Source organism: Nicotiana sylvestris, chromosome 7 (assembly GCF_000393655.2).
Source record: "Nicotiana sylvestris chromosome 7, ASM39365v2, whole genome shotgun sequence".
Lineage (NCBI taxonomy): Eukaryota > Viridiplantae > Streptophyta > Magnoliopsida > Solanales > Solanaceae > Nicotiana > Nicotiana sylvestris.
In genome coordinates this window covers 59,017,121-59,089,209 of record NC_091063.1, presented here as the reverse complement: position 1 = coordinate 59,089,209, position 72,089 = coordinate 59,017,121, and the positions used below count along the sequence as shown (strand labels likewise).

The 72,089-nt window shown below is 39.1% G+C and overlaps 5 protein-coding genes and 1 non-coding gene across 7 annotated transcripts; 1 reads left to right on the top strand and 5 right to left on the bottom strand.

Moving 5' to 3' along the window:
* Positions 1–33,273: 33,273 nt before the first annotated feature.
* Positions 33,274–33,840, bottom strand: LOC138873197 (uncharacterized). The gene has a single exon (XM_070151638.1). It carries the CDS (start codon positions 33,838–33,840, stop codon positions 33,274–33,276), a length of 567 nt encoding a protein of 188 aa, XP_070007739.1.
* Positions 33,841–37,137: 3,297 nt separating this feature from the next.
* On the bottom strand, positions 37,138–38,956 carry LOC104245007 (peptide-N4-(N-acetyl-beta-glucosaminyl)asparagine amidase A). The gene has a single exon (XM_009800550.2). The coding sequence runs from the start codon at positions 38,869–38,871 to the stop codon at positions 37,138–37,140; it is 1,734 nt and encodes a 577-aa protein (XP_009798852.1). The 5' UTR covers positions 38,872–38,956.
* Positions 38,957–39,403: 447 nt separating this feature from the next.
* LOC104245008 (uncharacterized) lies at positions 39,404–53,768 on the bottom strand. Its single transcript, XM_009800551.2, has 8 exons — positions 53,267–53,768; positions 47,983–48,117; positions 47,640–47,819; positions 47,345–47,406; positions 47,048–47,205; positions 41,175–41,323; positions 40,739–40,882; positions 39,404–40,281 (listed from the first exon to the last, which is right to left on the bottom strand). The coding sequence occupies exons 1-8, from the start codon at positions 53,618–53,620 to the stop codon at positions 40,096–40,098; spliced, it is 1,368 nt and encodes a 455-aa protein (XP_009798853.1). The 5' UTR covers positions 53,621–53,768; the 3' UTR covers positions 39,404–40,095.
* A 939-nt stretch (positions 53,769–54,707) lies between these two features.
* LOC104245009 (uncharacterized) lies at positions 54,708–56,985 on the top strand. The gene has a single exon (XM_009800553.2). It carries the CDS (start codon positions 54,810–54,812, stop codon positions 56,631–56,633), a length of 1,824 nt encoding a protein of 607 aa, XP_009798855.1. The 5' UTR covers positions 54,708–54,809; the 3' UTR covers positions 56,634–56,985.
* A 463-nt stretch (positions 56,986–57,448) lies between these two features.
* Positions 57,449–70,527, bottom strand: LOC104245011 (polynucleotide 3'-phosphatase ZDP). 2 transcript variants are annotated; one of them, XM_009800555.2, is made up of 12 exons: positions 70,133–70,527; positions 68,614–68,673; positions 68,158–68,220; positions 68,028–68,069; positions 66,909–66,980; positions 66,495–66,551; positions 65,851–65,927; positions 59,292–59,373; positions 59,028–59,144; positions 58,327–58,448; positions 58,156–58,225; positions 57,449–57,812 (listed from the first exon to the last, which is right to left on the bottom strand). In XM_009800555.2, exons 1-12 carry the CDS (start codon positions 70,439–70,441, stop codon positions 57,765–57,767), a joined length of 1,119 nt encoding a protein of 372 aa, XP_009798857.1. In that variant the 5' UTR covers positions 70,442–70,527; the 3' UTR covers positions 57,449–57,764. The 2 variants fall into 2 exon arrangements, with proteins under 2 accessions (XP_009798857.1, XP_009798856.1); XM_009800554.2 differs by having other exon boundaries at positions 68,028–68,072; positions 70,133–70,525.
* On the bottom strand, positions 67,163–67,282 carry LOC138874260 (U6atac minor spliceosomal RNA). The gene has a single exon (XR_011401302.1). It is a non-coding gene; the product is annotated as a U6atac minor spliceosomal RNA (small nuclear RNA).
* Positions 70,528–72,089: the final 1,562 nt, after the last annotated feature.

Below are 72,089 nucleotides of genomic sequence, written 5' to 3'. Positions count from 1 at the left end.
CCAAGAGCCTAGCGCGGCCGCGGTCCATTTTATGCGGCCCGCACTGACTCCGCAGGGGTATTTTTGTCCAGTTTTTTCAGCCTAGTATAAATAGAACATTTTACTATTTTTAGGTCATCAGATATATCCAGAACTTAGCTGCGCTCATAGTAACTTCATCTATAGCCATTTTTGGCATCTTAGCTTCAAATTAACGATAGATTCTTGTATTTTTATTTAGAATTTAATTAATATGCCTTGTTCTTCATCTATTTCTCTATTTTTTCCTTCAAGCATGAGTAGCTAAACCCATTAGCTAGGGTTGTGGCTCAACCCTAGTGTGGGTAATTGATGGGTGTTGCCATCTATTGTTAGATTGACTATGGATGTTTGTTATTTGGATCAATTTTATGGTTTAATCTATGAATTGGTTGTTGCAAACACTGGTTTGTGCTAAGTTGACTTGCCTCTTCTTGAGAAAGAGAGCCTAAGTCTCCAAAATTGACCCAACAAGGAACTGGGATGGACTCAAGAGAATTGATAGTCCCAATTAAAGGGTTAAACCTATAGATAGTAATTACCCAACTTGAACCCTAGTTGCTTGAGCTAATTTGCCTACCCGTTTGGTCTCGAGAGAGTCAATTGGGCAAAATCACTCTCTCTACCGAGAGGTGTGAGTGGGTAAAATTGTGCAACGGTTATAGCATAAGCCCCAATTATGTCAATCGAACCTTAGTAACATCTACCCGTCAATCAGTCACCTAGGTAATGTCATGACCCTAGGTCCCTTCTTCCCATTAGATACAACTTAGCAATTATCTCATAGCATAATCTAGTTTCAATTAATAGTTTGATAATATTTTTTTATAATCAAAAACCCAAAAATGTATGGAAGTGACATTAGGAACAAATACACAACTCTAGTCTAGATAGATACTCGACTCCATTCCTAGCTCCTTGTGGAAATCAATCCTGACCCTCATATCGGGTAAAAGCTATTGCGACCCTCTCTTCCTACCTTTTAGCAGTGTGGAGTTGGCAGCGATCACTTTTTGGCGCCGTTGCCGGGGAGCTAACGGTTTTGGCTATCTATTTAGTTAGTTTTGTGTATTATTCTTCTTTCCTTCTTTGTTACTTACTTGTTTGTGTCATTACTCAGGTACCAACATGGCTTTAAACAACGCTAATGATCCTCTTGGAAACATGATAGTGGGAGAGGAGGTAGATGATCTTGAGCAAGATGAGGTGCCTCTTGCACCTCAAGGTCAACGGAGAGGCCGGAATGCCAATGCTAATCCAAATGACAATATTCCAGACCCTCCCCCGGTTCCTCCAAGAGTGGCTCCTAGAGTATTACCGAACCAGGGCTATGCAAGTGCTATTGTCCCACCCCAAATCCGGGCGGGAAACTTTCAGATAACCAATGTGATGTTGACCTTACTTAAGCAGCGTGGGTACTTCACGGGCACTACAAATCAAAATGCCTACAAACATCTCAAGGGGTTCGTAGATACATGCTGGGGGAGCAAACAGATGAATGTGTTTGAGGATGCATTGAGATTGAGACTTTTCCCCTTCTCACTTCGGGGAAAGGAATTGGATTGGCTCGAGAGACTCCCCAACCATTCCATCACAACTTGGGATGAGTTGGCGGATAAGTTTATTGCCAAATTCTTCTCTCCTAGTCATATGGCAGCACTTTGAGATGAAACTAGCCTTCAAGCAAGAGCCAACTGAACCTTTGCATGAGATTTGGGAGCGGTATAGAATGATGGTGAAGGAGTGCCCAAATAATGATATGACCGAGGCCATGATCCAATAAACCTTCTACTGGGGCATAAATACTACAAATCAATGCATTGTTAACCAATTGGCCGGGGGCAATTTTATGAAACTTTCTTATGAGGAGGCATGTGATGTACTTGATGAAATGGTGGACACTTCTTCAGCATGGCAGAGTAGAGAAAATTTGCCTCAAGGTGACCCTATGATTATCCATTTGCACAAGGAATTACACGATCACGGGCAAGCGATAGCTGAACTTACCACTACGATGAATCAATTGGCTAAGGCACAGTTGCAACAAGTTCAGAATCTTCACCAAGTGAATACCATGGAGGGTGTTAGTATGCTTGTTAACAAGAGAAGGCTAAGGAGGCAACAAAATCAAGGAAATTCTGAGCAATTTGTTGATGAATATGATGGGTGTCAAAATGATGGTTATGATGAACAAAGCGAAGAGGTACAATATGTCAACAACTATCAAGGCAATAGAGGCAACTCTTCAAACCAACAATGGCGACCCCAAGGAAATTGGGGCAATCAACAACGAAGTGGTGGCAATTGGAACAACAACCAAAACAACAATTGGGGTAATCAGAACAACTACCAAGGCAACTAGAATGGAAATAACAACAACTGGGGCAACAACAACAATCAAGGTAGGTGGAACAACAATGGAAATCAAGGCAACCGGGGGCAAGGCTTTCAAAGGCCCCCAATGTACCAACAACCAAAAAATCCACCCTCTTTCACTTCTCAAGGTCCTAGTTCCTCTGGTAATGATATGGGTAGAATTGAAATGATGTTCGAGCAGATGATGAAGAGGAATGCAGATTCGGATGCACAGTTAGCTTCTCACAACACCTCTATCCGAAACTCAGAGGTGCAATTAGGCTAAATCTCTCAATCATTGAATACTCGCCCGAAGGGTGCTCTACCAAGTGATATTGTAGTGAACCCAAAGGGTGGAAATAACAATCATGTGATGGCGGTTACAACAAGAAGTGGGAAAGGCGGTGATGTGAATGCCTCAAAGCAAAAGAAAGTTGTGGATGAAGATGTTGAGTTGCGGGATGATGATGTACCTTTGATTGTTGAAGATGTGGTTGAAGAGAATGTGAACAATGATGTGAGGATTGATATTGGTGAGGCCGAGGTAGAAACCTAAGATGTCGTGAACCCGTCTATGGAACACATGAATGAAATGCCCGAGCCGATTGTGCCAAAAGCCAAGGCTCCTCTACCAAGGCCACCTCCACCTTATCCTCAACGGCTCGCAAAGCAGAAGAATGATAATCAGTTCAAAAAGTTCATTGACATGATGAAGAGCTTATCTATTAATGTGCCTCTGGTGGAGGCACTTGAACAAATGTCGGGTTATGCAAAATTCATGAAGGACTTGGTTACAAAGAAGCGTTCTATGGACTGTGAAACTATAAAGATGACTCACCAAGTTAGTGCTATAGTGAATTCAATGGCCCCAAAGCTTGAAGATCCCGGTGCTTTCACCATTCCTTGCACCATTGGAAGTGCGGATTTTGCCAAAGCTCTTTGTGACTTGGGAGCTAGTATCAATTTGATGCCCTACTCGGTTTTCAAAACCTTGGGTATTAGGAAACCTAGGCCAACTTCAATGAGACTTCAAATGGCGTATCGATTGATGAAGCGACCTTTGGGCATTATTGATGATGTGCTTGTCGGGGTGGACAAATTCATATTGCCGGCCGACTTTGTGATTTTAGATTGTGAGGTGGACTATGAGGTTCCTATTATCTTGGGTAGACCTTTCCTTGCAACGGGGAAGGCATTGATTGATGTTGAAGTAGGTGACCTCACTTTCCAAGTGGGAGATGAAAAGGTCGTTTTCCACATTTGCAAATCTATGAAGCAGCCCGATAGCACCGAGGTGTGCTCATTTGTAAACCTTGTCACAACAGTGATTGTGGATGATACCAGTGCTATGATCAATGTGGAAGATCCTCTTGAAGCAGTGCTCTTGTACATGGATGTAAATGATGATTCTAGTAGAGTGGAATGTGTCAATTCCCTACAGGGGATGGGCTCTTATTCTTATGAGCCGCGGAAGCTATCTTTGGATCTTGAAAATCGGAAAACTCCACCAACAAAGCCATTAATTGAGGAGCCACCGGTGTTGGAGTTGAAGCCACTTCCTCCACACCTCAGGTATGAATTCTTGGGTTCAAATGCTTCTTTCTTCTTGCCTTACTAACATGCAGGTTGAGGCCACTTTGGCGGTGCTTCAAAAGCGAAAAAGGGCAATTGGATGGACTCTAGCTGACATTCGGGGAATAAGCCCCGCATTTTGCATGCACAAAATCATCTTGGAGGAGGATGCAAAGCCTTCCTTGGAGCATCAAAGAATATTAAATGAGGCGATGCAAGAAGTGGTGAAGAAAGAGGTTATCAAGTGGTTAGACGCCGGTGTGGTTTATCCTATTTCTGACAGTTCTTGGACTTCTCCAGTGCAATGTGTGCTGAAGAAGGGTGGTATGACTGTGGTGACCAATGACAACAATGAACTCATTCCTACTCGCACAGTCACCAGGTGGAGAGTGTGTATGGACTACCGGAAGCTAAACAAGGTGACCCAAAAAGATCATTTCTCATTGTCATTCCTTGACCAAATGCTAGATCGTCTTGCGGGGCGTGCTTTCTATTGCTTCTTGGATGGTTACTTGGGGTACAATCAAATTTTAATTGCCCCGGAGGACCAAGAAAAGACAACTTTTACATGTCCTTATGGCACATTCGCTTTCTCTCAAATGTCGTTCGGATTGTGTAATGCTCCGGTAACCTTCCAACGTTGCATGATGGCTATTTTCACTGACATGGTGGAAGATATCTTGGAGGTTTTCATGGATGATTTCAGCGTGGTTGGGGATTCTTTTGATAAGTGTCTAAAAAATTTGGATAGAGTATTGGCCCGGTGTGAAGACACAAACCTCGTACTCAATTGGGAAAAATGTCATTTCATGGTTGAAGAGGGTATAGTGTTGGGTCACAAAATCTCGAAGCGAGGAATTGAGGTTTACAAAGCCAAGATAGAGGTGATTTCAAGACTTCCTCTCCCTATTTCTGTCAAAGGGGTGAGGAGTTTTCTAGGGCACGCGAGTTTTTACCGGAGGTTCATAAAAGATTTTTCCAAAGTGGTACACCCTTTTTGCAAGTTGCTAGAGAAAGATGCAAAGTTCTTGTTCGATGAGAGTTGTATGCAAGAATTCGAGCATCTCAAGCTCAAGTTGACTTCTACCTCCATCATTACCGCACCAAATTGGAGCTTGCCTTTCGAGCTCATGTGTGATGCTAGTGACGTTGCGGTTGGGGCTGTTTTGTGCCAAAGAATCAACAAAATGTTTCATCCGGTGTACTACACAAGCAAGACCATGAATGAGGCTCAAAGGAACTATGCAGCACCGAGAAAGAGTTGTTGGCTATTGTGTTTGCTATGGAAAAGTTTCAACCTTACCTTATGGGAGCCAAAGTTATAGTGCACACCGATCATGCTGCCCTTAGGTATTTGATGACCAAGAAAGACTCCAAGGCGAGATTGATGAGATGGGTGTTACTTCTTCAAGAGTTTGATCTAGAAATTTTTGATTGGAAGGGTAGTGAGAATCAAGTGGCGGACTACTTGTCCCGTTTGGAGGAGGAGGGAAGGCTTTGTGATGGCCTTGCGATCAATGATTCATTTCCCGATGGAAAACTCCTTGCGTTGTCAATGAAGTATATGTCATGGTTTGCCGATGTTGCCAATTACCTTGTGACCGGAATTATCCCATGTGAGCTCTCTTCTAACCAAAGGAAGAAGCTCAAGCGAGATAGTTTGGATTTCTATTGGGATGATCCATACTTGTTCAAGATTTGCACGGATGGTGTGATTCGTAGATGTGTCCCGGAGGAAGAACAATTGAGTATCTTAGAGGCTTGCCATTCTTCACCCTATGGTGGCCATCATGGTGGGGTGAGGACCACCTCGAAAGTTCTTAGTTGTGGATTCTATTGGCCCATCGTGTTCAGATATACGGGCGATGTGGTGAAGAGGTGTGATGAGTGCCAAAGAGCGGGCGGAATTTCAAAAAGGGATGAGATGCCTCTCAATACGATTCTACAAGTGGATATCTTTGATGTTTGGGGCATCGATTTCATGGGTCCATTTGTTAGCTCTAGTGGGAATACTTACATTCTCATGGCGGTTGCTATGTCTCAAGATGGGTTGAAGTTGTGGCTTTGCCTAATAATGAAGCTCGGAGTGTTGTGGCATTTCTTAAAAAGAGCATCTTCACAAGGTTTGGCACTCCTTGTGCGATTATTAGTGATGGGGGTCTCACTTTTGCAACAAGTCTTTCGACACGTTGCTTTCCAAGTACGGTGTCAATCATAAGGTTTCTACTCCCTATAATCCTCAAGCTAGTGGTCAAATGGAAGTCTCCAACAGAGAAATTAAGAGCATCTTCTCAAAAACTATCAATGCTAATAGGACCGATTGGTCGAAAAAATTGGATGACGCTCTATGGGCTTATTGGACAACTTACAAAACTCTGATTAGTATGTCTCTGTATCGGTTGGTGTTTGGAAAAGGTTGTCATCTTCCGGTTGAGTTAGAGCACAAGGCCATGTGGGCTTTGAGGAAGTTGAATTTGGAATGGGATGTTGCGGCAAATCTTCGTGTTGAACAACTCAATGTGCTCGATCAGTTTAGATTTCATGCCTACTCAAGTTCTTCCTTGTATAAGGACAAAATGAAGTACCTTCACGATAAATATTCTCGGGGTAAGAAGTTCAAGGTTGGAGATATGGTTCTCTTGTTTAATTCCCGGTTACGTCTGTTTCTGGGTAAGCTCAAGTCAAAGTGGAGTGGGCCATTTGAAGTTGTGTTTGTGACCCCATTTGGTGTTCTTGATCTAAGGAACAAAAATGGTAAAGTTTTCAGAGTTAATGGGCACCGGGTCAAGCATTATCTTAGAAAATTTGATGACAGCCACGTGGTGGCACTTCTTCATCTAAAGTGATGTGATGGTAACATGCGTCGTGTCGCGACGTTAAATCAGGCGCTTCTTAGGAGGCAACCCATGTCTTTTTCTTCTTGTTTTCTTTGATTTTCTTTGTAGTGTAGGATTTATTTTTGAGCTAATTGGTTGTGAGATGTTGCAGGGATTGTGTTGATACAGTGCAAAACATTCTGGAAAAGTTGAACAGTCTCTGAAGTTGCCAATGCAGCCGCATTGCACTTTGTGCGGTCCGCACTAGTGAAGGCCAAGTGAGGTACTCTCTGAAGATTGCCAACGCGGCCGCATTCCATTTTGTGCGGGTCGCGGTCTATTTTGTGCGGTCCACGGAGGTTGCCTTCTCAAGCTTCTTCTGAACTAAACCAGTACGGTCCACGGTCCGTTTTGTGTGGCTGCGCTGGTAGGTACTACTGGGCCCCACAAGTTTTTCTATAAATAAACCTCAGGGGTCACCGGTTACCTTTTTCGAAAATTTGATTCTCAGAAACCTGAAAAAATTACTGTTCATCTTCCCTCTTCTTCATAATAGCTTGTTTGCATCGTGTTTCTTCACTTCTTCTCAAATATCTGGTAACAATTCAACCATTTCTTGTTATTTTAATTATTTTATTTTATTTTATGCCCTTTTCTATTAACTGTGTAGATTTTTTTCCCCCGTAATTCTTCAATTTTGATGATAGTTTAGTTTAATTGTTAAATTTTGTGTGCCTAAGGAGTATTATTAACTGGGTAAATTGAGTAGGGACAAAGTTAGGTGAAAACTTGAACAAAAGGCAAAACCCATGAACCCTACCTCAGTGCCTTGGTTAAGCACCCTCCGCGGACCGCGGTCCCTTTTGTGCGGTCAGCAGTGCTCTGATGTGGTCCGCGGTACCACTTTGTGCGGACCGTAGTGCTTATGTTCTGAAAGCTTGACTTGTTGCCCAGCGCGACCGCACTACATTTTGTGCGGTCCGCGCTGGCCCACCGCGGCCACGATGCCACTTTGTGCGGACCGCGGTGGTGAGATTCAGAGGATGAATTTTTAGCATTTACCCCCAATGTGGACCACGGTTGCTTTTATGCGGTCCGCGGTGCACTGTGTCTGCAACATCTTCTGCAACTTTTGGGGATTCTGTTCTGAAATTCATTTTCCACAACTGATTCACTGTCTGTGCTGATACTAACAAAGCTAGATGTTTGTGCTTGCAGAAAATGGTTAAACAATGAGGCAAAGGCTCGAAACAACCCGGTCAAGGTGATTCTTCCCAGGGAGGGAAGCAAAGGATGGTAAAACTTACTCCCCAGGCTAGAAAAAACATCAAAGACACGAGGAAGGCCATAGAAGTGGCTGACAGAGCCATTGACAACTCGGGGAGTGAGTACGAGCCCTCTTAGGAGATCTCTTCAGATTCAGTCCCACTATACATCACGTGTCCGGAGAGGGTCATACATAGAGACACTCCTCCCTCGTCCCCCGATGGTCAAGCTTCAATCAACATTTCTTCTAGGTCGTCTGAGGGCTCAGCAGCAGGTAGTGGCGATGAATACTCTACCTCTCCAATGCTTCAATATCTAGAGACGGTGCTAGAGGTGATGAGGGAGATGGGGAGTTACCTGGGGGTGGTGTGCCTCAGGTTAGGGGTATTGACTGGACTAGAAATCCCGATGTTTGTGAAGATAGATTCGTCAGCCAGGTGGCGTTCCACAAGTTTAGGGAATGGTGGCCAGCACAAAAGTTGATTCTTGAGAGGAGCTTCATTGACAGAGACCTTCTGCCCCTACACCCCAATGTACATAGATAGTTTCGAGCTCGAGTGGGTTAGGAGTACTTTAAAGATAATTGTGTGAAGGTGAATGAGCACATGGTCAAGGAGTTTTATAGCAATGTGGCCCACATCTTGAAGGACACTAAAGTGACCAAAGTGCGAAACAAAAATGTGGTATTTACCGGGAAGGCACTAAATGAATACTTGGGGTTCAATAAAGAAGATAAGTCCTTTTACAATGAAAAGTTGGCAATGGGCGAGGAGGTTCGTCCATGGTTAGCTTCATACCTGGCAATCCTGGGTGCGGTTCCGGAGTGGTTGTAAGTAGGGGTAAAAATACTTCGGAGGACATTTAACTTTGAGGATAGGGGTGGTTGACTTTTATGTGTAGTCGGCTCGACCCCACTACCCATGATCAGACTATTCCACTTGCCCGGGCTGTTCTTCTTGCAACTATTATGGCGGGATACCCTATCAACGTGGGCAATGTGATGTCCCGCATCATTTCTGTAGTAGGGATTGAGCATGACCGGAACTATCCTTTTCCCAGCACCCTCACTATGTATTTTCGGGACCTGGAGGTAGAGAAGAGACCTTTTGATATCAAGGTCAAACCTGTGGCTCCGTTTTTGTGGTATAGTTTGAAAGGGTCAGACAACCCCAAGGACAAGAATTACAAGCCGCTTGCTTCTGCCCCAACTGGCCAGTCTGAAGAGCCGGTTACGGTAGAGCCCTCCACTGAGCCTGCCTCCACAGTTGCCGACATGCCACCCGGACCTTCCACTATTGTTGGCCCCTCTACTTTAGCTGGCCCGGGGATTCCATCTTCCCGGGCCAATCCTATCACCGCCCACCAGCTGAGCCAGACACTTCATAGCTTGAACAACTAGATGGTGACTACTTCATCCAAGTTGTCTATATTGACCTCCACCATTGCAGCTCAGTCGACACTACGGCCAGTGCAGGTGCCCCAGTCTATCGAGGATTCACTTAAGGAGATTCTTGCCAACCAGAAGAAGATCCTTGATTCTTAGGCTACCTTGGCTAAGGCAGTGGATTCACATGGCAAGTCCCTGAAGGATCTTGCTAGGGAGCACAAGAAGCTGCGCAAAATACGGGCTTCCAAGGAGTCTGTGAAGGAGCTTAGAGCGGATGTGGACAGACTGAAGGCAGACCAGCTGCCTTTAGATTTCCTATTTGAGGACCTAGCTCCAGCAGCAGTACCAGCAGCAGAGCCACAGCAGGAGCAGACACAGAGGCTTCCTAAGAAGAAGAGGAAGCTCCCTAGTGCAGATGAGGCGATCATCCAGTTGGCGGACCCACCGGAGGCTTCCTCCAATCAGCCAAAGGATGTTCCTGATATTCAACCCGTCCAGGTCCAGGCCCTAGTCCCAGTAGCTGAGCAGCAAGAGACCGGGAACCAGTCTGAGGTTCTCGCACATACAGAGGACCCGGGGACCATTGATGATCCTATGCAGACGGACACGGCTTAGGGAGTTCCCATATCCTTTACTTATACTTTTTGGTGCTTATTTGTTTAGTTCGCATTGGGGATAATGCCAGCTTTTATTTGAGGGGGTGCGCCCTACATTTTTCGATGACTGTATATATTGTTACATTTTATGTCTTTTTGATCTTCTATTGGTCTGTATATAACTTTACATTTAGCTACTTTTATCGCATTTTTTATCTTCCCTTTGGTCTGTATATAAAGTTACATTATTGTATATATTCATCCCCTGTTGTATATTCAAATCCCCTATTGTAAATATTCATTCTATCTTCTATTTTTGTAAAAATTCCTCGTTTTTAGCTTCTTAGATAGGCTCGTAGCTTTCTGTTTTGTTTTTGGCGCTTCAATAAGCCTTGGTTTTTTTAATGCCACAGTTCTTTCCAAAGGTGGAGTATTGTGTGAACCGGGTGGCTCTTCCCGATGATGGATGGCGTGACAACCTTCTTAAGGGTTTGAGTCTGTTTTTGTTTTTATTTTTGGTAGCTTATAGTTAAGGGTACCTCAAGCAAAGCTTCACTTGGGCCTAACACATTTGTCTTTGATCCCATGATCAAAGATAAGTTGTTGTGTTTAGGATAGTGAAAGTCATGACCTTGAGACTCTTGTGTTGACCAAACAATCATCATGTGGTCTTTCGGGACTATTGTGTGCTCAATCGTGTCTAAGGTTGTTGTGGGCCCTCGACTCTATGTCTTTAGCAATCCTTGAGCTTGTGTGGTGAGAAATCGAACTGTGTGTCCAAGTCCCGAGCCAATTGTCTAGAACTTGCCCTGAATGTCTGTTGAGGCGAAATATTGAGTGATATTTGGCTTGAGAAGTGATTATAGGCTCTCCTTGATCCAAATGATAGTTGAACAATTCTATAGCCCACCAATGATATAATCCCTAGTTAACCCTTTTGAGCCTTAAACCTTTTTCTTTCAAGAACCAATACTATAAGCATATATCTATTCTAAAATATACCCTCTTTTGGCACCCGATCATCCCTTGAGCAATGGCAAAAGTTTAAGTTTGGGGCGAGAGACGATAGAGGGAATAAAGTGGTAAAAGGTACTAAAGCGAAGAAAAGGAAGGAAATGAAAAAGAAAAGAAAAGACAAAAAGAAAGCCCAATGTGAAAAAGAATAAAAAGGGATTCAAGCAAAAACAAAAGAGAAAAAAAAAGGTGTGGAAAAAGTTGAAAAAAGGAGAAACGTTTTGAAGTGCATAAGAAAGAGTGACATTATGTCTCTCTAACCCCTTAAAAAGAAGTGAGATGCTCAAAAAGTCAAGAGAATTGTGCCAAATGAATCAAAATAAGTGCTTAAAGAAAGATGGAACCCATTTAGACCAAAAACTTTTCCTACCCTGAACCAAAAGCCTTCACATTGACTCCTCAAAAGCCCTATCTGATCTTGAGTTGAATGATGCTTACATTAGTGGATACTTACATGAGGGGCAAGCATATGGTACTTAGAGCTGGATTTGTGGCCTTTCCTTGAGAGAGATGAGTGAACTCCCATTAACCTCGGTTTGTGTGCTAATACTCTAAAAGGTAAGGTTTGCTGAGGGAGAGTTGAGGATGTGCGAGTTTGGGTTCCACAATGACCAAAGTAATTGAGAGAGTTCTTTGATGTAATGAGTCAACTCTTGATGCTCTTGTGTCACAATTGATCCATAGTTTTTCAAAGTTTAAATGTTGTGAATGATTCATTCGTATTGAGGGCAATTGTTAGTCCCAATTGATGCTTGTTGAGGTCACTTTAGGATAGCAGGAAATACTTGGAATTTCCCTTAAGGGGTAGGTCTTATTTTGTTTGCTTGAGGACAAGCAAAGGCTTAAGTTTGGGGGAGCTGATAAGTAGGGATTTTAACGAGTTTCATGCTCCTTCTTGCCTATGCTTTGATTATAAATCATTACAAAATAGTTCCAATAGGCTCATAAGTTGTGCTTGATTAAAGGTTTGATCGACAAAGTGACGAAATGTCAAAGATCGGCTCAAAAGGAGTGAAACCTGCTCAAGTATCAAAGACAAAGTAAACTGAGGGCAAACAGGCCTAGTGCGGACCGCACAAAGTCCAATGCGGCCGCACTAGGTGATTCAGAGAGAAGGCAAAACCAGGCTTCAGGCAACGCGGCCGCAGTCCACATTGTGCGGTCCACGGTGAAGGTTCCGCGGCCGCACTACCTTTTTGTGCAGTCCGCGATGAAGGTTCTGCGGCTGCACTGCCTTTTGTGCGGTCCGCAGAAGAGATATTCAGAGAGATGGAAAATGACAATGCGATCCGCAGTCATGGTTGTGCGGACCGCAACAGCTGCCTCCGCAGTCGCGGTTCACGAAACCCAAGTGAGAGAGCCCAGAATTGAAGTCAAGAGCCTACCGCGACCACGGTCCATTTTATACGGCATGCGCTGACCCCGCGGGGGTATTTTTGTCCAGTTTTTCCAGCTTAGTATAAATAGAACATTTTACCATTTTTAGGTCATCAGATATATCCAGAACTTAGCTGCACTCGTGGGAACTTCATCTGTAGCCATTTTTGGCATCTTAGCTTCAAATTAACGATAGATTCTTGTATTTTTATTTATCATTTAATTAATATGCCTTGTTCTTCATCTATTTCTCTATTTTCTCCTTCAAGCATGAGTAGCTAAACTCATTAGCTAGGGTTGTGGCTCAACCTTAGTGTGGGTAATTGATGGGTGTTGCCATCTATTGTTAGATTGACTATGGGTGTTTGTTATTTGGGTCAATTTTATGGTTTAATCTATGAATTGGTGGTTGCAAACACTGGTTTGTGCTAAGTTGACTTGGCTCTTCTTGAGAAAGAGAGCTTAAGTCTCCAAAATTGACCCAACAAGGAATTGGGATGGACTCAAGATAATTGATAGTCCCAATTAAAGGGTTAAACCTCGAGAGAGTAATTACCCAACTTGAACCCTAGTTGCTTGAGCTAATTTGCATACCTGTTTGGTCTCGAGAGAGTCAATTGGGCAAAATCACTCTCTCTACCGAGAGGTGTGAGAGTGGGTAAAATTGTGCAACGTTTATAGCATAAGACCCAATTATGTCAATCGAACCTTAGTACCATCTATCTGTCAATCAGCCACCTAGGTAATGTCATGACCCTAGTTCCCTTCTTCCCATTAGATACAACTTAGCAATTATCTTGTAGCATAATCTAGTTTTAATTAATAGTTTGATAATAGTAGTTTATAATCAAAAACCCGAAAATGTATGGAAGTGACATTAGGAACAAATACACAACTCTAGTCTAGATAGATACTTGACTCCATTCCTAGCTCCCTGTGGAAATCGATCCCGACCCTCATATCGGGTAAAAGCTACTGCGACCCTCTCTTCCTACCTTTTAGTAGTGTGGAGTTGGCAGCGATCATAAAACACTTAAAAACATAGTAGAGAATATAGTAGGAGAAATATATCAGAACATGGTGGAAGAAAGTACCAGAACACAGCAGAAAAGCATACGAGAACATAGTATAGGAAAACACAGTAGGAGATGCATACAAGAACAGGATATAGAAAACACAGTAGAAGAAGCATAGAAGAACAAGATATTGAAAATACAGTAGAAGAAGCATACAAGAACGTGGCAGAAGAAAAAATATAAGAACATAGTAGAGGCAGATGCGCACAAAAGAAAAAAGAAAGAAAGTCAGAGAAACACTTAAACATTTTTCCAGAAAACCCTAGATCGGAAAAGAAATGGTTCCGAAAGTAATTTTTGAAAGAAAAGCCAGAGAATTGTTTGAAACTTAGGGAAAGCATAGATTCACAACAGATCTAAAAGAATCGGAGAAAACCTCGAAGGGTTAGGGTTTCAGAGGAACCCCAATAGTGAGAAAGGCTTTGAAAAGTCACTGATCTAAGTCGGAGAGGTCAAAATCAGGCTCGAACAACCATGGTACGCCAGAATAAGGCCGGAGATGGCCGTGGAACCTCGAAACGACAGAGGTCTGGGTACAATCCTTAAAGGTCAGGCCTTGAATCTTCAGAAATCAGGCATGTGGGAGTCATAGGAGGCTGGTGTAGGACTCTGATAGCCTTGGAAGCCATAGATTCCGGTGGCTTTCAGGGCGGAGATGGTATGAGGCGGCTAGGGTTTGAGAAGGTTCGAGAGTGTTTGAGAGAGTGGAGGGTTCAGAGGCGGCTGGTAGGTGGAAAATGATTAGGGTTGGGGAGGGGGGGTGTTGGTGAATTAAAAAAAGTAAGGTTGAAATGTGGTCGTTGATCATTTTGATCAATGGCCTAGATTAAAAGAGGGGTCGGGCGGGTCACACAAATGGGTTGTGGGTCGGGTAATTTTAGGAATTGGGCTGGGGTTCAATTGGGTTTAATTGGGGTAGAATTTGGGCTACAATTGAAATAAAATCTGACTAGATTTTAAATAGCCATTTTTTCCCATTTATTTTATATAAAATAGCAAATTAAATTCTGGAAATAAATTGAAAGTACTAAAATGATTTATAACATATAATTATCAATTAAAAATGTTGGACTTAATTTTTATAAATACAAATGCAATCAAATCATAAATGAGGCTAATATTGCAATTACATGCAGTTGAGCTTTAAAAATACTAAATAAATTTGTAAAAACATGCAAAAAATTTCTGAGATGTAGTTTAGCATAAATATGAGAATTCAACAAGTGAATCACCAAAAATGATAATTTTGGGCACTTATTGGATTTTTCTTGATAAAATAAGGCAACAAAATTGATTTTAAAAGCCTTTAAAATTAAGGAAAAATAATAAAAATATTTGTAAATACTTATATATGCATACATATGTTATTTTGAAAGTATTTTGCATATAAAAAATATACAGGGAAAAATTTGGTATCAACAACGGTCTTTGATCCTAAGCAAACTCGATGACTCGGAGACTGTCGTCAATTGCCATACACTAGAAAACCCGAGGATGTAAGACCCCAAGCGGGCAGACTCGGTCTAACCAGATCTATTCTGTATAGCAACAAAAATTATAAGACCTCAACAGGCATGACAAACTGTAAGATCTCAACAGGCATGACAAACCGTAAGACCTCAACAGGCATGAAAAATTGTAAGACCTCAACAGGCATGAAAGTATTGTAAGACCTTACTAGCGGCATAAAACTCAATCCCAAAGTTTAGGCTATATGTCGCATTTGTAAGACTCCCAAAAGGGCATACCCTCGATGTAGATGCCTAAACTATCACTCGGGATCAAAATGGCTCCGACCAAACACATATGACTGCGGTCAAAATGGTTGCACCAGCTAAATTAACGCGACTCAGGGACGCCCGACCGTTGCTAACAACAACGCAGGCCATTACTTCGAATCTACTTCGAAAAGAACCGGTTAAAATAGGCTAGTCTCAGGGCCCCATACCTAAAAAGTCGTTTCGACCCAAGGCATATGAAAGCCATTTTCATCTGCCCATGCAGGCACAAAAACTCGAGGGTCAATTAAAGCTCGAGTTGCAACACGACTCGGAGACTGAACCCAAAATAGTTAAAATGCAAATGCCCAAGGGCAAGGCGCATGAGCCATTATCGTCCGCCCATGCAGGCACAGAGGATTGAAGGTCAGGTAAGCTCGAGTCAAAGACTGATTCGGAGACTAAACCTAATACAGCTGGGCAAAGCACAAAATCTCTACTGCCTACTCATGCTAAAAATTGTACTTGACCGAGCATGAAAGAGCCTCCAAACCTGTCTAATGAGATCTGGATCTGTAGGGCTCATGCCAAATGCCAAAACCAACATGCCTGGTCGAAAGCAATGCAGAAAAAGATACAAAAGAGATGACGCTCCAAGTTTTCTTTTTCAATACGCAAACGATGTGCTCTCCATTTACAAACATGCTCTGCGAATATCAAATACAAAATGGCAAAGTCTACGCTCCGCTCCAGAAGGATACGGACTACCATCCCTAATTTCGCTCTTCGTGACATCGACAAGAAGTGATTGAGAATCACGCTCCTCCACCCTCGCTCGAGCCAACTCCTCCGAGAGAACGAAGCCCCTGACGCCAATCTCTTTGAGTACCTTTCTTCAGGATCTGCAACGAACATATTCCTCGATCCTCTTTTCACAATTGAGGGCCCGCTTCAACTCGGCTTGGGCATCAGTAGCGTCCTTCAAATGATTCTCCATCTCCTGATCAGCCTTAGTCTGACTCAATGTTGCTTCAGCCCAAGCATCTATTATCTCTGCCCTGATCTTTGAGAGATCAGACTCGAGCTTCACAGTTATATCCACTTGAACTGAAGCATTGTCACGATCCAAGCGGAGTTGGGCCTCGAAGGCTAGAACTTTAGCCAAGGCACATTCTCCTCTAAAGCTTGAGCCAGCACCCGAGCCCTCAGTTTACCACAAGCATTCCTAACTCGGTCAGCTTTGCCCCTAAGGTACTCCAAAGCCTCCATCTTTTTCTGCAACTAAGATAAGAAAAATGATTAATCTTGAGGGTCAAAAGGGCGAAACGCATACTACGAGAGGTTACTTGCTCCACCAAATAGCTCTCGTAATTTGAGCTTCGGTACGCCTCATATCGCCAGTGCATCAACTCAACCTCCTTCTCCTCGTTGAGGATCCTAAGGGACTCACCCTCATCTAGAGCTTTCCGAAGCCTAGCCCCATGACAGAGCAGCTCATACCTAAGCCTATCAAAGGCCTACAGAAGAAAAACTCGATAAGAAAAGGAAGACGCGAAATGCAGAAGGACTACGTCGAAACTCACCGCAAAGTGAAGACGGCAGACTTCCTTAAAGGCCGAGCACACTCCTGTTGGTCCAGCCCCTCCGGCCCTAGAAGATCCAACCTCGGTCTAGGCATAATCACTCGGAGGAACCACCGCTCCGGTGCCAAAGACTTCGGGAGCAGTAGGCTCGGGTGATGATCTCTCCTCGAAGACACGGGCCCGTTTAGCCCCGCTAAAAGCTCTATCGCACTACGAGTGCAAATCCCATTTATCGTTGTCATCCCTTAGCTCGAAGGTTGATGACTCCTCGCCCTCTCCGGAGGGACACAGCCTCGCCCCAAGGAACTGCCCGATACCTACAACGATGAATCCAGTACAAAAAAAAAAAGAGAAAGTTGGCATCTCAAACATACGAAGACCAAGGTAAAAGCAGCATACACGCATACCTTGATGTTTCGCTTCCCATCTACCCCGGGACATAGCCTCACCCCAAGGAACAGCCTGATACCTGCAATGGCGAATCCAGTACAAAAGAAAGAGAAAGATGTCATCTCAAACATACGAAGACCAAGGTAAAAACAGCATACGCGCATACCTTGATGTTTCGCTTCCCATCTACCCCGGGACATAGCTCGCAAGTTGAATGGGTCGCCAACCTCCAAACCCAGCCGGGCAAATCAGGAACTTTGCTCGGCATCCATGAAGTTGCTGCAGAAAAAGAGGAAACACAATTACTCAACTGGTTTTCGCTATAAGCAAGTCTAAGATGGCACGAGACACTCCATGCACGTGCATAATTCCATCCCTCAGGAAATGGCAAGAGCTCCACGGGGATAATGTCAGTCGTCCGAACTCGGACGAATCGACTAACCCACTCCTGATCCTCATCTTCCTCATCATCAATAACAAAGGGCGTAGGCGAACAGCACCGTAGGGTTAGCAGGCCTCGATGGTGGAAGGGTCAGTACAGCCTGACGAGGTGACTAAGTGTGAATTCAATCTCGGCCTTCTCTGCAAAGAATTGCATCATCAGCACCACTCGCCAAAACGAAGGATGTATCTGAGCCAAAGTAACCTGATACTTCAGGAAGAAATCAAGTACGACCCTATCAAGGGGGCTTAGTGCGAAAGGGTATAAGTATACCTTCAGGAATCCATCGGTGGAGCCCGTAATTCTCTCATCTGGGGAAAGCGCCTGCAACGCTACCCCCTCACCCCATCCGCAGTATCTCCTCTCCATCTTCAGATGTTCCTCTCTTATCGAAGACATAGTCTTCAGGATAAGCTCTCGCGGATCCTGAGCATTAGGAGTGGAACTCTCCCCTCCTTATCGGACCGGTCTTGAAATAGCTGCCATGGCTATGGTAGAATTGGCAGACTAGAGTAGGGGCCTACACAACCACTTTTGCACTTAAGGTAATGAAGGACCCGATGCCAAGGTAGAAAGATATCTATCTAAAATAATGAGATCTTCCAAAGAATCAAGAGCCACCCCACATATATGTGTGAAGCAGCAACGATTTGCCTATCCAGGGTAAGCCTTGGGAAGCCAACGGCCTCGGTACAGATCCCGGGGTAGTACCCGACCCCAGAAGACCTCCATCGACAAGAAGTTAGGCTTCAAAGAGCCAATTACATCATCTCTAATCCCGAGGTAGTAACCGACCTCAAGGACCCCCATCAAAAAGAAGTCAGGCTCCAAAACGCCTTCAGCGCCATCATAGAGCTCGAGGCGGTATCCGACCTAGCTTTCTAAAAAGAAAAATAAGTACTTCAAGCTCCGCCCATGAGGGCTCGGCCGCAGAAAATTGCCTAAATACGAATAGCCCCTTCCTCAGAAGCATGCTTACAACACCTTAAAAGGTTATCTATGCTAAGCTCAAAGTAAAAGCTCCAAGCGCTCGAAGTCGACTTTCGCTTTGGTGCTCTATCTCCATGGGACTCAAGGGACCCGATGATCCAGGTTTATCGGACCACTTCGGGCTTGATTCTGGGAACAGTGATGAGCTCGAAAAGGAGCCATTTCTATCGACCAAAGGATACAAAAATATCAGCAATCGTTAACAGAGGCATACATTCAAAATCTCCCCGAACGCACAAGAGTATACAAGAACACGGCAAAAATCAAAAGTAGAAGTAAAGGAAACATCTTCCTAATTGGTAAATATTGGCTACAACGGCCCTCGAAGGGTCCTTACATACAATTACAAAAGCCCGCAAGGGGTTCTTACACAGAAAGTAAGAAACAAAAGGGCACACACACATGATAAAACCCTAGAAACTGGTCTACTCTCGAGGGTCCATCTCCTTCAACAAGCGCCTCTGGGAAAACATCCTCAGAAGCCTCATCCCAGCCTTCCACACTGATATCCCTAAAGGATAGGGCGAGAAGCAGGAAGGGATGAAAAAATGTCATAGCTCACCGAAGGTCGAGGACCCTCGCTGGCCAAGAGAACCTCGGAGAGGCAGCGGATCGGTTGAGCCTCGGCCTCGCTTGCACGGCTACTTAGGCTCCATTTCTTGGAACACTTAGCTGTGCAAGCTGCCAGCTCGGGGCAGAGCATCACGTCGAGCCGAGGTATGAAGGTGAGCATCGGTGTATAATCTGAGCCCCCTTCTGAGTAGTGGTATGTAATCCGAAGAGCTTTTCACGAGCAAGGGAAGTTGACCCTCATATTTCATTATCCCAAACAAACAAGGGCAGCGACAATAGACGTAATAACAACCACAGCAACGACAAGACGGCATGGTCTTGCTCGACAAGGGAAAGCTCCGGCAAGAGGCCGCAACACAACCTACGGGGGCTATACCAAGCGGCCTTGGGGCCATAAACCCCAAACATGAGGTTCAATGATAGAGAAAGATGACAAGAAGAAATAAGTGAATAAGCAGATGAAGGTATTTGGATAGAAAAACAATGCCAGAACACCCCCATTTATAAGGGGTAATGACACAGTCATCGAGGCTTTGGAAGACCGACCAGTGGATGCAATTACTGCATTCTTGAAGAGCCAAATCGACGGCAGTACTTTCACCTTGAAGAACGGGAATCGATAGTGCATTGAATGATGTCAAATACACAAGTCTGTAGGACATCTCGGTTGTCGCAAAAGCTCGCGCCACAGGTTGCATCATTCGTATGACATCATCGTGAGAAGCTCGTAGAGTCAGGTGTCAAAATCATTTCCCATTGCTTCGATCTAGGAAACGTGGAGATTATATGTATGCGGCGAAATCAAAGGGCTTAATTTCTCGCTATCAAGCCACTTCGGAAGAATATCTCGAGACCCCGAGGACGTGGAGTTGTGATCGAGTCCCCTCCCTCGGGGATCGTTGAGACCTGACTTAGAGAAGACAAAGATCAAGGCTGGGACAAAAAGGGGAGTTCCCAAGGCACGTGGCTAAATCTGACAGAGCCGGCCTACCCAAAGCCTGTGTCGAGGCATCACGTCTAGCCGTCTCATCTCCATGCTTTTACAATTAATGTATGTTGTACTATAACTGGATTCCCCTCATATATAAAGGGAACCCTCACCACCTTGTAAGGGGTTGTTGTTGCTCCTACTATTCTACACAAGATCAATGATATCTCTCTCTCTCTTTTCTCTCTAACCCATTTGCCCGAGGCTACTCTTTGCATTTATTGCTTTCATACTTGTTCTTAATTTATTGCTTGGTATTGGCCATAAAGAACCTTCTTCAATTATATTCTAACTGTTATCCCTTTCTTGACTACCCCTGATAGCTCGAGCTCGAGCCGGATACTGACCCCGAGGTCCTTCCTCGGCCAATCTGAAGCCCGGGCAGCAAGCCCCTCGGTTTGGTCACTGCTCCGTTTTAGCTTGTATCTCCTCGTTAAACTCCATACTCTTAGTATCAACTGCTCTAACAACTAGCATAAAAATAGATCATGTATTTTTAGAATCTCATTTACAAATTTAATTGTTGTTACCATTTTCATGGTAAACACCAATGTAGTGGTTGATGCCTTGAGTAGGAAGGCAATGAGTATGGGCAGTTTGGCATATATTCCTATTGGGGAGAGACCTCTTGCAGTTGATGTTCAGGCTTTGGCCTATCAGTTTGTGAGGTTGGATATTTTGGAGCCCAGTCGGGTCTTAGCTTGTGTGGTTTCTCGGTCTTCCTTATTTTATCGCATCAGGGAGCGCCAGTATGATGATCCTCATTTGCTCGTCCTTAAGGACAGAGTTCAGCACGGTGATTCTAGAGATGTGGCTATTGGTGATGATGGAGTATTGAGGATGCAGGGCTAGATATGTGTGCCCAATGTAGATGGGCTTCAAGAGTTAATTCTGGAGGAGGCCTATAGCTCGCGGTATTCCATCCATCCGGGTGCCGCGAAGATGTATCAGGATTTGAGATAGCATTATTGGTGGAGAAGAATGAAGAAAGATATTGTGGATTTGTAGCTCGGTGTCTCAATTATCAGCATGTGAAATATGAGCATCAGAGATCGGGTGGCTCGGTTCAGCAGATAGATATTCCAGCGTGGATTATTAAGGATACAGGGCCGAATATGTGTGCCCAATATAGATGGGCTTCAGGAGTTGATTCTGGAGGAGGCCAATAGCTCGTGGTATTCTATCCATCCGGGTGCCGCAAAGATGTATCAGGATTTGAGACAGCATTATTGGCGCAGAAGAATGAAGAAAGATATTGTGGGATTTGTAGCTCGGCGTCTCAATTGTCAGCAGGTGAAATATGAGCATCAGAGACCGGGTGGCTCACTCCAGTAGATAGATATTCCAGCATGGAAGTGGGAGCAGATCACCATGGACTTTGTAGTTGGACTCCCACAAACTTTGAAGAAGTTTGATGCTATTTGGGTGATTATGGATCGGCTGACCAAGTCTGTGCACTTCATTCTTGTGTGTACAACCTATTTCTCAGAGTGGTTAGTAGAGATTTATATCCGAGAGATTGTTCGCTTGCATGGTGTCCCAGTTTCCATCATTTCAGATAGAGGTACTCAGTGCACTTTGCAGTTCTAGAGGGTTGTGTAGCGAGAGTTGGGTACTTAGGTTGAGTTGAGCACGGCTTTATACCCTCAGACGGACGGGCAGTCTGAGTGCACTATTCAGACATTGGAAGACATGTTGCGTGCTTGTATCATTAAATTTGGAGGGTCATGGGTTCAGTTTCTATCGCTCGTGGAGTTTGCTTACAACAACAGTTATCAGTCGAGTATTCAGATGGCTCCATACGAGGCTTTATATGGGAGACGGTGTAGATCTCTAGTTGGTTGGTTTGAGCCGGGTGAGGCTAGGATTTTGGATACAGACTTGGTGCAGTATGCTTTGGACAAGGTGAAGGTGATTCAAGAGCTGCATCGTATAGAGCAGTCGAGATAAAAGAGTTATGCTAACGGGAAGGTTCGTGATATGTCTTACATGGTTGGAGAGAAGGTTCTACTCAAGGTTTCACCCATGAAGGGTGTTATGAGATTTGGGAAGAAGGGTAAATTGAGTCCTCGGTTCATTGGTCCTTTTGAGGTGCTTCGGAGGATTGGGGAGGTGTCTTATGAGCTTGCTTTACCACCCAACATGTCGAGTGTGCATCCGATATTTCATGTATCTATGCTCCGAAAGTATATTGGCGATCCGTCTCATATTTTGGATTTCAGCACGGTTCAGTTAGATGATGATTTGACTTATGATAGGGAGCCAGTGGCTCTTTTGGAACGTCAGGTTTGAAAGTTGAGATCTACGGATATAGCTTTAATGAAAGTTCAGTGGAGAGGTTGGCCCATGGAAGAGGCTACCTGGGAGACCAAATGGGAGATGCGGAGCAGATATCCTCACCTATTTGAGGCTTCAGGTATGTTTCTTGACTCGTTCGAGGACGAATGTCTATTTAAGAGGGGGAGGATGTAACGACCCGGCCGGTCGTTTCATGAGTTACCACTTCGTTTCCCCTTTTTCTGCTTCTTTATATGTTGTTCAGTGGTATTATGTGGTGTCGGGTTGGTTGGTCCGGGTTCAGATTGGTTTTGGAGAAGAATAAGACACTTAGTCTCTTTTGAGTAAGCTTAAGTTGGAAAAGTCAGTTAGATGTTGGCTTATGTGAAAAAGGTCTCGGATGTAAATTCTGATGGTTCAGATAGCTTCATTAGCTGATTTGGGACATAGGAGCGTGATCGGAATGTATTTTGGAGGTCCGTGGTAGATTTAGGCTTGAATTGGCAAAACTGGAAATTTGGTATTTTCTGATCGGCAGTGGAAATTTTGATATCATGGTTGGAATGGAATTCTGAAAATTGGAGTAGGTCTATTGTGTCATTTGCGACGTGTGTGCAAAATTTCAGGTCATTTGGGTGAGGTTTGATAGACTTTTTGATCGTTTGCGGAATTCAGAAGTTTGAAAATCCTTGGGTTTGAATCCGATGGTGATTTGATGTTTTGATATTGTTTTGAGTGTTTCGAAGATTGGAACAAGTTTGAATGATATTATGGGATGTGTTGGCATGTTTGGTTGAGGTTTCGAAGGCCTCGAGTGTGTTTCGGATGCTCAACGAGGCATTTTTGAACTTGAGGAGATAGCAGATTTTCTGGTATTCTGTTGCAGACATTTTGTTATTCGTGATCACGTAGAAGAGTCCGCGATCGCGTAGGCTTTGTGGGACAGAGGTGAAATTGTTCAATGTGATCGTGAATGTCAGAACGCAATCGTGGTTGGTTGTGAGGTTATGGTTCGCGAACGCGTGACCAAAGTCGCGTTCGCGTAGAAGAGAAGGAGCTGGTGTAAAGTGGTAAGGGTTGTTCTATGCGGTCGAGTGGGAGAGGCCTCAATCGCGTGAGTTAGCAAAGGCAGTGCTTCGTGATCGCGTGGAGGTTTATGTGATCGCGTAGGGTTAAAATGAATGTAGCCAATTTTTGTGCTTCGCGATCGTGAGGGTCTTTCCGCAATCGCGATTAAGGAAAATTATTTGGGAAGAATGTATATAAGGTCATCTTCGCGATTTTTAGCCCATTTTTCACTATTGTTTAGCGGTTTTGAAGCTTTTTGAGAGGGATTGAAGAGGGATTCGAAGGAAAACACTTGGAGGTAATATTTGTGAACTCAATACTCGATTCTATGGTGATTTCTAAATAACTAAACATGAAATTAGTGGGATTTAAAGCCTAAAATTGGTTGATTAGGGCTTGAAATTGGAGAGTATAAATTGGGGATTTGAGGGGACATTTGAGGCCCAATTTTGATGTTCTTGGTATGTATGGACTCGTGGGAGGATAAGGATTCTATTGATGTGATTTTTATAAGATTCAAAGATGTGGGCCCGAGGGTCGGGTTTGACTAATTTCGGGATTTTTGGTGTAATTTAATTATTTTCGCGTGGGCTTTGTTCCCTTAGCGTATTTTGATGTTATGATTCTGATTTTGGATAGATTCAAGGCGATTTGAGGCCGAGTTGAAAGGCAAAGGCGTCGCGGAGTAGAATTTCATCCGGTTGGAGGTAAGTAACGATTGTAAATCTAGACCCGAGGGAATGAAACACCGGAATTTCGTACTGTTTTGACAAATGAGGTGACGCATGTTCTAGGTGACGGGCATGTGGGTGTGCAACCGTAGGGATTGTGACTTGTTCTGTCCCGTGGCGACTATATAGTTGCATATTTTGATATACTGTGTATGGTACCCATGTGTTTTAGAAATAAATCTGTTAACTTGGGCTGAATGCTATGTTTGGGGCCTTTGTGCCAAACTATTTAGACCCTTAGGGGTATTTTACTACTTTCCTCACACTGTTTGATTTGAAAGCATATCCTCAGTCATGATTATACTTGTTTATTATTTAATCCAGTTTCATTACTCTACTTCTTAATATATGAAAAAGAACTGTTTGGGCTGAGTTCCCTGATTTTCACTGAAATGCCCGAGTGGCCATGAGGTTAATGACTGAGTGAGGTTGAGGACCTAATGGTGAGAATTATATATATGTTATGGATCGAGCTACACGCCGCAACGATATTTATATATATATATATGGATCGGGTTGCACGTCGCAGTGATATATATATATATATTGGATCGGGCTGCGCGCCGCAACGATATGATGCTTGGGTTGTAAGAGCCCCTCCGGAGTCTGTACACCCCCAGTGAGTGTAGTTAACTATATATTATTGATCGGGTTGCACTCCGTAGCGGTTATTATTATTATGAGATATCCATTGAGCCGGAGTGTGAGTACTCATTGACGAGAGTTGAGTCACGAGTGACTGAGAGGCTTGCCCAAGAGGCTACACTTATGAGTGATACTTTGCCCGAGGGGCTTGTTTATGATATTTTCTGTTTTCGCCGTTCTTTTACACTGAGCCTCTATTGAAAATGTGGAATAAATGTTCTAAAGGATTTTTATTGAAACTGGAGTTTTTATGAGGTATTTGGTTATAGAACTGCAGACTTTTGACTTTGATATTTCTGTTGAGATTCCTGATTAAGTATGCATATGATTTTAAATGCTCGTCACTGCACTCAGACTTTGTTTACTTTAGTTACTTACTGAGTTGGTGTACTCACGTTACTCCATGCACCGTGCAGATCCAGGTGCTCGAGCATCAGAGTAAGAGCCTTCAGCACCTTCAGAGTCTTATTCGGAGATTGCAAAGTAGCTGCACGGCATTCGCAGCCCTGCCTTTCTCATTCCTATTCTAGTACTTTGAATTTCAGACTTATTTTTGTATTAAGTAGACAGTGTTGAGTGTACTTAGTGGCTCATGACTAGTGACACCGGATTCGGGCTTTGTCGATGTATTTTCGTACTTGTTTTCGCGTATTTCTCTTGATATTTTAAAATAAAAGAATTGGCTCTTAATCTGCTTCGAAAAATAAATTTTACAAAAGATCTTCTATATTGCTCGTGTTGTTTCGGCTGGCCTAGTACTATAATAGGCGCCATCACGACTGGGGTATTTGGGGTCATGACAACAAATAATATAGGCTTCATGGTTTTCCCACTGTTTTTAAGTTTACCAAGAACAAAAAGTCTGCTTCTTATGCACAAGTAGAAGATAATGCTGCTCAAGTGGTACCTCCAAATAAACCCACAGCTTATGATTTCAGCAAAGAGCAGTATCAGCACCTCATGTCCCTGTTTCAGCAGGCTCACATATTTACTGGCAATCATCCTTCCACTTCTGATGACAATATTGCCTATGCCAACTTTGCAGGTGCGTGTCACCTACCTGTAAATCAGTTTCCTGTAGTCAATTCTGCAGTTCAATATTTGTCTGCATAGTTAGGAAAGATACCTTGGATATTGGATTCAGGAGCAACTAATCATATGACCTCTAATAAATAATTCTTACACAACTTACAACCTTTACATAAACCTTATTTAATAACTCTACCAAATGGATATAAAGTTAAAGTAATCTCTACTGGGTCATTACAACTTAGAACAGACATTATCTTGCACAATGTACTATTGGTTCCTTCTTTTCAATTCAATCTTATTTTTGTATATCAACTTCTTTTTCAATTATAATGCTTAGGATTATTCAGCAATCATTCTTGTTTTCTACAGGGCCCTTCTCCGAAGAAGTCACTGGAAATTGGTAGAGCTTCTCATGGGTTATGTTTTTTGCTTCCTGACATGCCTGAATGTTCATCTTCTGTTTCTGTCAATCCATCTAGTAATGCATGTAATGTTTCTAATACATGTAATGTTTCCAATTTTGTTATCCCCTTCCCCATTCCCTCTTGTACTTCTTCTACCAATGTTACTAAAATGAAATTGTTTTGGCATCAAAGATTAGGTCACATGACTCTTCATAAGATGAAATCAATTTCAGTTTTATCTCATATATTCACTCTAAACAGTCTTTCTCATGTTCTATTTGCCCTATGCCTAGACAACAAAGACTTCATTTTTCCTGAAAGTCATGTCAAATCTACTTCCCATTTTCAACTAGTTCACCTAGATCTCTGGGGTCCTTATCATACCAAAACATACAATGATTTTAGATATTTTCTCACCATTGTTGATGATTTCTCTAGAGTAACATGGACCATGTAAAAGCAATACCTTTACAATCATTAAAGATTTCACCAAAATGGTCCAAACTCATTTCCACTCTTCTATTCAAACATTCAGAGCTGATAATGCTTTTGAACTGGGTGGGAGTTCTGAAGCAAAAGCCTTCTTCTCTGAAAATGGGATCATTCACCAAACTACTATTCCTCACACACCATAACAGAATGTAGTGGTTGAAAGAAAATACAAGTATCTTTTGGAAACCTCTAGAGCCCTGCTCTTTCAATCTCATCTTCCTGCTAAATACTGGGTTGAATGTTTGTTGATTGCAACTTATCTAATAAATAGGATGCCCTCTTCTGTCCTAGACAATATCTCTCCCTTCCAAATACTTCATGGTGCCCCCTTCTTATGATCACTTCAAATCATTTGGAGGCTTATGTTTTGCTACTATCCCCAAGCCTGGCAGGGATAAATTTTAGTCTAGACCTATCAAATGTGTATTTTTAGATTATCCTTGTGATAAAAAGGGATATAAACTACTTAATCTCACCAACCATTCCATCTTCTTTTCTAGAGATGTTGTGTTTCATAAGCACATCTTCCCTTATTCTTCTCTCTCCACCTGCCTAGCCTTTCCATCCTATTCTTTTTTAGGACAATATCTTCCTCATCCACACCTTCTTCTCCTCCTCCAATCTTTCCTTCAGTACCTTCTGCTCCTCTTTTTCCTCCTATTTATCCTCCTTCATGTGCATCTGATTCTCTCAACTCCAACTTTTCTACACCCCTTCCTTTGCCACCTTCTCCTCCTGTTAGAAAGTTCACTAGGGTATGACACACTCCTCCTTATCTCAAGGATTATGTTTATTCATCATCCCTTACCAAACCTGCTTCTAACATCCCCAAGGTTTCTCCTACTGAGCTACATCTGCAAGAACCTCTTTCTTAACAGCAGGCTACATCTCATCCTGCTTGGCAATAGGCTATGCTACAGGAATTTTGAGGCTCTAGATGCAAATCATACCTGGAAAATTATTCCTCTTCCTCATAACAAGAAGTCTATCCCATGTGAATGGGTTTATAAAATCAAACAAAAGTTGATGGTTTTATTGAAAGATACAAATCCAGGTTGGTCATTAGAGGTGACACTCAAAAGGAGGGAGTCGACTACAATGTGAGTTTTTCTCCTATTGTCAAGTTCACCACTATCAAGTGCCTTCTTTCCCTTACTGCCAAGAGGGACTGGACTGTGTATCAACTTTATGTGAATAATGCATTTCTTCATAGTGATCTCCATGAAGAGGTTTACATGAAACCTCCACTTGGTCTTCTGATTTCTGCCTCATGGCTTCTAGTTATTCTCATTTGGTTTAAAAGCTCCTTAAGTCTCTTTATGGCCTTAAGAAGGCTTTCAGACAGTGGTTTTCTAAATTGTCTGAAGCTTTGTTCTCAAGGGGCTACATTGCTAGTAAGAATGATTACTCACTCTTTACTAGGTCTTCTGCTTCTTCTCTCACTGGCATTGTTGTTTATGTTGATGATATATTACTTGCTGGGGATGATGTGACTGAGCTTGACAGTTTGAAATCTTTCTTGGACTCCCAGTTCAAGATTAAGGACCTAGGGTCTGTCCATTATTTTTTGGGTCTTGAAGTCCTCAAGAATTCTCAAGGGTCTTTGGTTAGTCAACAAAAATTTGCCTCTGAACTCTTGAATGAATTCAACTGTCATCACTTCACTCTAGGGGTCACACCTTTTGAGTCTTCTCTCAAGCTCACTCCTGATATGGGCTAACCCCTTACTGATCCCAGCCTCTACAGACAACTTGTGGGGAATTAAATTTTCGGCAGCACACTCGACCAGATATTGCATTTTTTGTCCAGTATTTGAGCCAATTTCTTCATGTTCCCTATATGTTAGCTGCCCTCCATGTTCTTACGTACTTGTTAAATGATCCTGGACATGGTATCCTTTTATCAAGGTCTTCTAATACTTCTCTTGTTCCCTATGCTGACTCTGATTAGGCTACAAGTACCCAGTCTCGCAAGTCCATCATTGGTTTCTTCATTAGCTTTGGTGGGTGTCCCATTTCTTGGAAATGCAAGAAGCAGCCTACTATTTCTCTTTCCTCTGCTGAAGCTAAGTACTGAGCTTTGAGGAAAGTTGTAGCTGAGGTTCCTTGGTTGGTTCACTTATTTGGTGACATGGGCTTGGTATTCTCCTCTCCTATTTAGGTCTTTCGTGCCACGTTGCTTTGCATATCGCCAAGAACCCTGTTTTCCGTGAAAGGACTAAGCACATTGATATTGACTGCCATTTTTTCGAGATTGTTTGTAGTCTGGTTTGATTTCTCTCCACCACATTTCTACTGCAGATTATTCTACTGATATTTTAACTAAATCTCTTGCAGGCCCTCTTCATTACCATTTTCTTGGCAAGCTTGGAGTGGCTTCTCCCTCCAGCTTGAGGGGAGGTGTTGGGCTGTATAATTCTTCTACTACAAGGCCCATTAGCTAGTAGCTTAATCAATTTTCATTCTTTATTATTTGGGCTCATTTGTATAGTACCCGGCTCAGTTCACATGTAACTAAGTCATTAAATGACTATATACATTCAGATGGATCTAGAACATGTAAAATGAAATAATAAGAAAAGATCTCCCTGCTCTCTTCTCTCTTTTCTCTCCCGATTTAGGGCTTCCTTTCATTTCAAATTTCTTCGATTGACTCCGATAATGGAGTATAACACTTGTTTCATGTTTGAACGCTTTTGATGAAATTTCTGGCACGCCACTGGCCCTACTATTTTCATCTTCAAAAATGCTTTCATCTTTGTTGTGATATGGATCATAATTATAACTAGTGTCCAACTTATTGTTATCTTATTTAAAATGGAAGTTTAGTTTTGAGTCTTGAGGTAACTTTACCATATAAGTCAACAATGGGAAAATGCACCAACAAGAGTTGTGGTGAATCTTTCACATTTAGCCATAGGTCTTAAGTTCGAGCATTGAGTATGGAGTCTCTTTTATTCGGGAATATTTTACACCCTAACATGAGATTTTCTGACGCAAATTCAAGTTTACTTAAGCCCCAATGCAAATATAAATCAGATTAAAAAAGAACAACAACAACAACAAAAAAGCAATGAGAAAATGAGCTTGTGATTTAATTTTTGAAGGACAAAATCGACCGCAGCTTTCTTTCTTCAGGTAGTGAAGTCACTCCGATTTGTGTATGACTTGACGCTCTAAAGTCTGTATCTTGCCCCTAGTTACTCCGACCCGCGGGAGTATACAATGACAATGTCGGGGCATGAGTGCCCGATCGTGAGACTACCTGTTGAACGTCCTATAAGTATATGCACAAAGCTAATCACTTTGTTATTGGCGATATTCATAGTCGTAACTTTTGAGAGGTACACTAACCTTAGTCGCCTCTTTTGTCTTAATCTCTATTTGTTCATAATACTAAGTTCTTTTTACACATTAATTCAAATCTATATAAAAATTCAAATTACAAATGGCCTTTTACTTTTCAAAAGTTCACCGAAAATCACATAGGAGTTATTATTTTTCAGATACATTAATGTTAAGTAGTCTTCTGATATCATTCTCATTCATCTAAGATCGAATTAATGTTTTTTATCATGCTTGATGCACGGAAAAAATTTACCCACACCGGCATTAGTTTTTATATTAATAGTGGCTCCTAAACGAATATTAACATGTATAAAAAAGTAATTGAGAGGAAGCATTAGATTTGAGTAATTTTTTATTTAATTTGGTCAAACAGAATCAAGGCTTATCAATCTTTGTCCCAATTTTTTATAAACATGGTGGTAGTTGGGGTCACTGACATGATTTGGTTTGCTAATTTGCTTTTTTGTGACTTGCAATACCATATGTCATTTTGACACTGTCAACTAATTAGGGTAAAATAGCCTAACTAGTTTTCGGATTGATAATTAAAAATTAGTCAGTATTTATAAAGTCATTAAAAATAACTATTATTTTATGCGAAAATAAAATATGATGAAACACGAAAAGTTTCAACATAATATATTGGATTATGGAGCTCATGTATAAACTTTCAGTATATTATCTTGGAACTCCAACACATTATGCTGGAATCTCAAATGTAAAACATATGAATTCCAACATATTATGCTAAAAAAAATCGATTTTCTTTTTGTAATAAATGTGAATATTACCATTAACAACAAAAAATATTAAACCTAGAGAGAACCTAGTATTTGCTAGGCCTCATGAGATCTCTTCTAATTACATATCCGAGTAAACAAATATTGATATTTACGAGCTTTGCCTGTATTTCTCATGCTATCTAGTCTAATCTTTAACTTCTTGCTGTATCTTTGCTATTGTGAACTCTGTATTTACAGTTATATTCCTAAAGATTCTCCAATTCCTAGCTTGCCATGTATGGTACATCATATCACCCCACACTGCTGCGACCATTTTTATTTTTTGAACTTGTTTCCAATTCCTTCTTTGTATCCAATGTAGGCTCTCTCTGATGCCCTTTTCCTAGAGCTGTATTCCTAGCCATATAGACACTCCATTCCTGACCGTTGTAATCCATGCACATTCAACAAACAGATGTGCCTGAGTTTCTAATCTTCCTGGATCACATAAGCTGCATGATCCATTTGCCACTAGGATTTGCATCCTGAGAAGCCTTTCCTTTGTTAGCAGCCTATCTTGACTAGCTAACCAGATGATAAACCTATGCTTGGGTTGCATCATTATTGTCCATACTAAGATGGATTCCTGCATTCTCACCTGCTCCCCTAGTAGCATGTTGTAGCTCTTTGTCATTGAATAAGCACCATTAGGAGGTAGTGTGTATCCTCATTTTGATACCAACTCTCCATAAGGGCTTTAGCTTCTTCCAATACCAACTACAGTCAGCTGGAGCTTTATGTTGCCATATATTACTTTCAGTCCTCATATATACTCCATGGACCCACTTAACCCATAAAATGTTCCCCTTCTTTGCCAGCTACTATAGTAGTTTCCCTACTGTAGCAATATTCCACAGCCTACAATTCTTTATGTTGAGGCCTCCATACTTTTTTGGCACACACACTTTCTCCCATGCTACTAGATCCAACTTCCTATGTTCTTCTGACCCCCCCCCCACCCCACCCCCCCAGAGAAAATTTCTACACTTTTGATCCACATCTTTAAACACACTCTAAGGTAAAATGAAAACATCCCCCCAAAAGTTATATAAAGAGAACAGCACAGCATTTATAATCGGTAATCTCCTTGCATAGGACAGCTTCCTTGAGTAGGCATTTGTTATCGTATGTGTGATTTTACCAATTAGTTGATGGCAATTCATTTTGCTCAATTTCTTTGATGACAGTGGCAAGCCAAGGTACCTGATAGGTAAAGTACCTACAGAGAATCATGTACTTTCTATTATATGTGCCTGAGCTGCTTCATCTATTCCAGTCAAGAAAATATAAGATTTGTCCACATTGGCCACTAGTCCAGTAACTCTACTGAAATGCTCTAGTGTTTTCATTACCCTTGCTATTGATCTAGTGTCACCTTTGCAGAAGATTATTAAATCGTCAGCGAATATTAGGTGAGTGAGCTTAAGGGCCTTGCACATAGGGTGGTATTTGAAATCTGGGAGTTCACTCATCTTCTTTAGTGTCCTTGAGAGGTACTCCATTACAAGCACAAACAGAAGAGGTGACATGGGGTCTGCCTGCCTCAGTCCTCTTTTACCTTCAAAATATCCATAACCTTGTCCATTGATTTTCACAGAGAATTTTGTTGAGGTAACACATGCCATGACCAACTTTTTCTAAGAACTCTCAGCTCACCATATCATATGCTTTTCTCAAATCTATTTTCATTAGACATCTAGGTGTTGTTTTCCTGTTATAGTGTCTTATGAGATCATGACAGATTAGCACATTGTGTACTAGAGATCTACATGTCACAAAAGTTGCTTGATTTTCTGCCACCAAGTGAGTCAGAGCTTGTTTCAATCTTTCACATAGGACTTTAGAGATGCATTTGTATAGGGTATTACAACAGAATATTGGTCTAAATTGGCTTGCATATTCAGGATTAGAGACCTTTGGAATCATAGTGATATTTGTTGCATTGATATGCTTCAATAGCCTTCCATTGTTTAAGAATTGTAGTACAGCAGTAGTGACATCTCTCCCTAAAATACTCCAAGCCTTCTTGAAAAAATCACTCCCATATCCATCTGGCCAGGGCTCTTATTACTATCTATGCTAAAAATAGCCTTCTTCACATCTTTGTCAGAGTATGATTGAAGTACCTCCATCTGCTGTTCAAATGTCAATACATGCCCATTGCTCAAAAAACTCTTAAAAGCTTTAGTTCTAGTTGTTGCTTTGCTGCCCAGTAATTCTTGGTAGAACTCCACAAATAGTCTAGCTATGTCTTCTGGCTCTGTGGGTATTACATTTGAAGCATCTTTCAGTTGTGGTTATTACATTTGAAGCATCTTTCAGTTGTATAATACACTATTTTAATCTCCTATGTTTAATAACAGAGAAGAAGTACTTAGAATTATCATCTCCAAGCTGAATCCATGCTGCTTTGCTGCTCTGTTGCAAGAAGCCTTCTGCTAGATATGATGATCTTTTAAACTTTTGATACTGTTCCTTCTCCTGTACTTGCACATTTTGATCCCTGGGATTAGCCTGCAGTGCTTTCTGTATTTGCTCTAGTTTAGTTCTATCATCCTCAGCTTCCGTTAGAATGTTTCTGAAATGTTGCTTGTTGAGCTCCTTCAGATTCCTCTTTAATGATTTCAGCTTCTTAACTACTTGTAGCATAGCACATCCTGACTCTACATTTTGCCAAGTTGTTACTACCTTCAAAAACTTAGGGTGAGTTGCCCATATGTTACAATACTTGAAGGGTTTGCTAATTCTTCTAGGTGCATTAAGTAGTTCCACTTTGATTGGAGAGTGGTCACTAATGTCTGTTGGCATGTAGTTGGCTATGCATGCAGGCATCTGGAGCAGCCATTCATTATTGATAAAGGCCCAATATATCTTAGATAGCACCCTTTGTTCCTCATGCATGTCACTTCATGTGTATCTGCTTCCTTTAGGAGGCAATTCCAACAATCCACAAGACTCCACACAGTCTTGAAACTCCATGATTTCATTCACTATTACTGAGTTGCCCCCAATCCTGTCATCCATATTAAGCACTGCACTAAAATCTCCTATAGTGATCCATGGTCCATTGCAGCTTCTACTTATATCATTAAGATAGTGCCACAGTACTCTCTTATCCTCTTTGGCATTATGTACATATACCATTGTTAGTGTAAAAGTTATATTCCTGCTTGTCACCCTACAAGTTATTGCTTGTGCATTACTTGAGATTTGGTTTACCTGAGAGATCTGGCCTCCAAGTTAACCAAATTCTCCCATTACAATGATGCTCAAGATTGGTGACATACTCCCAACCTCCAAACAGTTTGCCTGCCACCTGCTCAATCCTTTTTTTTTCTACCAAACCTACCAGTCCTACTTCCTCTTTCCTGCAAAGGATTTGTACCTCTCTTTGCTTATTTGGGTCATTTAGGCCTCTTACATTCCAACATAACATGTTATCCATGGCATGAGAGAGGTATAATACTCCCTCATTTCTAACTTTACTGGCTCCCTGTCCTTCATTGTTATTTTCTGCACATTTCAGTACTTGGAATGCATTTTTGTTCTGATCTTTTACTCCATGGTTTAATTGTTGCTTGCTTGGGTTCAGGGGAGTAATCCATGCACCTTTACCAGGTTGTGGATTCGTTCCCCGAGTGTTTTCAACTCCTTTACTTGTTCCAGCTTCTTTTGAAACCTCAGCTGCTTTCAAGTTCTTGTTTTCTGCTACTGTTCTTCCTTGTGTCTCTGGCTCTTCTGCTACATTGTGCCTCTCTTCTTCTAGCTTCTTTGGAGACTCTTGCTGGGGTTTGTTCTTCTTCCTACAGTTTTCTTCCTCATGGCCAAACTTCTGGCAATATTTGCATATAGTAGGTTTCTAGTCATAGTGTACTCTCTGTTCCACCAGGTTTCCCTTCTCATTCCTGAAATACACCTTCTCAGGTAGTTTCGTATCAATATCTACTTCAATCAGTAGTCTAGCAAAGTTGAGCCCCTTTTTTTCTCAGTGTTTTGGTCCACCATCAGCGGCTTCCCAATCAAACTCCCAATTTTGCTAAGTCCCTTAGGGCTCCAATATTTGAAGTCCAAACCTGGCAATTTCACCCATATTGGTATTGTATATAACTCTTCTCTAGTGAATTCCATATCCGGACTCCAAGCCTTTACAATGAATGGCTTGTTGTCAAAGTGATATATACCTCCTTGGATTACCTCATTCTTACCCAATTCTGTGTCAAAATGTACTAATACAATACCATTTTTCAGCATCGCTACTTCATTAATGCCATGCTTTGCCCACTGCCTTTGTATATATCCATTCAATACCGTGAATGGAGGATGTGCCCCCAATACATAGCATACCACTGCATTTTTCCAGTATGTTATTTCGGTGCTTATGTCCTCTATGTCAATTTCACAAACAGGTAACTCACCATGCTTTTGTGGTTCAACAAAATCAAGTTTGAACCCTGCGTTTGAGACCTTGATAATGTCGAAATTATCCCAAATTGAGCTCTTCGTTGTCATCTCAACTTATGCTTCCACCTCTTCTGCCCATGTCATCCTTCGATTACTATTCGCACTTTGATTTGGAGTTAATTTATCAGCACTCTGTAGATCTACTGTTCCATTGCTTTGGTCCGCGATTCCTTCAATTATTGATTCGCTTGACATTTGCATGTTGTCCTTTGTCCCTTTTGGCTGAGATCCTTTCTTCCTTTGGTGATTTCCGATTTTCCTCCATATGATGCAGCTTCCTGGGCCATTAGTGCCTTCTGCGAGGGAATCCGTACTCTCTTTTTCATGGATGGTGCAGGTTAAGCAAACATGCGCCGAGAGAGAAATATATCCCGAATTTTTAAAGGTATTTTTTGTTCAGATTTTTACGTGAAAAAGTGACTAATTTTTTATTATTTTAAATTATGGCTAATTTTTGATTAGTAGTTGCAAATTAGGTTATTTTTTATTTTTTCGCAATAATTAGAGCCTTTATAGTCGATGATGTATTACAAAGAAAACTCGCGACTGTTTCTAAAGTTGAACTCAAATGGCCTTTGCTCAATTTTTTTGAAGAGTTCCAACTAATTTTTGTTTTAATGTTTCTCAAAGACTGTTTATCAATTTTGAAAAGTTTTTCAAATTTTGAAACAGAGGCCACCAGTAAATTCAGTTGAAAAAAAAAAAGCAAAATATTGTTGTACGGCAAACTAAGTGAGCGTTGGCACATAAGAATTTGTGAAATTCCGAAAAAAGTAAAAAAAAAAATTCAAATGAAAATGGTATTTAAAAATTAGAGTTGTGTTTAGACATAAATATAATTTTGGGTTGTTTTTAAATTTTTGTGAGTAATCTGAGCAAAAATTTAAAAAAAAAAACTTTCTGGAGTTTTTCAAATTTTCAAAATTCATTTTCAAGTGAAAATTAGATATTTTATGGTCAAATACTAATTTTAAAAAAAAATCGAAAAAAGTGGGGAAAAAAAATGCATGGCCAAACGGGCTCACTATTCATTGTTAGAAGAGAAATGAAGGATTTGGGGAAATCAACATTTTGTTAAAACAAATACCAGCCTATCGAGAAAAAGAAAAGAGAGAAACAAGCGTCCCCCTTATATTACTTACCCGCAGAATTTTTGCAATCTATAAGTTATTCAGAAGTTAGTAGCTTTTCCTAAACTGCTTTTTGGTGAAAAAATTGTTGAAGATATTTTCCAGCTAGAACAATTGAAATCTAGATATTCAGTGAAGCGGACTTACTTTAGGATGGTGAGCAGGTCGGGCCGGATATGGGCGTGTTAAAAACAAGTGATATAAAAATGGATCAATTAGCTGACCCAACTCATATGTAATATGGATAAAAATAGGTTATTCGTGGATAATATGGATATTCATATTATTCATAACTTCTTGAATATGATCATTTTTGAAAAAATTCATAATCTTCCAAACTTGAGGAACCCCCAATTCGAATCTTTGCAAATATAAAAATTAAACTTATTGGTTATCCGGCCTTTGTAATTGCTATGTGTGAAGGAAGAGATCCAAATGGAAGATAAAAGAGGCCAATTGAAATTTCAGAGACAAAAATTGCTAGCAAAACAACATGTAAAAACTCTTTCAAATATCAATCTAGCAGTTAAATACCAAGATTAGAAGTTAAAGCAGTTGAGTTTGACTCCAAAATTATATGTTCAATTATTTGAAGCTTTCTCTTAAATCACCACTGAAACCGAGTAGTTTTGTTACAACTATTACTCACCTTATCATAAAACAGTGTATAATTTGAGCTGCTTATGTTCCTGAGATAGCAGCCTGAATTGTCATCATATTTATATCTTTGTTGGGTACTCCCAACTCCACTGACTATAGACTGGTCCTTTAAAAGCATATATCCTTGTGCTTTTTGCACATTTTGAATAGAGCTAGTTGAGGTTCCATTCTTGAAACCCTTCAATCTCTTCTCATCAAATATCAAACTCACATTTGAAATAGAAACATAGCTTTGATCTCCTATCTCAACACCATCAGAGTACAGTTGAAACTGAAACTTTTTAAAGGATTCAAGAACATTACCAGAAAAAGACGGCGTCTTGGCATAAACTGTGTCATTAAAATCAATAGTTTGATCCACAATTTGCAAGTTCGCTTCATTTCCCATCACAATTTTGTTACTATAACTCAAATCTTGAGATGACCTTGTAGTAATGGTTCCATGAGATGATTTTACCCATCCATTCAACGAGATCGACCTACGTGCATTCGTGACAAAGGATCCATCAAGTCCTTTAAAATTGCTTGCCAAAGAAAAGGAAAGAGGCAAATTACTATACTCCAACGACTTCCCTTGTGTTTTTACACTCTTTTCATCCAACCAAAGATGCAAATTTGCATCAATATACCACACATTTAAAGCATTTGTGACACTGAATGAAATCTTATGGATACTTTCATCTAATATCTTTCCTAATAAAGGGGTAATTTCAATGTCATAAGAAGGAAGATCAAATGAGCCAATTCCACTAATTGGTCTCCACAATAGAGGATTAATGCCACCAGTATACACCACAGTAAAAGGCCAAACTGCACCAACTACAACATCATCTAAACTTACTATTACTTCCCTAAAAGCACCATTCCCCTGCATATCAGTACGATTATTCGCAGTAATATAATCATTTGGCAAATTTCCATACCAAAATTCATCATTCTCATGGAATGATACGTAAACTTCCAATAATGCCCTGTATGCATTTTGTGGGATTTTGAACTCCTTTGACTGTACATCAGTAGAATTCTCAATCTCAAACCATAGACCGTCATTTAATGGCAGATTTCTCGAAATGGGTATGATCAAATCAGCCCCAGAATCAAATCCCAGTTCTTTATCAGCAGGATAGAAATGGACAAATATTTTCACATGATACACTCCAGTATATGTACTATCAACAATGTTCCCTATATAAACAGCAAGAGTTTGATTGGTCATGAGCAAAGAATAATACCTAGTAATGTCTTTCTTGACAGTCCAAACAATCCCATTAGGCCTTGGCTCAGCAGTACAACTCCTGAAAATCTCAACCCCACCAAGCCAAACTCCAAATATACGATCAAATTGCCTTCCTTTACTCGTTGCTCTCCATTCTAACACAATCTTGGAAAAATTCTGAGATGGACAATTTGAAGGAGTGTAATTTGCTAGTACCGGTGGTTTACCATATGTATAGCCAAAGTCATGTTTGAGGACTGAGTACGAGCAAGGTTTGGTTTTAGGTAATTTTATAGGCTTAGTGACTTCAAAATAAGTCGTAGGAGTGTCATTCTTGGATAAAGAGTCTAGTTGAGCAGTGAGTTGTGATCTAGAGAGAGCTCCATTATGAAGTATTGCTGTCGAAAAGAGCGATAGTTGGAGTACTGAGAAACAAGTGAACAAGAAGAAGAAAGAGATAGCCATGAATTGTTAGCCTTGTTTAATGGATATTTGGAGCAAGAAACAATATAATGTCCTATGGAAAGTGAAATTGTTTCCTAGTTTTCCTTGTTCTTTACGACTGCTTCGAAATTCACCAAAATGGATGACTTCATTCTAGTATATATTTAGCACTGATACCCAAATAAGTAAAGCAATCATATGAATCCCGAAATATGAGAATAATTTGCATGAAATCAGATAATGGTATGAGTCGTGACGATCCCAAAAAGTAAAGCAATTAAAATGAATCCTGAAATGACAATAATTAGCATGAAACAAGACAGAAAATGATGAGTCATGAAAGATCCAACAGCGAGGATTTGAATTCTCCTCGAAACATTTTTAATAGAGTACAAGATAACAGCTGTATGTTAGCGTTACTATCTTTTATGTTTATCTAAAATATTTCGATATATATCACGTTTAATATATGTCACATATTTGAATTACATACATGATGTAGAGTAAATAATTAAAACTAACAGTTAAAGAGGTTAAGGTGAACCAGATAACATCACATCAAGGTTTAAATACTAGAATTAATTAAGCAACTTTTAATTTAAAGAAAAATGATAACACTACAATATTAACAAGGGAATAGTGAAAAAATATTTCATAATGTTTCCATTGAAATTGTCATATACGATCACAAAACGACTAAATAAAACCATATAATCATCCGTGGCAATTGCATTGGTACCTTCATTTTTTCAGCCAATTGTTCCACATCTATGGCCACAGAATGTTCGTATATTCATTCATTTCTTTCGTTTCGTCACCTCTTCACCACAAACATGCCAACTTATACTTAAATGAGCTACAGCAACCTTAAACATTGGAATCCACCAGGCAGACCTTGATTGATCCTTCACCTCTATGGTAAAAAATCAGCGTTTCCAACAATCACCTCAGAAAATAAGGGGATGGCGAGGAATACCATCCATTTATTTCTGCATAATACACTAATAAGGGTCGGCGCGATACAAACATACAGTGATGCAGATAATGAGGATGATATTTCCCTTGTTATCCAGGCCCAACCTCTATTCCAAAATGAAAAGAAATGGGACGTTGCACCTCCTTTTTCTTTGGAAGTTTGGAGGATTTTGTAAAAAGTAACAGACAAATGAAATTTACATTCTGTACAGTCAGCTGCCGTCCCCTTATCTGTAATTTCTCGTATTCTTTTGAATTTATTATATAATGTCAACTAAGATATCGGTTCAAAACAAAGAGTTGACCGGAGTCGCCATTCAAAAAGAAAAGTTCCAAAGGTACATAAGAAGACACAGATACTTCTGATGACGCAAATCTATATGTAGGCTGCAAAATCTTGCTACCTTTGGCACATGGAATAGTTAGAAGACGCGGACCAGTTCTCATCTGCCATATCTGCAATAATAAACTCAAGTGTCAAAACAAGCATAATCTCCAATGCATTGTCCAGATATACAATCAGCTAGAGTTCCCATCTAATCCTTGGAAGTGCTCTTTCCAGCATGGACTAACTGTCCTTTTTCAGATCTTTCTACAATTATAAGAGATTATGGATAGATGACAAATACACTAACATAACCATTCATTTAGATAGAAAAGTCTCAATCTTCATTTTCGAAACAGTATTATCAAGAGAAATTACTGCTCAGCAAATTTACTCGAACAATTTTTCATCAGATACAGTTTTCATAAGCAAACAACAAATCAGACGTGTTTGTGGTTTACTCTAATAATCATTTTGCAAAAGGATGGTACTCGTGGCTGTATTGAGTTACTTTAAATGAGTCTGAAGTATATAATGGAGCTGAGATGAACGAGAAGAGTGATACAGCAAGAGAGTGTAGCAACATACCTCAACAATCCCTTTACGCGGTGCATGAATCGCTAGACAGAGGCAATAATCACTCTTCATGTGTTCACCGTAAGCAGATCTAGATGTTTCAACATCCTTACTGGCAAGCATCTCGACAAATAGACAACTTGCATCACGGTAACCCTGCAAACCAATATGTTCATCATTATAACAGGCGATAAACCTGGAAAGATATCTCGTTTGCTATGGAGTATTTCAACTGAACTACTCAAAATCATTTGTTAAATCCAACTTTCCCGTCAACATTGAGATTCAGTTCTTATATAAAAAGTTGATTCAGTGAACTAATAATCAAACATTATTCTACCGCAACTACACAAGTATATTTTCTTCGCCATTTAATGATCACTTATATAACTATTCATAATTTGGATAAACCATGCTAAACAATTGCAAATAAGAGCATAGAATGAACCTTCCACAGACGGACCACCACAAGGGCCTGAGTGTCTAAGAGTAAGATACGACCAAGAGAATCAGTTATTGCAGCCAAAGTACCACTAGGTGATAACGTCAGCTTCTCGCCCTTTCTAGGGTGATCCTTAAAGCAAGTCAAAGGAGAAGCTGCCAAAAAAAAAAAAAAAAGCAAATTTACAATGACATTATGTCAGCTATATTGACATCCAAAATAGATACTCGAGTATATGACAAAATCTGAAGTACAATTACGTAAAACATGGAAGACGAAAAAGAACAGCAAAAATTTATATTATCAGGTGAATTATTGAGAACCTAGGACTTCAACTGAAAAAATAAGGAGCAATAGAAGAATCACCCAGAAGATATCTTTAGCCTTCTCCACTTCACATATAAAACCTCAATTGGAAAGCAATATGCCAGTTATTTGAGTTTTACGGCTCACCTAGAAACTATAGTGTTTATTTTACCATCCTGCATTGCCAGGTTCAGCTTGTTGACTGACAGTCAGCACAAATTTGGGAAGTAAATTACCCAAAGCCCAAAGCAAACAAACAAAATTACCATTGTTTGGTCCAATCAATATTGACCATGTTTTCTCCAAGTCTAGAAATATAACGAGAGTTGAACAGGTTTTTCTTGAAAAAAGGAGTTGTCATGTACAGAGGGCAATACAACATATGGTACACCATTACACTCAACTTTTTTCTCCACCTAGTGACACAAAGGGTGTCTCCTTCAACTTGCAATAGCCTATACACCACAAAATCTGATTCACTGCAACCTATGTTGATCGGATACCAGTGCGGGCACCCAACACGAGCACGGATCTGGAAGTCAGATTCGTCATCACCTAAATCTACGGATTGGGGAATATGGATTGGAGTATGGGTACGGGTGTTAAGATATAACCAATAATGTATATTATGACATATATGAGTACATATATATTTTGACAATTAGTTGAAGTTATTAAATCGAAGCAAGTATAATTAAATTCATCCTAGACACTTAATAATTTATTCATGAGTTATCTCGTATAGTAGCAAAGTGTTCTAGTACTTTATGTGAATATATACATGAAGTAAACCAAATTTCAAATTAAATACCAATCAACCTATACTTCTTGGCCACAGGTGTAGTCAAAACACCCAAGTTAGGTTGACCAAATGCAGTGCAGATCCCTCACCCATACCCAAGTCGTGTTGGATCGACACAGGTGTAGCAAGGGTTTTGAAGGATCTGAGTAAAGGTGTCTAACGGGCTAGGTCAGCCCGCTTCCGGACCGGCCCAGACCGGTTGAAATCGGAACCGGCCCGGACCGATACAAAGGGGGCCGGGTGGGCTGGGTTAATAGGGTAAGGGGGGTTGGTCTGTTTACCTTGGTGCAACCGGTTAACCGGTCCGGTCAAACCCGGGCAACTGGATTTACTGTAGAACCGGTTAACCGACCCAGACCGGTATAACGGCTACTTTCAATATTTTATTTTTTATTTTTAATGGGGCCTGACTTTCTGACCGTTGGCAACGGTCTGCTGGCCCTTGGGGTCGTTGCCCAACGGCAGTTTTGCACAAATAGCCCATTTTTGGGCCTTTTTTTTTAAATTAACACCTTTTATAATTTCCTAATTAGCCCTTTGAAAAACTATAAATACACCCCCCTCTTCTTCATTTCTTCACTCTATCTCTCAATTCTCAAACTCATATTCTCAATTATCATTCTCTCATTCTTCACCTAAAGTGCAATCAAGTATTTGGCTCTCATTTTTTTGGAATTTCATTTATCGTATTATTTATTATTTGAAGTTTGAGTTTGAACAATTGTCGTTTCTTCGTGGTAACATTGGAGTTGCGAAATCATCAAGTGTTCAATTTATTGCCGAATTCGATGCACTCCCTCCAACTCTTTCTCTTATTTACTATTTTATTTGCATATTCAATTTTTGCTAGTAGTTAAATTTTTATAATATGTTTAATGCTGCAAAAAGAGTTTGTAATAAGGTTACTAATTGTGGAAATAAAAAAAGAGGCAGTATTTCTGCTTCAGCATCTGGTAGTAATTTAAATGACTCTACACATATTCCTGAAACATTACCTAATAATAATATAGATTATGAACAATTACAGGAAAATTTCGGTATAGAAGATAATGAATTAGAAATGGAAGATGAGATACCACTTACACCTAGTAGTGTTGGAGCTGGTAGCAAGGGTGGTGGTCGTGGTGCTAGTAGTAGACCACCTGTGGCCCCAACTACTAATCGGAGAAAAAGAAGTAAGGCTTGGAAATTTTTTGACGAAACAGAAGGTACTAATAGAGTTAAATGCAAACTTTGTAATGATACTTTTAAACATAAGACTGGAGGACAATTAGGGGGGATTGGAACACTTAGTAGACATATGAGAATTGAGCATCCTATAGAATGGGGCTCTGATGGAGATGAAAATCAAGCAACTCTAAACCCTACTACCGAAGGACTTATGAAATATAATAAAATGAAGGATCGGGAGGAGTTAGCAAAAATGATTGCTTTGGGTTGTCTACATTTTTCTTTTGCTTCTTCATCATATCTTATTATGTATATTCAAAAGATCTATAATCCTTTATGTAAAGGTATCCCTAGAAGTACTTGTAGATCTAATATCTTTAGACTTCATGGACAATATCAAACATACATACGTCATTTGTTTAGTCATCTTCCTTGTAGAGTTTCTCTAACTTCTGATATTGGCCATGCTGTTAATGGAAATGATTATTTGACAATTACGTGTCATTGGATAGATGATAATTATTGTATGCAAAAACGTATTATCGTTTTTAAATATGATGAAGATCAGAGTCATACTGTTGTGTTTATAAGTACTACTATTTGTGAAGTTGTTGAATTTTATAATCTCAAGCAAAAAGCGTTAGTGTATGTCTTTTGATAATGCTTCTAACAATAATGCCGCAATTTCAATATTAAAACTGCATTTGCAACCACCACTTGACGAAATTTTTCATATTAGGTGTGCATATCATGTTTATAATTTAATTGTTAAAAGTGGCCTTGATTTATTTTCAACTGAGATTACTCATGTTAGAAGAGCAGTTGGTGTTATTCAAGGAAATAATAGACAATCTACAATTAGGGAATTTAAGAATAAGTGTTCCAGTATAACCTTAAACCCAGATTCATGCCAGACGAAATTGTTACTAGATGGAATTATACATATATATTTTTAAAATGTTGCTACAAATATAGATTCCCAATAACTGAAGTTGCTAATGCACATTGTACTGATCCAAACCGTATGTTAACAACTACTACTTGGGAGGCCATTAATGATGTTGTTAAATTTTTACATAAATTTTATACAGCTACTGCTGAGTTTTCTGGAGCATATTACCCTACTATTACTATGGCTTTAGTACATATAGCTGAAATTTCTTTTCTACTATCTAAATTTAAGAAGAAAGAAAAATATAAGGATGTTGTTGAAAAAATGCAAGCAAAATTCAAAAAATATTTTTTTCCAATTTCTGTGATTTACTTAATTGGTGATGTCTTAAATCCTTCTATTAAGATGTCTGATTGGCACCAATTAATCAATGTTTTATATACTTATATAGAGATTGGACCAACTGAAACCCCATATATATATATGTTTGTATGAACAAGCTAAATGATTCTTTACAACAATTATATAATTATTATGCAAATATAATTGATGATGATGCTCTTAATGTAGGCAATGTTAATCCCACTATGCATTGTACCACTTCTACTACTGTGGATGATGATGAAGGCCTTGATAGTTTTAATATTTTTTTTACATTTTCTAACACTCAAACCAGTAGCAAGAGCATTGATGAACTTCGATTCTACTTGCAAAAGCAAAAAGAGCCTCGCACAAAGGAATTTTCACCGTTGGGATGGTGGCATGAGAATGGAAAGCAATTTCCTGTTCTTCCCGCTATGGCTCGGAACGTACTAAATGTGCCAATTTCAACTGTTGCATCAGAAAGTGCATTTAGCCAAGCAAGACAACAACTTGGAGACACCCGTCACTCATTGGGAAGCAGTGCTTTGGAAGTTTTAGTATATTTCAGAGATTGGATTAGATCGGAATGAAGAAATCAAGGACGTGAAGATGTTGATAGCCCATAAGACGAGGAACTTGGAGATATATTAACACATGGTAACCCATCTGAATTTAACACTCCGGAAGAAGGCCAATCAGTTCATATTGATTATGAAGAACTTACTAAGACAATGCAAAACCTTTGAATTTACTCTTTTTTCGTTAATTTACTTGTTAAATATAAACCTTTCAATTTGTAAGTTTGAATTTTGAAATAAATGTAGCACTTGCAATTTATAAGTGTATTTTTTTTCCATCTTCATTGTATTCTTTATATTTTTACTTTATATTAATATAACTTACAATAATTATACAAAATACAAAAAAAAATTAAAAATTACACTAACCCGGCCCGGCCCCTTGTACCCGTAATCCTTACGGTTTATTTTTTACCCGGATGAACCTGAACCCGATAAGCCTGGTAATCCCTAACCCGTAACCGGCCCGGTTCAAAATTTTCCCTACCCAGCCCGGCCCGGCCCACCCGTTAGACACCCTTAGATCTGAGCAACACCAAATGCAACCCTGGCATTACAAGAGCGACTAGAGACTCTGCACAAAAATGATCCTTATACAAAAATCATTGTTGCATTGCACTGATACTATCATACTATTTTCCTCATAAACATTCTCCAACTTGCATTAAAGTGCCAACTGCCGACCCCATTTTAACTTTTTCTCCAACTAGTTACATTAGTTAAAAACAGGTTGAAACTAATTCAAAAGAAAGAGAGAGGACGTTGAAACTTTGTAACAATCGCCTATACATCTAAAATACACGAATATATTGTATGTGTTAATGAAAGTTATAATTACCTAGTACCGCAATAAACAGGGACGGAGACGGGAGGGGAGAAGGTACAAGAAAGAAATACATAGAGCTAACCTAAGTTGCTCAGACACGGGTGCGGGTGTCTGACACGGGTGCGGATATTGAGGACGAATCCTTCGAGATGTAAATTCTAAGATTTGGGGATATGGATACGGGTGCAGGGATCCGGCTAAAAATAATTCATGAAAATAAAAATATAAAAATATCTCTAAATTATGAGAAATTTTGTGAATACTTACATATAGCTTGTAAAATGTGGATTTCTTTTTTGTTCTCAAGCTGTAGATAAGTAAATGATTGATTTCCTAGATAAGGTATGCTATTTTCTTCAAATTTACCCTAGTTTTGGTTCTGATTTCGGGAATCAAATTGTATCTCGTCTCGTATTTTTCCGTCGGTCGTGGTCAAAGTACTCAAATTGTTTGATCAGATCCGGTACGGATCCCATACCCACACCCATACTAGTATCGTGTCAACAAGGGTGCGACACCTAAACTGCCGTGTCGGAGCAACTTAGGAGCTAACTTTATACATAGAAAAAGAATTGATCACTTCTTAAATCCTAATTAACACCAAGCAAGCCTCCACCCAAAAACTCCTACAGACTTTATAACTAACTTTTGGCAACAATACCTTGACAATGGTCAGTGTCAATTACAGCGCAGTGGCTCACAAACTACTTTCTAACTCGAAGATAAACTTGTAGAAAAGAACACCTTCTTCCGGTCTTGATCTATAGATGAAAGTTCATGGAAGCAAAGGAGAGATGGCAGGATGCCTGGACGGTGAAATATAATTTAGTATTTGACATCTAAAAGCAATGATACATGAACAACCTCTACAGCTATAACGACTAACTACATAGAGAGAGCAGAATAAAAAATTCTTTCAACAGATGAAGAAATACCATCTACCTCGAGCAAAAGGCTGAGGCTTTGGTTCTGGTCTTTTTGCGGGAGTTGGATCACTTCTCCATAACATTTTTGAGATAGAAGTTATTGTCGAAAAAGTTGCAGGCACAACCTTTGAGAGAATAGCCCCTACTATTGATCGGCTTCGGTCTACAGAAAGTCTTGAAAGTGTGAAGAGAAACTCAACTTAGTAAAATAAAGTAAGAAATGGGAGTGAGAACAGCTTTCTAGATAGAAAATTTAAATGTGATCTTGAAAAGAACCATAAACTGTACTGAATACAATATGCTGCAGACTAACCGATAAGCAGAAATCACAGCGTCATCTCCAACAGTGATTGCGCAATAATAACGCTGACTTGACTGCCCAACAACAAAGGCAGCTGAATTCAAATACCAGAATAACTTCAGAAAATTTCCGAAAGTCATAAGACAAAAAATAGCATCTCATTTGGGCAGTAAAAATTCATTTTTGGTGAGTGTAGAACTTTAGGTGAAAGGGTTGAGAAAACAACAAATCCCAGTAAAAATGTATACCTTGTATAAAAGGAAGAAAAGAAAGTACTGATTTGATACAGTTAGAAATTAAATATTACCTGGATTTCCAGCAGAGGAGGGGGCATCAGACCAGTGATGGCAGCGTCAACACAAGGACCATACTTACTTACATTCCATAACTGGTATGGAAGCCTACCAAAAGTATCTATCGAATTTTCAGAATCTCTTTCATCCCAGAACTGGGAGTGTCTTTCCCGAAACCACCTCTGAAGCATATTCTGCATTATGTTGCCAACATGAATTAGCAGTATGGCATAGAGATCCTAAACTTCATGTATCAAGATCTGAATGGTGATGTGAAACTGAAAAATAGATGTTCTCATATTATAGTTGATAAATAAAAAACTAGTGTTTCCTGTAACTGCGAGATTATCCGAGTACCTGAAAGTCAGATCCATCAAACCGAGCAATAACACCTGGCATAACAACACAGACCTCTTCTGATGATGCATCTTGGGTCAAATCTCTCTTGGTTCCACGGACTCTCAATCTGAGAATCTTCCCAGGGCTTACTATCTGCCACACAAAAGTTCTCGTCAGTTTGCTAATTATCTTATGGCACAGCGAAGGACACTAGAAAGCAAACAACACATAATCCCAAACCAAAGTACACATTGTGAGCACGTGATTTTTGACTCGTACGAATTACTCCAAAATAACTCCCGAAATTAGGTCTTTTCTTTAATTATATGTTATTTTTAGGAAATATTGTACGGATTTCCTGTTTGTTTGCATAGGTATATGTGCGTGTGTAATTTTATTAATGCCTTTAAAAAATACAAAAAATAATATAGTGTAATATGTGTTGCATGTGCATTTAGGATTTAGTTTTTCAATTTAGGATTTAACAGGTTTGTTTTACAAAAAAAGAAAATCACAAAAAATATGTAATTGTTGTAATTTTGTCATTTAAATGTGCCCTTATTTGATTTCATTTTCTTTGATTTGCGTGTTAATTATTGTAAGTATTAATTAATATTTGTAGTTGTATTTAGATTTTACAATTAATTAGGAATTGTATTTAAATCAGAAAATTAAAGAAGAAAAAAGGAAAAGAATTCAAAAATGAAGAAAGAATCGGATTGGGCCAGTTTTAGGCCCAAAGAGTTGCACTTCCTACCCAGCCCATACCCGTCCCAAATCCAGTCCACCTATTCTAAATTAAACGACGTCGTTTCATCATGCTCAATCTGGTTCGTTGATTTCACTTGATCAACGCTCCAGATCAATTCTTCCACACCCGACCCGTGCCCGTCCAAAAGTGATTCGGTATTGAGGATAAACAAAACGACGTCGTTCCACTTACTCGATTAATCCAGACCATTGATCTCATCAGAACGAACGGCTTGGATCCAACCCTCACGTGCATGTATAAAGGGTCCAAACTAACCCCGCCCCCCTAACCAAACACCCCCCCTTACCCTTCTGTTCATCGTCGTCTCTGAGACGACCTCCCCCCAAACCCTAGCCGGCCTAATTCCCTTTCACCAGAAACCCGGCGGCAACGACGCCGCCGGTCACCACCTTAACACCCTTGAACCCCCTCGACCTCCTCTTCCCAACCATCACCATAACTCCCCTCGAATCAGGCCCCAGCTCTTCGAATCTTAAATCGAAGGTGGGCCTGAGGACACGACCATCTCCGATGACCACCAAACCAACACCCAGTAACCTTCCAGCCACCCCCAACACGGATCTTCAAACCGTTTGGCTCGAATCATCTCAGAGTTTCTCGAATCTTCATTTGAAGATTCGAGCCAAACGTGAACTCATCCAGATCCGTCCCAAATTCATACCAAATGACCCCTAGGCCTCCCTCACCCCTAAGTCGTCATTGGTTCCCTTCGAATCTGCCCAAAAATGATCGAACCCCCAAATCCGAAGAAAAACAAAACCCTAAAAATCCAAACCATGGAATATGGCCAAATTAAATAAAAGATTGGGGGTCTAATAGACCTTAATCGAGGTATTCTCAATCGAGAATACTTCGATTAAAGTCTGTTCGACCTCAAAATGTCCAAATTTGGATTCGAGCTGGGGTCAGAATATTTCCGAGGTATTTTACTTTATTTTTGTATTCATGATTTTCTATCTATGTATCTAATTAATTTAGTTTTATTAATTTTTTCCATTTTCCTAGCAATTAATTTTGCTCATCTTCAGTGGACTTTCATTTTTGTCCAATTCTGTCATTTGTTTATGTATGCTATGATTGTTATGTGTGTAATCGATTAATAAGTTGCGTCGATTAATTAGTTTCCATTTAATCCTTGATTCTGGCCATAACACTGAAATTGTTTGACCTGTGTTCATTGATTGCTGATCAATGTCAGTTATAATATGTAATCGTTTGATTAAGCTTCATTGATTAGTTTGTTTGTATAGATGGAATCATTCAAAATTCTGTTTGGTTTTAGTTCTGATTGTTAATTGTCCAATTAGTTGAAATTCTGTTATGTTATCCTAAATTGGAAATTTTTGTATTTTCTGCTGTGAGACTTTAGGAATTGGCTGTTAGCTGTTAGGCAGATTAGTAGATAATTGTTCAGTCTAGGCAGATTGGTTTAGGGCAGTAATAGTAAGGGAATTTCAGGGGTGTTTGGGGAATAAAACAGTTAGTATGATACTTTATTGTTAGTGCTTTATCAATGGGGTATTAATTAATCCTAATGGGGAACCAAAGGAAGTGGAGGGGCTGAAATTAAGGGAAAGTGCTGATTAATTAGAAAAGCAGTTTTAGTGGCAGATTTTAAGGGAAAAATCTGCCTTGGATAACAAGGGGGTTCCGGGCAGTAGGCAAGAGGGGAAACAAGTTGTATAAAAGGGTGTGTTGGGACTGATTTCAGAGAACAGAAGGAGATATACAGAGAAAAAGAGGAAAAAGAACAAAGAGATATACAACACACACAGAGAGAGAAAGAACAGAAAGAGAAAAACAGAAAAAAAAAAAAAAAAAAAGAGAACAGAAACAGACAGAAAGAGAGAACACACGGACAGATAGAGAGAAAAGAGAGCTTAAGAGATTTAGGAGAAAGAGATTTAAAACTCTAAAAATTCTGAAAATTGAGGGCTAAGACATACACGGATATACACACACAGGAAGACAATTCTGCTGTTCCATTGAAGTTTTTTTTTACTGATTGAGAATTGTTCTTTTAAACTTTCGAAACAATCTCAGTTCATTTGAGGGAAAAAGGTTTTAGAATTGGTCTTCAAATTTGGTTTAAAGCTGTACGAGATATTGTTTGATCGGGGCTGTTTGTTGCTGCTGGTGATAGCTGTTGTTATGCTTGTTGATCTTACTTCCTTTGACTTTCATTTCCAGGTACGTAAAGACATTTGAACCTTGAAGTAAATCTAGATCAAAGCCTATGAAATCAAGCTGAAATTGTTATTTTGTTCTTTCAAATAGAAGCTATTGTTTTTTTATTTATGCACATTTATCTCGTCAAGCATCAGATTTTTGTTAAATCTAGTTGATGTAAGGGTTTCTTGTTCGTATATGGCATGTTAATGGTTATGTGTATAACCATAAGTGAGAGGAAAATTGACATAATCCGTTACGTTTAAGATATTGGGATATTCCTAAAGGTTTAGATGTGTATTTGCGGTATATAATGTCAATTTATTTAATCAAATTTGTAAATTGGTTTTCTTTCTTAACAACAAATGGCCATTTATTTTAGGAATGCGATTAACCCATTTCCTTATAAAATAGTATATAAAAATAATGTCAATGATTTTTTACAAAGTATAGATTTAGTATTTGTAAATAGCTTGCATAAGCCGAGATAAAAATTGGTTTGATTTTATCTATCTCAAAACTCAATCATCGTAAGCAAATTAACCAAATAATTAGAACTTTGGACTAAAAACAAGTTGTGTAGAAGAAGGTCGGATTTATAAATACTAATTGCAACATTTTAAGTCAAAGATATACAAAGTAGAGTTCGCTCCGAATAGAATAATGGAAATTCTTCGAAAACTATTAGTTTGCTTATCAATTAAATTTTTCTAGTTTTACACGTAATTCGCTTTGGTAAGTTTTCAAACATATACATTTAGTCTTAAGCCTAGAAAAATAATAAATAACTTGTGCATATAATTATCAAGTACTAAAAATACATAAACAAAATACGGATACTGTATTCACGATAAAAATGGTAGTTTTAGTTGCACGTTATTTATTTTTCATCTCATTAATTCTTTTAATTTGAATAGTTGTGAGGTATATAATTCACACGTTTAAAATATAACCTGTGGTCAACACCTAATAAATTTTGATTTTTTCAAGAAATCTCGAGGCATCCCATTCGGTGATTTCCCATGGCTTTCATATTTAAAAATAGATGGACATAATAAACATTTGTAGAAAATTTATATTACCATCAAGAATATTTTGTGTAATTGGGGACACGTTCGCGTGACATGATTACATTTCTAAAGACAATTCGGAGTATGCGGTCGCGCAACTTCGAGCAAACTTTCTTAATAAAAGGGGGTTTTCGGAGGTTATTAAATTAATTTATTTCATATAACCCGAGATGTACAGTTCACTATTTAATCATACAAGAATGGCGAATGTTCGTAATTTTATTTTAAGCACGCGCAATTTCGGCCATAAATTCATTTTTATAATAAAAAATATAAAAAAATACTATCAATCTTATTGTGTACACGTATGCGTGACACGATTCTTTACATTTATAAAAAAAATACGAATATACGTACGCGTGATTCGTTTCAAGGTAGGTCTATAATTGTAAACAATCTAACCAAAAGCGGTAACAAAATCATGCAACAAAGAAAAAAAAATGTATTTAGTAAATCAAGATAATTAAGCCAAGTACAAAATGGTTAAGCGACCATGCTAGAACCACGGAATTCGGGAATGCCTAACACCTTCTCCCGGATTAACAGAATTCCTTACTCGGATTTCTGGTTCGCAGAACGACAAACAGAGTCATATTTTCCTCGATTCGGGATTAAAACCGGTGACTTGGGACGCCATAAAATTCCCAGGTGGCGACTCTGAAATTAATAAAGAATCCCGTTTCGATTGTCCTTTAATCGGAAAAACTCTCTTTACCCTACGCCCTCCTCCGGAATGTTGCGTAAAGAAGAGGTGTGACACACATTATCAAGGAAGACAACTCAAATGCATTGCTGAAGAATAAAGATTCAGTCTTTCCTTTCTTTATTCCCCCTATCAGTTCTTCTTATAGCAGAAAGAGGAAGAAATAGCAAGTTCAATCGAATGACGGATACAGCATGTGCAATAACATCTTAATCCATTCAGGAAGCACCAACTTGCTTATCTAGTGCTTGTTTAGCTCTTTCTTTGACATTTTGTCCTATTACTAAAAGTAACACTATTGTTGAACAAACGTTCTCAGAAAAAACAAAATATTACAGCCTGTTCACTGTCCATTTCCTTTTCCCTTCATAAACCATCAACGCAAATCTTTTTATTGTTATTGTTATGTTAGACAACCATAATCGTTTCCCAAATAGCTTCTTCACACAAAAATCAGTTCCAAATCAAATTCACAACATACATTTATATTATAACTATTATATGTATTGTTATTATTATACTCCATTGATAAAGAACACAGTAATAATTATGCTGCTTTGGCAAACTATGAATTTGGAAAAATGGTACCTGTTTGTGAATGAGATCACCACGGAGAGAGTAAGTCAACAAATAACCACGAGAAGTGCCCAAAGCGAGAACTTTGATATCATCAAAGACTAACCACGCGATCGCCGATATATACTCAGCCTCGATCGGAGAAAGTTCGGGCACGATCTTCACTCGGTTTCTAACCGGGTCGGATCCTTCGGACCAATGAAGAATGAGAACAATCGAGCGGTTGGCTAACGCGAGAGAGTGAGTATCGAGAGCGGCGAGGAGATTAGGGTTGTTTAGAAGCCAACCTTCTTTGCCGGCGCCGAGCTCCGTCAAATCTTCGCAGGCTATACATCCCAGCTCCGTCGTAAGGTTTCGTCGGGCCATTACGGGTCAGATGGAAAAGATTAGAATAAGATCACCGGAAATTCGTCAAATCCCGGAATATAATTGTACACTTTATCTTTGTTTATACTTTGCTTGTCTGTAAATTAAGGGAAGGGAAATAAAATACTTATTTCATAGAGGTGAAGGAAATTCATACTTGGTTCTGATAAAACGGAGTTGTAATGTATTTAATATTTTTATATAAATTAGGACATCAATTTCTTAAACTTTTAAAGTGGATTTTACATACTGAGAAAATTAGATAAACTTCCAATGAATTCTACAGTTAAGAATTTAGCAAATTTTATTGAGAAAAATAATCAACTAAGATATTATTTGATCTTATTACTTGTACTTAGGATGGAATGAGTATAGAAATGAGATATTAAAAATTATATTAAATCTTACTTTTTTTTTCCCTCCTTTTCTATCAGGAGGACCATTTAAACATATGATGTTTGTGTGAAAAGAAACCAACTTTGACTAAAAATATCTTGAGCAAAATATAAATTAGCCGATGGATCGAAATTAATTGCATTCAATAGTAAAAACTCTATATATTATCAAATATTATTTTAGACGTGGTTAAAAAAATACATTTCTCAACTGTCATTAAAAAAAAAAAAACTCACCCGATGGCACTTCTTTACAAACTGTCATTAAACAATTTATGATAAGAAATGTTCTCCTAGTCGAGTGATCTCCATGCTATGTCAACAAAACAATGTAATAATTCCAAAGATACCTCATAAGGATTATAGTACTCTCAAGTTTCTTCCTTAAAATAACATTTTCTCAAGTTTGAAGTCATTGTTATCATATTAATAGAAAATTTTAAATAGAAGAAAATGTGATATTTACATTTTAGTTTCAAATTTTTTACATGTAAAAATAAAAATTTCTTGAGAGATTTGACATAAAACTGGAAAGTATTTGAAACGTGCTACAAAATCATCCTCATTTTTGCCTTCATCTGTGGAAGAAAATAGTTAACCACTTCATTATGCTTCTGTTTAAGTTAATCTACTTAATTAGTTTGGAGAAAAAATCTCTATTATGGTCTATGGAGTTGTTTTATTGATGTAATTTACCTATCTTTCTTTTTCATTTGTTATCTTCTCTGGTTAAATACCCCCATTATCCAATAAAGCAGCACAGCTCACTCCTTTGCGCCTGTTGCTGTGGAAAAATGCAGAATCAGAATTTGTCCATAGCTAAAACCCTAAACCCTACCCTTTCAACATTTCAATCACCATCTCTCGCCCAACTCGTCAACCCTCTTCGCAGAACACTACCTCAATTTCCATCCACCTTCAAAACTCCAAAGCCTCTCTCTATTCACTCCCACAACCGGGAACCCATAATTTTCCGGCGAAATGACAATCGCCGGACGGACATCCGACCTTTTGCCGGTCGAAGCAAAGGAAAACCTGGTGGCCCATCAACAGGTCGCATCGAGGGAAGCGCCGAGTTCCGGCGACAAGCTAAGAGAAATGCTCGCCGGAAAAGCAAGAAATTAGCAGAAAGCCTTTTTTACAGGCTTAAGAACCCTCACGGAAACTACCCCGATAATTTCTCTGAAGAAGAGCTTCAAATGATTGGTTTAGGTTATGATAGAATGGTTAGGTTCATGGAAAAAGACGACCCAAATCTCAAAAACCCGTTTGATTGGTATAAATATGGTCAATTTGGCCCATATTCTTGGCGTGGAGTTGTTTTAGGTGAGCCTATTCGTGGCCGATTCTCGGACGAATGCGTATCGATGATTGGTGAAGTTAAGGACCAAGAAGAGTGGGAAAAGATAGAGCAACATGAAATGGCTCAGGAATTTCAGAATAGACTGGATGCAATGGATAAAAATGTGGGCTTTAGGTACTTTTGGGTGTTTGTTAGGCATCCTAAGTGGAGGATATCGGATGTGCCTTGGCAACAATGGACTTTGGTGTCTGAAGTTGCAGTTGAAGCTGGGAATCAGAGGTTGGATAAATGGAATTTGATGGGGCGGCTCGGGAATAAGGCGAGGTCATTGATCACACAATGTGCAGCATGGATGAGACCTGATATTGTATATGTACAGAGGCCTGTGTATCAGTGTAGGTTTGAGCCTCAAGATGACTTTTTTAAGGCATTAGCGCCGTTGCTTGATCCAGAAAGTGAGCAGGATTTTTTGTTTGAATTGGAGGATGATAATGGGTGGGTTGAATTATGTACTTATTTTGGTGGGTTGTGTAAGATTGTGAGAGTGAATCCTAAGGCTTTTGTGGATGATGTGGTTAAAGCTTATGAGAAGTTGAATGATGAAAAGAAGTCCAAGTGTTTAGGGTTCTTGTTGAACAATCATCCTGTGATGTTGTTGCATCCTTATACGAAAGAGTGGAAGGCGAAGTTGGAGGAAATGGAGATGGGATGTGATGCACCGGATGATGATGATTATGGTAGTAATAACAAGGGGGATGATGATGATTATGGTAGTAATAACAAGGGGGAAACCGAGATAGTGGACTGGATTGAGGACGATGAAGATGGTGAAGATGGCGATGAAGATGAGGGTCAGTATGATGTGGATTTGGATGCAAGAGTAAGTGAAGATGATGAGCTGGGTATCAAGGAGGATGAGGATTCAAGTCAGGAAGAGGATGCTACATTCTGGGATGAGGAATTTAAGAAGGCATTGGGTAGTAACGAAGCGATGGAGAAGTTTGCCAAGAAATATATGGAGACATCTACGAAATTTTATGAAAAGAATATAAGGGCAATGGAAATGAAGGAAGAAGAAGCAAAGAAAAATGATGGAGATGAATTAGCAATGAGAGGTGTTAGAGCCAAAGTTAGCCCACAGGAGTGGGAGAATCTTGGATTTGGTCCTTTTAGAAGGAAACTTAAGAAAGGTAAAACTCCTCCTGAATTGTTCTTGCGAGCTGCAGTTAGACCATTCACTTACAAGAATCTGGTGAAGGAAATTGTTTTGACCAGACACGCAATAATAGAAGGCGAGATTGGTCAGAAGAAATGAGGTAATGCAATTGGGTAAAGGATCAAAAAGAAGTACTCCTTGTATTACATTGGATATGATACGCAGAAAAGAATGTATTGTTACTCAGGTTATTTTCTTGTATAATGTCATTTGAGGCAGAAAGCTGACTCTTCAATCTCACGAAGAGTATTCTTGCTGTGACAGTCTATATTGACGCGAAGTTTTGATCTGAAGTTCAGCTTGTTCAGGCATCATTGGGTCGTTTGGTATAAGAATAGTGCTGAATATGATATTAGTACGAAGAAATTAGTTATGCTAGGATTATTTTTTATCCATTGCTTGATTTGGTGTATTAAAAATAGCATGCATTGCATAAGAGGTTTATAGTATACATACTTATCCATACATTAAAAAGTAAAAACCATGACATTATTTGCTATATATTAGTTATACATAGGACAATGCCAAATAGGGTTTAACATAAAGCACAAATTCAGGCATTATTTTCCCTAATATATCCTACCAACCAACCCCATGTGTCTTCACAGAATACAGGCACGAAGGCATTCGCTTATCAATTGCCGCCTAAGCGGAAATTTGGAGCTTCTAAAACCATTTTTAAAATAAACTTGTTTCAAACACGATTATCCCCGTTTTGACTTTTGACTTGCGGTATAAAACAGTGGTCCTAGCTTACATATAAGCTAAACACTGGATTTATAAAGATTAGTAATGAAATCATTAGTCAAAAGGTAAGTTAAAAGAAATTGCACTACCAACTGCTCCACGGCACTCCGCTAAACTAATCCTTTCTGCCCATGTCACGATATTTTATTTTTTGCCTCAACATCCCATCACCAATCAGAAATATTCATAACTTTAAAACTATTCGTCAGTTTTGTATTAAGAAATTAGACTACCAATTTCCAAGCAATGCATCTCTGCAGACTTGATTCTTGAAGAATAATTGCAGAAAACAAAAATGGAAGATAATTTAAATAAGAAAAATCTTCTGCAAATCAATCAAAGGTATCTAACCAAGTATTATTTACACAATGCAACCCCCATTTGTAGGGAAGGAGTTTTAGCTTGTTCTCTCCGACCTGAGCTCAGATAATCTTTTTCTACTATAGTCGATGTCACACAAAAAAGGGCTCCTTCGCAAGTAAACTACTTTCCAAAGAAATCCTCTGGAACATAAAATTTTAGTCCAATGGCCTGCAAACAAAAAACAGTAGAACCCCATATTATACTTTGCATGTTCTGAAGATGTGCACTTGGGGACTAATGGGGTGCCATTTTGGGGGATGGGAAGAAAAGCGCTTTTTCCTTGTAGAAGAAAAATCAACTATGCAGCTGATTATTAATGCAAAAATGTTTGTGATATGGTTAGCATTTTGAAAAGAGCTTCTGAACCATATGTAACCAAGAATCACGCACATCAATGGAGCAGTCAGTTAGGCAGGGAGGTGATCAAGTTGGCATATAAAGCAAAGTTGAAAATAAGCATGCAACCAAAATCAGCATCTAATGACAGTGAAGTAGCCGGTTAGTCAGGCACCTGCGCAAATCTAATGTCAGCATCACTATGGTCGCCTTGTCTGCCAGCAGCATCACCAACATAAAAACATCTAGAATGACAATAAGCAAAGCTCTATTAGCTTTGACAAGCATTAGAAACAATACAACTTAAGTTTATAATTGGGCTATTGAACAAGGAAGAGGATATAACTTATCCATCTCAATGGAAATTCCAAAATTGAACTGCTTTTTCATAATATTCCACATCCCTATTTTAGGTTTGCGGAAGGGATCTTCTGGCTTACTGTTACTCAAGCCACAAGCAATGAACACCTGCATCAACAGAGCTATGAAATAAGCATTATAATATACATACAGAAAAATGCTGTTGTTTATTTTCTCTCTGCTACTTTCATTATTTACGAAGTTATGAAGAGATCTACTTTTGTTATCCCCCCCCCTCCCCCCGACATACACACAAAAATCACAACCCATCACCAACAACCAAAAAAAGCTATAAAGAGATCCTACCTCAGTGAGCCTGTGAAAAGTTCTACTTATTTGATGAAAGCAAAAAGGAGACAAATCGGAAACAAGGAAGAGATAAGTGCAGAAATGGAATGAACTACTAGAAAAATTGAATTGTGAAACTAGGATCCATCAAACCAATTCGCAGAAGCATTATTGTGAAAAATAGTAATTTCAAATGAGAGCCTTGTTTTTCTTCCCCATTTTCCATTCCTCTGATGGGGATGGGGGTAGGGGTAGGGGCTGGAGAAAATCACACGTGCATTAATAAGCAAATTATCAGCTACAATGAGCTCCTTCTGAAAGAGAACTAACCTTTGTAACATCTAAGAAAAAACACTAGCTGGGTACAAAATTCGGACACACACAAACAGATTTAACCACCTGAAATGGAACACCAGCAAGTTTGATAAATTGTTCAAGTCGTCCAATCTTCGAGTCCACAGCTGCCTGCCTACTTTTCTTCCACCGCTCAATATTGGATTCATTGGTAAATATTACCTGCTTGTATTAATAAAAATAAGATGGCTGATTGGCAGAGAACACAACGAACTTGTCCTACATACTTCAAACCCCCCAAGTGAATTTATACTGGAACATATGAGTTAAACATGTTATGAAGAGATTTTACTAGAAAAGGATGTCTACCAGCTTATAGCCGTCGTTGTACAAGCTCTGCAGCTTCTCTGGGATTGATGGATGCATCAGAGACCAAGCATCTGCACCAACTCTAAGAAAAATGGAACTCTCACCAACATGAAAAGTTTGGCTGTAAAGGTACTTGTCGAATTCCTATATATTTATGACATTGATATATCTAGTTCATCCAAAACAAAAAAGAGACACACACACACAGAGAGGGGGGGGAAGGGAGGGGGAGAGAGGGGGATGTAAAGGTAGACTTGCTTATTTGATGTCAATAGAAGGAAAAAGGTACACCTTGAAGTCACAAATTTTTAAATCAATACCCCTATGTGAGAATTTGACTTGCTATCCACTAATACATAGGTAATTGAAACCAAAACTTAACTTCACAAAGGTGCCTGCAAAAGTTACTTTCTCTCTTGGTGAAGCCTTTTGGGTGTGTGAGTATGTAACATCTGGTTAAATGAAGAAGGTAGTGACCTTCCCAGAGGCTGGGGGATCGTTATTTGCAACATAGGTTTTGGCAACATTTCATTCTTATTTGAGCACTGCAGGGAAAGTGGAATATATATAAATTTATAACCATGGTGTCTGGTCCAACTTGCACGCACCTCGACTAATCTACATGGTACCTGCTAACTCTCACCAGCATAGGTACCAGATAATTCTATCCATCAAGACTTGCAAAAAGTTTCAACACACTAAATAATCTAACAAAAATAAGCAGAATAAATTCAATAGAAATAATTGAACAAGAAAAATAATACTAGTAGATTTCTAATCGCAACTTCACCGAATAATTCAAGACGAATAAACAAGATCTATGCTATTATGACGGCGTGACATTGTAATCTCAAATTAGAATAATAGAATACCCATCCCATCAAGTAACATGGCACTCCACTAGGTAGAATAGTTGTGACATCCCATAAAGATTTAAATGTAAAGGGATACTACTTATTCTCCTCCATATTGCTGCTTGCTTAGCAGACTAAACAACGGTTTGCAGATGAAGGACAGAATAAATTCAATAGAAATAATTGAACAAGAAAAATAATACTAGTAGATTCTAATCGCAACTTCACCGAATAATTCAAGACGAATAAACAAGATCTATGTTATTATGACGGCGTGACATTGTAATCTCAAATTAGAATAATAGAATACCCATCCCATCAAGTAACATGGCACTCCACTAGGTAGAATAGTTGTGACATCCCATAAAGATTTAAATGTAAAGGGATACTACTTATTCTCCTCCATATTGCTGCTTGCTTAGCAGACTAAACAACGGTTTGCAGATGAAGGAGAAGCTATGTGGACAAATATGATTGCAGCAAACTATGGAAGTACTGAATAGAATTGGTACACTAAAGATGTCACAACTCTTATGGAGCTTGTTTCTGGAAAAAAATAAAGAAAAGATTGGCAGATTTCTCGCATTAGATTGGTTTCACATGGGGATGAGAAACGTATATGGTTTTAGCATGCGCAAGATGCACGGAGCTACCCTAAAGGGAATATTTCCACAATCCTACTCTACAGTGGGAGTAAAGAGCCAATGCAACAGGATTTGATGCGAAGAAGTGCGGCTGGAATATCTTGGGACATAGCATTCAGAAGACTATTTAAGATCGGAAATGGAAGACATGGAGGAATTCCTCAATAAAATCAATATTCATGAGATTTTGAGTGGGACATGGTAAAACCATATGGAAAGGACTAACAAGAAAAGGATTTTCTTTTTTTTTGATAAGGTAAGATTTTATTAAAAGGTACCAAGATGGTACAAAATTACAAACATCCAAACTAATACAACAAAGCAACTACATTCCTCCTAGCTCCTCTAGAAAATCTATATATTGTTCCATATTTTCCATTACATGTCTTATACACCAGAAATACAAGTTTAATAAGTATCTATTTTTAATCCTGGATACATGCTGCCTTGCCCCTTCAAAGCAAATCATGTGTCTTTCCAACCATATTGTCCCGAACACACATAGAGGAATTGTTCTCCATACTATCTGTTGACTTTTTGCCACTTTTTATTGTTGCCATGTCTCCAACAAACTCTATAGACTAGAAGGCATTGCCACTTGACATCATATATATTTAGGAAGAGCTCCCAGCACTGCTTTGCTACTCTGCAATGGATGAGTAGATGATTGACTATTTCTGCCTCTTCTTCACACATGTAACACCTGTTACATAGAACAAAACCTCTCTTCCGCAAGTTCTCCTGAGTTAGAAAAGCTTCCTTTGCTGCAATCCAACCAAAACATGCTACTTTAATAGGTGCTTTTGACTTCCATATTGCTTTCCATGGCCAACTTGATTGATAAAGCCCTTTTTGTTTTTGTAACAAGCTATAAAAACTGCTGACTGTGAAAATACCATCATTACTTGCTGCCCGGATTAATGAGTCTCTCATGTTTTCCTCCAATCTAACATTATCCAATAATTGCATCAATTGAGAAAATTCATCCACTTCCTAGTCATTGAGGCCCCTCTTGAAGATTAGCTGCCAGCCAGTGCCTGAATAGAAATCTGACACTCTTCCATTTTTGTTAATAGAGCAACTATATAAACTAGGAAACTTTGATCTAAGACTTCCATTTTCCAACCAAATATCAGACCAAAACAGGGTATTATTACCATTTCCAAGTTTAAATTTCACAAACTGACTATACTCATTCCAAAGATTATTAATTGTTCTCCACACTCCCCGTTTTGAAGAAGATTTAATTGAACGAGGAGCCCACATGTCCTTCATACCATACTTGGCATCTATCACCTTTTCCCATAATCTATTCTCATCATAATTATATCTCTACAACCATTTAACTAAAAGACTTTTGGTATGCATCTTTAGATTCCTCACTCCTAATCCCCCTCCTTTCCTTTCTTTCATCACCTCCTGACATTTGACCAAATGAAACTTCTTGTTATCATTATTACCTTCCCGCAAAAATTTATTCCTCATAGTATTCAATTTTTTCTCCACTGATGTTGGCATTTTAAAGAGAGACATTAGATAAGTAGGCATACCATCCATCACACTATTGATCAGTGTAAGCCTACCACCAAGAAATAAATACTGTCTTTTCCACGGCACCAGTTTACTGCTACATCTATCCAAGACCTATTGCCACATCTTTGCATCATTCTTTTTTGCTACAAGTGGTAGGCCCAGATAGGTGGTTGGTAGCTGCTCCACCTTACAACCCAAAACATCTGCCAGATCATCAATACAATGCTCGGCATTAATACTAAACACATTACTCTTCGCCAAGTTCACTTTCAATCCTGAGACAGCTTCAAAAGCTAGTAGTACTACTATGAGGTGTAAGAGTTGCTCTTTTTCAGCTTCACATAATATCAATATACTGTCAGCATAGAGTATGTGTGAGACATACAGTTCTTCCCCCTCACTTTTTTTAATTTTCAATCTTCTAATCCACCCTGACTTTTCTGCTTTTAAAAGCATTCTGCTAAGTATTTCCATCGCCAACAAAAATAATAGCCCCCTATGAGAACTAAAGTATCCTTGTGGACTCCCATTAATTAAAATTGAGAAGCTAACTGAGGATATACAGAATTTTATCCACCCAATCCATCTTTCCCCAAAATTCATTTGTTTCATCAGATTCAACAAACATGATCATAAGCCTTTTCCACATCAAGTTTGCAAGCCACCCCTTTAATCTTCCTCTTGAGTAGATATTCAAGACACTCATTAGCTACCATAGCAGCATCAACAATTTGCCTTACTCTTACAAAGGCATTCTAATTATCTGATATCAATTTTTCTATCACCATCTTTAATCTTTCAGCCATCTACTTTGCAATTATTTTATAGACACTACCCAACAAGCTGATTGGTCTAAAATCTTTCACTTCCAATGCCCCCTTTTTCTTAGGAATAAGAGCAATGAAAGTTGAGTTTACGCTCTTGGTGAAGGTACTTTCCCGATAGAACCACTCTACTGCTCTCCAGAAATCTTCCCTAACTATGTTCCAACATTTTTGAAAAAAGAACATGTTGAAAGTTGAAACCATCTGGCCCAGGTGCCTTATCCCCCTTAAATAACTTGACAACCTTTTCCACCTCCTCCACAATAAATGGTCTCTGTATCCATTCTTTTCCATCCTCTGTAAGTTTTTCCAACTCTTCTTCTGCCCACATTGGTCTCCAATTCTCTGATTCAGAGAACAGTTTCTCATAGAAGTTAACAATATGATCTTTGATAAGCTTTTCATCTTCCACCAATTTCCCCTCTATCACCATCTTATCGATAGTATTAAACCTCTTGTGTGCATTTGCATGTTTGTGAAAGAACTTGGTATTTCTGTCACCTTGTTCAACCTATAAACATCTAGATTTTTGTCTCCAGCTAATCTCCTCTTCAATAGCAATTTCTTCCCGTTCCTTAATGATAGAAATTCTATCAGCATCAACTTGCTCATTAATCTGATTGTGTGCTCTTTCTTGGTCCAGTCTCTCCAACCTGGACATAGCCCTAGATTTCCTTTCCTCTAAGTTACCAAAAACTTCTTTATTCCACTTCTTCAAATCATTCTTTAGCAATTTCAATTTTCTTGCTAGAATCACATCAAGGCTCCCCTGAATGCACTATGAATTCCACCATTTTTCCACAAGTCCATTAAAATCCTTGTGCTCACACCACATGTTTTCAAATTTAAAATAGCCTTTCCCTTTACTCCAATCTCCACACTCCAGTATGATAGGGCAATGATCTGATGTAACTCTAGGCAGTGCTGTTTGTTTTATGAATTTGAACCGATCGTCCCAACTCTCTGAAATTACAAATCTATCAATTCTTGAGGCACATTGATTACTATTACTTCTGAACCGTGTAAAAGGACCTCCATGAAGTGGTAAATCCATCAATTCCAAATCCTGAATTGTTCTACTAACTCCCTCATTGCTCTTGTATTCCTAGCCCTTCCCATCTTTTCATCCTCAAATCTGACAACATTGAAATCACCTCCTATAACTCATGGCATAGACATTAGTTCAGAAACTGCTCCCATCTCTTTCCATAAAATCCTTCTTGTTTTCCTATCACAGTATGTTGCCCTATGTGTTTATCTGAACAGCTCCATGCTCCATCTTCTGGACACCACCACTTCTACCTTGTGCCCCCAGTTCCGCCCAATCAGTCCACTTCGAACCCCCAATCTGCCTGATACATGACTGATCCACTTGCTTCATTTTAGTTTCTGATAGGCATGCTACGTCTGTATTATACTTTCTCAGAAGAAGATCCACCAGCCGCCTTTTCTCCGTGTTATTTATCCCTCTAACATTCCAACAAATAATTTTTAACTTCGTTGAGAAATTAATAAGGCCTTCCTACCCTTGTTTCTCCCCACAACAAGAAAAGGATTTTCCTATAGATTATTAAGAAAGCCAAAGCTCCAAAGAAATTAATTTTTTACAAAGGGTCGCAATTTGATGCCATTCTCACAGCAACAACTTAAGAAAGAACGGCAGGTGTAAGATTGAAGGGGAAAACACAGATCATGCACTATTATTCTGTGATGTTGCTAGTACTTTATGGAGTTCTATTTCCTCACATTTTGACATAGCTCGGGTGCTTCCAGAAAAGGTGAAAGAGACTTTGACAAGTTGGAGGAGAAGCAACATCAGGAAGAGAAAGTAAAATTTGGAAAGTAATGCCTCCATGCATCTTCTGAATTATTTGGAGAAAAAATATAAAATATTTTTGAAGGAATTGAAACGCCCTAGTGGAAAATTAGAGCTCTTTACCTACACTTTTTTTGGTTATTTGGGGGGAATGAAGATCTCTCTGTGCAGAGATAGTTGGATGCATTTCTTGGACTTCTATTATATTATTTGTGATTGTAATAAAGGCAGTATTGGAGAAAGCTAGAGGTAGGCCAAAGAAGCATTGAGGAGAGGTGATTAGGTAGGACATGACACAGCTTCAGCTGACCGAGAACATCACTCTTGATAAGAGAGTGTGGAGGTCGAGAATTAGGGTAGTTGGTTAGTAAGTAGTCGAGCACATCTATTTCCCATACCAGTACTATTGATATTATTTTCATACTTTCTTATTTGTAGATCTCTATTACTACCTGATGTTTCTTTTGCATCAACTTTCTTAGCATCTTATCTTGTTTCTGGTACTACTTGTTACTGCTCCTTTTTCAATTGTCCTTGAGCCGAAAGTCTATCAGGAAAGTCTCTCTACCCACACAAGGAAAAGGTAAGGATTGTGTACACACTACCCTCCCCAGACCCCACTTGTGGAATCACATTAGGTTTTTTGTTGTTGTTGTTGTAATACAGGCAGTATTGTGGGGCGATTAAAAAAATTTTGACTTATCATAAAATGACAATTCTTCTCTATCAAATGTTGTGTTTGAATTTTTCCATCCTATAGTTACTTTAAGCTTCGATCACACAACATTTAATGTTGCAATAATTTATCATTACGTCAATCAATGTGTCAAAAACTCTCTCACCTCGAGAAGAGTTTTAGATATTATAAAACACAGGAAGAAGCCATACCTTTTCACAGATGTTTTGGCAAGACAACCATCAAAATCAAAGGCGGCAATTTTATGTGAAGCATGAAGCACGTCATCCTAAAAAACTCAAAAAAAATGACATAAAAGAAAAGTCAGATCATTGAGATCACAAGCCACAGCAGTGTCAGAATAAAAGCCTGCATGCCATGCGTGCATCTAGCTCTGCATCTCATACTCCTCCATCCCATTTTAGGTTATACTATTTAAAATAGCACAAAAATTAAGTATGAAAGAGTCATAATATGAACACTGAGCAAACTGGTTAAAATAATATGTGGAGCTGAAAAAGTGAAGCAATATGCCCAAAAAAGCTGGAGAAGGAAAATTTTTTAAGTGTAGAATGAGAATGATGAGAGGGAGAAATTGCAGCTATCTGATGTTGGACATCAGAAAGAATTGATCTATATACTAGGACCTACATTTTAGTTAGGGAGCTACCAACATGATTAAAAAAACACAAAAGCATCCTAAGAAGAAATAGTCTAAAATACCTAAATAACAACACGCCCGCCCCACTACCGCCAACAGCAGAATGCGATCTTCATGTATTCAACCAAAAACCATATACAACATGAGTGTCAACATAATAGTCAAAAAATCAAGCATAACTCCAATAGAACTAACCTTCTCAAGATATATAATAGTTTGAAATGCCCTCCATTTTGGTGGTAATTTGGCATCCTGGATTAAGAAGTAGCTCTCCATTAAAACACTGCTGCCACGTATCTAATCCATGATCTATTCTAAGACAATATAAAACTGTAACAAGGAATACTAGGTAGCTCAGAAGCTAAAAAGATCATTCAATTTTCATATCTTCGAAAAAAGGGGTTAAGGGGGTCACTCAATTAGCTAACAGCTAAATCGAAAAGCAGCAACTTGTTAAAATATTGCCCCTGAAATGTTATTCTACAACAAATCAAAAACTATAAGGAAAAAGACACTAATAGGTACAAACTAAAATTTCCATTCACTTTTTACTTCTCTGTGATGTGGGGACAGGGGGCTTACTATTTTTTCATATCCAAGATATTTTACCTTATAAGTGGTCTTCACATCAGAAGTAGAGAAGGCTATCTCCAACTCAGCTCCCTCATCAGTGGCAGACAGCTAAAAGAGATTTTGCCATGCAAGACATATTCTTAGAAAGTTAATTTACCTAAAAAGAGAAGGAGAGAAACAAAGAGAAATGCTGCAAGAACATGGAACATATGGAAAAATTAATCAATGAAGTCAACCATTATTTCCATATTCATTCATGGTTAACTGGAGGGATAAAGCTTATTTTAATGCCAATTTCAATGTTGGATACCGAGAATGAAAAGTAGACAATTTTTGTTGTCAGGTAAAGCCCGAAGTCTTCCCTATCCTTGTTTGGGGAGATTCCAACCATCTCTCCTTTCTACGAACACAGACAAATTTAGCTGTCAGCATTCGTAGAGCACCACAAAAATATTTGCATTCTGGACCAGCCAGATGATTTCTACATGCATGTTAATGTTTGCCCTGACAAGTGCCAACAAAGTTCAGAAAGACCAAAAAATGTACTCCCTCCGTTTCAATTTATGTGAACCTATTTCCTTTTTGGTCCGTGCCAAAAAGAATGACCTCTTTCCTTATTTGGAAACAATTTACCTTTATGCAATGATTTATAGCCACACAAAATATATGTGCCTCATTTTACGCCACAAGTTCAAAAATCTTCTCTCTTTTCTTAAACTACGTGCCCAATCAAATGGGTTCACATAAATTGAAACAGAGGGAGTATATGTTTCCTGATTACTCTCCCATCTTTCCCATTATCCTGTTGACATGTCATAGATGATGAAGCTTAAGTTTCACTAAACAAGTTGTGAAACTAAAATGATACAAGTTGTGGCTTCTAGTTGCCTTTTAATCTTTATTTGATAACGGAGAAATCCCCGAAGGGCCAATGGCACACGGCTTGAAACTCGGTAGATAATGGGATTGCCCCTTTACCCTTATCAACTTAATACCCGGCTTTTGTATACGGCAGGGTTTGAATCCATGACTTGCACCTAACCAACACATCACTTGTTGCCCTCTTACCACTAAACCAATGCCCTGGGGTCTCTAGTTTCCTTTTAATCTAAAAAGCATCTATTGGAAATTTCAAGTGGAGAATGCAATATTTACCTTTAGTCGCTTTTGCTTGCTTTGCTCATGCTCTGATTCTTCCTTCTCAATTATTTTACAAACCAGAAGCAGGAAATGAGTGAGAATAAATAAGTTAGCAGCAGGCAACACCGGATTCACTAGCACTTACCTTCACTTGTGCAGATGTTTCCTTTTGTTTCCTGTCAATCCCATCTGTGTCTGCATCAGAAACCTGTGAATTAATTCCTTCACTGTTAGCACGAGGGAAGTTTCTACAATGACTTACTTGACTGGGTACCCCAGCGTTAAGAAGTGGCAAAGCTTCAAACTTCAGGAAGTAAAAGCAAAAGGCGAAGAGAGTTGGGAACTCATCTCTAGTATGACATAAGTTGAAACATTCCTCAAACAAAGAAAACCAGAAAAGGATTTGAAGCGCAAATCAGCCAAACTCATGTTCTTCAGATTTTAAATGGTGGGAATTATAAGGGAGAAAAGTTCAGCCTATCCAAATTCGGAAAGACTAAGCTGCTAGTTGAGCTCCTCCACTTTACATATTACCGTAACAAGCGTTTTATACTTATACTGAAAATGCCTAACAGGATGTAAACATTAAATGAGACTGCACCTTCTGCGAAGCTGAAAGCTCTTTGTTAATCAATTTCTCCAAAGCTTCTTTGTCATTGCTCTGCATGAAATCAGACAGACAAACTTAGCTACAACGAATAATACTATCACTTTAACGAGAAACCTGATATTTGTCAAATAAAACCAATGCACTATTGTTTATCAGGATGGCAAGAAAAGGCGGAAACATAGTTGATCTAAGTCAGGTGGTGTGGAATACCACCATGTCCACAACTTTCTGAATCGCTTTGCCGACTAAGAACATATTTTTGAAAAAAAATTGTACGTAGCTCTAGCTGAAGGCAGTTTGGCCCATGCTCACCTATACATACAACTAAAAGAAAAAAACTTTTTTTCTATTCTTTTTCGGTGAGAATGGACAATAAACAGAGCTAATTATGCAATTTGAAACAACGAGTTGACGACAAAATTCCATGTGGAAAAAGTGATTGCATGATAAAACTACCACACATCACCTAGGGATGAAGTGAAATTATTAAGTGGCATTTGAATGATTTCTTGCAAATATTTTCTGTAAGAATCTTTTGCGAAATACAATTGTTTTTGAATTAATTTTTTTAAGAAAAAATTGACTTCTAGTATCCATTTTTTATCTCCAAAGTCAAAAACAGCACTATTATTGGTTTGTAGCTTGCAAAGGTCAGACAGAATTTCAAGTTAAAAAACAACTTCTGCATCTTGCAAAATTTTGAAATTTGAAACATACACTGTTTTGCAAAACAATTTTCATTTTTTTTTTGTGGCAATTAAAGAAATTTTATTAATTACCAAGTATAACTGCACAGAACAAGGCAAACTAACCAGTTCACCTTTCATGAAATAACAGCCCCATCCGCCCAGTATATCACCCTATTCCCTATCCTCCCAGGAGAACCAATTTCCTCTATTATAAAGATCTCACAAAACCAAAAAGTTTTCGGCTGTGGCTAACTCTTATACATACAGCAGTCTTCAGTTCATGTAGCGCCACTGTTTTTGTTCTATTCTGATATAGCCTAGCATTTCTTTCTATCCAGATGTCATATATAGCAGTTGCGAAGCAGGCTTTGAGTATCACAATTTTCAGTTTTTGCAGAAGCTGATGTCAAACAAGCACAATACTTTTTCAAAAATGTAAGTTTAAGACAAGCTCTGTATTAGATAAAAGTACTACAAATCATAATTGTCATAGTAAGAAAATATTTTCAAAATGTTTGAAAATTTCAGCAAATGAAATGACTAAATAATAATTGTAAAGTTGCCTGAGTGTGTGGTTCCATTCCTTCATCTTCTTCACTACTTGAACAAGATTGACGGAGTTAAGCTGCATGTGGAAAACCTTTTGTCTAAATCAATCAAGAATGCCTCGACTAACTGAAGTATTTTTGCCCTTGTCAATAATCATAAATTCATTTATGGTGAACAGCGAGAATACATTCCAAATAAAGAAACCCCACAGGCATAAAGTGCTTGAAACAACAAGACAACGCATGAAATAAAAGTTTTTGTTCAATTTATACCTGGAGTGATGAAAATCCAGTGATATCTTCCGCAGAGGAAACAAAATCAGAATTGAAGGGAAAACAATCAATGTGATGCCACTTCGTCTGGTCAAAACCTTGAGCGTGTTTCGTCACTAAACCAAGCCTCACTGATTTCACGGGAATTTTGTTGTCGCATTTCTTGCACAAGGACCGACCTGATTTCGCGTACTCCACTGTGACTTTCGCGGAAGAAGCCATTGGAGAAAGGAATAGAAGAAGAAATTTAGGGTTTGAATTGTTCTTAAAAGGAATTTTGAAGAAGCTGGGGATGCTTATGCTTGGCATTAGGACTTAGGAGTACATATCGGAGGTTCTAGAGATTCCTTTTTCCCGCCATTGAATTATTCCCAACTTCTCATAAGAGACATTTAGGTCTATGGAAACGTTTTTGTTTTGTTGTTTGTTTTATTTATTATTCCTTATTTACTAATCGATATAGAATACGCGTGAAACGCATGTGTCCCGTAAATCAAAAAGTAAGATAACTCATGCTTCTCATATTTATTAAAACGAAGTATGATATTGAATTGTACATGCCGCGATTCTTCCCATTAACTAGGTCAAACTTCGTTAAATGCACTTCGCAATAGTTACTCGCTTATATAACAAATACTACAATTTCAAAGTATATTAGTAAGAACTTAAGGTCTATTATAATTATTAGTAGCCGAACCAAACTCAAATTGCAGGCTAACAATGGAAATATTGAAATTAAGATAGTTGTGAATATAGGAAAAGATACACAAATAGAAGGAGATAAGAAGATAGACACGAGAATTGGGGGTGAGAGGACTCTGACATTTTTCTCAATAATATTCGCGTACCTCCAAAACAACCGACCACTCCCAGTTTTAATAGAAGCGCCTTTGCGCCAATAATCAACATGGATCCTAAATTAACCTGGCCCTATTACTTGTTCTCGGCCCAAAAATGCTTCTCAGCTCAATAGTTACTTGTGTGACATTGGATTGTGGTTGGTTCATAACAATACTTTCGTCGTAAATAAGAACCTTGTCCTCAAGGTTCGAGTTAAGAATGGTGTTACTCGCGAGCTCTCAACCCATTATCTCAAAACCAAGGCATGCTTTGTGACTAGACCAAACTATGTGCCCTTTATGTGCCAATCAAATTTTTGGTCATTGTGGCTCTTAGTAGATAGTAACACATATATTAACTTGACATGCTTTGCATATTAATATGACCTTGCTTGCCATATTTTAGAATCAATTAGCAGCAAGCTAAATGAGAAAACCAATTCAAACATTCCAGTAACATACCTCCACAAAAGCATGAACTCAGTAAAATAGGAATTATTCAGTGTGTTGGCAACGTTTAGTTTACGTTTGACAGGGTTGTGATGATAAAAATCTTGTGTTTTCTCTGAAAGCTCCATAGGCCACAACAATACTAGAAAGAATAGTAGAATAAGGACTGCTATCATAATATTGGTGGCATGATTGAGCTCCACAGCAGCTTCATAGTTTGGACCATACTCAATAATACTCCAACTTGACATAGGGTGAACAAATGCTTGAGGGAAGTTGAGATGTAGTGCAGCTCCTGCATCGCAATAGCCCCCTTCAAATATTTAAATTTAGTGAAATCATCATACTTGCCATCTTGCAAATATGACTTTCCTCCCAATGGAACATTGTCGTGTTTAGGCATTTTTAAAGTACCCTTATGTCTCTGACAAGGGGTAAATCATTTTTCTACAATCACCATAGGAATTGATGCAATCCTTCTGGAGATATCAACTAAATAAAAAATAGGACTTGCATAATATACAATAGCAGTAATCCACCCAAACTGATGAAATACACTTAATACTACTTTCACTACAAGAGAACGGGCATATTCCCTTTGAAATAATTCAAGCGTCTTAGCCATGGAGAGTATTTGAAGGACTTCTCTGTATTTTATAATTGCAGCA

Bases quoted from the DNA above. Each gene is read 5' to 3' on its own strand.
- LOC104245008 (XM_009800551.2), bottom strand. From the start codon at position 53,620: ATGGCCCGACGAAACCTTACGACGGAGCTGGGATGTATAGCCTGCGAA. The intron at 47,820-47,982 runs GTACTCGGATAA...AACATAATGCAG, and splicing joins TTGATGGATCTGACTTTCAG to AATATGCTTCAGAGGTGGTT. The intron at 47,407-47,639 runs GTAATATTTAAT...GTTGTTGGGCAG, and splicing joins CTCCTCTGCTGGAAATCCAG to TCAAGTCAGCGTTATTATTG.
- LOC104245011 (XM_009800554.2), bottom strand. From the start codon at position 70,441: ATGCCAAGCATAAGCATCCCCAGCTTCTTCAAAATTCCTTTTAAGAAC. The intron at 59,374-65,850 runs GTATGGCTTCTT...CATTTTTCTTAG, and splicing joins GCCAAAACATCTGTGAAAAG to AGTTGGTGCAGATGCTTGGT. The intron at 57,813-58,155 runs GTGCCTGACTAA...TTTTGTTTGCAG, and splicing joins CTGACATTAGATTTGCGCAG to GCCATTGGACTAAAATTTTA.
- LOC138873197 (XM_070151638.1), bottom strand. From the start codon at position 33,840: ATGCATGAGGAACAAAGGGTGCTATCTAAGATATATTGGGCCTTTATC.
- LOC104245009 (XM_009800553.2), top strand. From the start codon at position 54,810: ATGCAGAATCAGAATTTGTCCATAGCTAAAACCCTAAACCCTACCCTT.
- LOC104245007 (XM_009800550.2), bottom strand. From the start codon at position 38,871: ATGGCTATCTCTTTCTTCTTCTTGTTCACTTGTTTCTCAGTACTCCAA.